This window comes from Vicugna pacos, unplaced genomic scaffold (genome assembly GCF_048564905.1).
Source record: "Vicugna pacos unplaced genomic scaffold, VicPac4 scaffold_21, whole genome shotgun sequence".
NCBI classification, from domain to species: Eukaryota; Metazoa; Chordata; class Mammalia; order Artiodactyla; family Camelidae; genus Vicugna; species Vicugna pacos.
In genome coordinates, this window is record NW_027328742.1 from 13260739 (window position 1) to 13332334 (window position 71596).

At 50.9% G+C, this 71596-nt stretch overlaps 2 long non-coding RNA genes and 1 pseudogene across 3 annotated transcripts; 1 reads left to right on the forward strand and 2 right to left on the reverse strand.

Annotated features, from left to right (window-relative positions):
* Positions 1-12925: 12925 nt before the first annotated feature.
* LOC140694435 (uncharacterized) lies at positions 12926-25651 on the reverse strand. The gene is made up of 2 exons (XR_012070075.1): positions 23847-25651; positions 12926-13187 (listed from the first exon to the last, which is right to left on the reverse strand). It is a non-coding gene; the product is annotated as an uncharacterized lncRNA (long non-coding RNA).
* Positions 13208-16016, forward strand: LOC140694326 (olfactory receptor 9G19-like; annotated as a pseudogene).
* A 35408-nt stretch (positions 25652-61059) lies between the features above and the next one.
* LOC140694269 (uncharacterized) lies at positions 61060-67878 on the reverse strand. 2 transcript variants are annotated; one of them, XR_012070010.1, is made up of 3 exons: positions 67801-67878; positions 63866-64027; positions 61060-61164 (listed from the first exon to the last, which is right to left on the reverse strand). It is a non-coding gene; the product is annotated as an uncharacterized lncRNA (long non-coding RNA). The 2 variants fall into 2 exon arrangements; XR_012070009.1 differs by lacking the exon at positions 67801-67878 and adding an exon at positions 65867-65940.
* Positions 67879-71596: the final 3718 nt, after the last annotated feature.

The following is a 71596-nucleotide window of genomic DNA, read 5'->3' on the forward strand; positions in this document are numbered from 1 at the left end:
TATTCACTGTAGTCGAAAATGTGGAAACAACCCAAAAACCCATTGACAAAAAAATGGATAATCAAATGTATATCCATACAATGGAATATGATTCAACCTTAAAAGGAATGCAATTCTGACACGTGCTACACCATGGATGGAGTTTAAGACATTAAGCTAAGTGAAATAAGCCAGGACAAATACTGTGTGACTCCACTTAGAAGAGGTACTAAGAGTAGTCAAGTTCACACAGACAGCAAGGAGAGCTGTGGTCACCGGGTGGGGGAAGGGATAGTATGGAGTTACTGATGACAGGTACAGCGTTTCAGTTTGGGATGGTGAAAAAATAATGCTGGAGATGGATGGTGGTGGTGGTTGTGGGGCAGTGTGAATTTACTTAATGTCACCGTATTATACACCTGAATGGTTAAAATGATAAATTTTATGTTGTACATATTTTATAATGATTAAAAAATACTGACAGGATTTATGTAGACTAAGGGAACATACGCTGCCTTAATGAAGTATCAAAGTCTCTATTTTTTGTAAAAAAAAAAAAGGGAAATTCATAATGATTTGAAAAATGTCTTTTTATGACTTTCATCCTTGAAAGTAAAAGTTGCAGGCCCAGATGCTCCGAGTGACAGATGGGACAATGAACTACTAAAATAGTTTATTTCCCTCTGTTGAACATTTAAGCCCAGTGAACTAGAGCATTATGTCCTTTATACAGAAATATGATTTAGCTATTACCAGTCTCAACCAAGTGTCTACAAAACCATGAAGGTATTATTTGTTTCCTGGTTAAATAAGAAGTAAAAATAAAATGTTACATACCTGTTTTCAAAACACTAAACAAGGAAGAAAGATTAAAAAACATTTAAAAAATGATCTATCTAAATTAGTAGCAGTTTTATTTGCTATCTAAATTAGTAGCAGTTTTATTTGTATAATGAGATCATATATGACTTTAAAACTTTTTCTCTCTGTTTCATTATTGTTTAAGCTTTCTAGAATGAGAGTGTTTTAATACTATCTACTTAAAAAGGACCCTGAAATTCTCTTCAGAATGTCTACTTAATTCACCACTGTCCTTTTCAAGGGTAGTAACTCTCCTTTTATTCAGTTTTGGTTTAGGCTGGAATTTGAGAAGAAGCCTGGTTAACCTATTTATTACTCATTATCAGTCAATAACACTGTTTTAAATGTTGCCTTGACAGAGTGCAGGCTTCAGATATTTAATTTATTATCATTTCCTCATGTAAAAGATACATTCACTACTCTGCTCCACATTTTGATTTACCTGGTTTTAAACTTGAGGCCCCAGTGTCATGATGATGTTCTTCTAAAGGCTCTTAGGAGGTTCTGGGCCTGTGGACCTGCTGGTGGGAAAGACTGTGTTTGGGGAGAGGGAAGGAGCAGAAAGTGGGGAGAGAGGAGAGGATTGGGAAAGTTAAATGCCTGTAATTTTTGCATAATTTTGTAAAATTGAGATCCAACTAATCCCCTGGCAGATATGTGTTTATGTGGGAAGCCTGAGGGCATAAGACCATTGACAACACTGATACAGGACCCTTGACCTTGTACACATAAGATTAAGAAAATACTGGCTTGGGAAGATGACTGCATAGGAAGTCACAGAGTAGAGTTTAAGACTTAACTTTGTCACTCATTTTATCTGTGATCTCCAGAAGCTACCTCGCTCCTAGGAAGGCCTCATTTTCTCATTTATAGAACAGAATTACAGCCATTTCTGAGGAACAAACTAAGGATCATTTATGAAGGCTAAAATACTTTACCATTTGTTAGCATTTGCTTTCACTATTAATAAAAAAACCCCAACAAGATAGTCTCTATCCTTAGTAATTTCCCAACCCAATAAAGCCAGCTAATGTACAAACAACTAAAATGCATGATGGAATGTAAGTGTCATAAGAAGGAAACACAGTGATGACGACTCAAAGGAAGTAAGGAGGGAAGGAAGGAAACAAGGAAACTTCATATCAGACTAGGCGGTGACTAACCATGGTGGAGGAGGTAACCCTTGAGATTGGCAGTGACGGTAGGACGTGGACATCCAGCAAAGGTAAGGAGAGTACCAGGTGGGAGGAATAGCACATGAAAGGGCATAATGATGACAAGTAAGGGGTCACTGGGATTATAGGGACTGTGACGTAAAGTGTGGCGTGTGAAAGGCAAAAAGAATGGAGTCAGATTATGGTCTAATTAGTTTGGGGAGTTGGGACATTATTCCCTTTCCAGGAAGAGGTCAACATTTCTAACATGCAGGGCTAACCAGTCAGAGAGGTGGCTTTGTGTAGGATGGTCAGGGATGAAGAATGGGTAGAGGTGAGCGGACCTGGGAGGAACTAGCCTGAGTGAGAATAAGAGTGATGATTAAACAATAAAATGATGATGAATGTTTATTGAGTTCTTACTGTGATACAGACACACTATACGCACTGCCTCCTTTAATTCTTCATTGCAGGCACCATTATTTAACCTCTTGCTACAGTTGAAGAAACTGAAGCTCAAGAGGTTTAAATAACTTGCTTGAGATCAAGAGCTGGTATTCCAATTTAGACACACGTTACTTTGTTTTGTTCTGTTTTAATTAAGCTTTTTATTTTGAGATAATTGTAGATTCACATGCAAAAGTAACAAATAATACAGAGAGATCACATGTATCCTTTACCTAATTTTCCATGGTAACATCTCTTGTGCTTCACCTGCTCAGCACATCCACTGTCCTCTGAACCCCTGGAAATCACTGATCTTTTTCTCTGTCTCTTTTTTTGCCTTTTCTGAAATATCATGTAATGGAAAAAATAAAATATATAGCCCTTTCAGATCAAGACAAATGTTCTTCAACATAGGAATATTTTGAATTACGACCTTGTCTTCATCTTCTGATTTTTCCAATTAATTTAATCTTCTGGGTTTGCCACTTTTTTCTAAATTGGAATGAAGTTTTCTGTTGTTCGTTTTGTAGGGAAAAAGATCTAATCCAAGAAGCCAGGATAGTGATCAATGAGCTGATACTGTTAGAAAGCCGCCTTCCTGCCTTCCATCAATTTACAAAGGCATTGCCTATCCCCAGGGCCAGTGGTTTGTTGTCTGACTTGTATCAGGCCCCAGGAGCTAACTTTGATGCTGAACAGCAATTATCACCCAAGAAGTTTTCTTACTTTGAAGTGTCTTCATTAATTAGTTCCTCTGAAACTTGTTTAGGAGTGAGGCAAATAATTTCTTTCAAGTTTAGTAACTACCCATCTCTGAGCACCCAATCAGTCTTAATAATGCCCAAGGCATCTTGTTAGCAAGATCAATAAAAATGTTGGGTCTTGCAGCTTTAGTCTCGCACTGGCATATTTTACTTTAGCTTTTTGCTCTAATTATTTCTCTGAAGAGTTAACTACTGAATGCTCAGGTTCCAAACTCATGTATAGGGTGTTTTTCATTTTTTTTGGAGTCACAGAAATGTTAGATGTGAAAGCTACCTTAGAGCTGCTCTGCTAAGAAGTAAAGAATTGATCTGCTCAGAGTCATGGGGTTAGCTGAAAGCTCAGTCTGGTTAAGAACCTGGTCCTCCTGAAATTTAGAGCACTCATTCCTTGTAGGGTACATGGTACCTGCTCATAAAACAAGAGAGGAAAGAAAGAAGGAAGGAAAACTCAAATAGCTAATCACACTGAAAAGGATTATGAATGATTTTATGATTAACTCATGACTATTCCCATAGGAAGTTCTATTAAAAAAAAAGATATTCATGTCTTTGTGGAATTTTAGAAATTTATGATAGAGCATTTAAGAAGAATTTTTGAAAAGAAAGTCAGTGCTTCCTGGTCCTTTCTAATGAAGCCAATAAAGGGGAGAAAATAGTTTCGAGCACTCAGGGGGATAATGACATAATGACCCTTGTTCTCTATTACCTCTACATTGTTCTCTTTTCTACCCAAATTTTTAAAATGAATCTTTCCTCTGTAATATATTTGATTGATATAATATTCTTAATGGATATAGCTATGTAAATTTATTTTATTTTTTTAATATATATAATATATATGTCTTTCAAATTAAAAAAAAAAATTCACAAATAGAACGTCCCAGAAACAGAACAGGTATTGACTTATTAACAATGAAGTGCTATATAAAAAAGCCCCCTCCCCACTTAGTAAACAGGAATATAGTGTAAATAAATGTGAAAGGAGGTGAACACTTTAAAATTAAATGCAAACCCTAAAGCTGAATACAACATTCATATATGGCTTATTACCTCACAGCAATACTATTTTCATAATGATATATATGACATTTATACTTATTGGTCAGATGCTTCTGACTTGAAAGTTAAAAAAATGCAGAAAATGTAGTTTAGCCAATGCAAGGCATGTGTAGACTTATATATACACACATACATACTATGCACACACATACACACACTAAGTAGAGCAAACATGTGACAGAGCAAACCTTAAACTAGCTTGGAGGGGGGTCCTGAAGTGATGACATAAGTCCAAATAGACATTACGGTGCTAAGGTTTAAGATAAAAATGAGAAGGTTGCAATAAAAACGCATGTGTCATTATGCAAAGGAGAGATGGGGGACCCCGGTCTTACAGCATATGCACTAATCAACTCAAAATGGATTAAAGATGTAAATGTAAGACTTGAAACTGTAAAAACTAGAAGAAAATGTAGGGGAAAGATCCCTGACACTGGTGTTTGCAATGGTTTTTTGAATATGGCACCGAAGCCCAGAAAACAAAAGCTAAAATAAACAAAAGCTAAAATGAACTATAGCCAATTAAGATGCTTCTGCACAGCAAAGAAGACAATCAACATGATATAAAGACAGCATATGTGTTGGGAGAAAATATTTGCAAATCATAGATCTGGTAGGGAGTTAATATTCAAAATAGTTAAGGGACTCAAACATCTTAATAGTAAATAAATAAATAAATAAATAAATAGATAAATAAACAACAATAACAACAAAAAACAAACAACTCGACTGAAAAATGGACAGAAGACTTGAATAGACATTTTTTTTCCCAAAGAAGACATACAAATGACCAATAGGTGTATAAAACTATGCTCAGCATCACTAGTCATCAGGAAAACGCAAATTAAACCCACAGTGAGATATCACCTCAAACCTGTTGGGATGACTATTACCAAAATGACAAAAGATAAGTGTAGTCTAAGTGTGGGTAAAAGCAAACCCTGTGCACTTTTGATGGGAATGTAAATTGTTGCAGGCATTATGGAAGAGTATGGGGCTTCCTCTAAAAACAGAGCTACCATGTGATCCAGCAATCCCACTCCTCAGTACACAAAGAAAATAAAAGCAATGCCTTGAATAATCTAAATGTCCTTGATGGATAAATGGGTAAAGAAATCATAATTATATCTATGTATCTATGCCTATATAATTTGCTTTAAAAATGAGGGAGATCTTGTGTTTTGCAATAGCATGGATGAATCTGGAGAATATTATCTTAAGTGAAATAAGCCAGACTTAGACAAATAATGTATGATCTCACTTACATGTGAAATCTAAAAAGGTCAAATCCATAGGGGTAGAGGTTAGAACAGAGGTTACCGGGGGCAGAGATATGGGGGAAATAGAGGGATCTTAGTCACAGGGTGCAAGGTTTCAGTTGTGTAAGGATGAATAAGTTCTAGAAATTGAATGTACGGCATGGTGGCTCTAGTTAATAGTTTCTGCATATTATACTGGAAATTTGTGAAGAGGTTGGATCTCAGGTGTTCTCACCACACCCCAAAAATGATAATAATGTGAGGAAATAGATATGTTCATCAGCTGGACTGTAATAATTATCTCACTGTGTATATGTATGCCACTCATCATGTTATACACCTTAACTATATACAGGTAAAAAAAATTAAAGAAGAATGGGGAGGTTTAGTTTCTCCCTTTCACATCATAAAATTGTACGAGTAATTTGTTGTCTACATTCAGCAGTCACTATAATTTTTATTGTTAATGCATTTATATTAAAAATAATATACACACAGTAAATATTCCAATAAGTTATGCAAATGAGTACATGATAAGAAGTGATGGTTGCAGCCCAGACCTCCCACTTCCCTGTATGACATGGGTCAGTATAAACAGTTCTGTGTTTCCTCTCAGAGGATTTGTATCCATTTACAGGAATATGTATGGATATATCTTTGCATACCCTGGCAGATGGGAAGATACTGTACACACTGTGGCATTTTTTTTAACTTAAACAATAACTCAGAGATGAATATGTTTCAGCATATTAACTAACTCACTCGCTCAGCATGAATTTATCATGTGCTCCCATGCTGGGTACCATGCAGGGGGCCGGGCCAGGGCAGGGGTATAACGCACTGGTGAGCAAAGGTAAATTTGGACCCAGCTTTCCTGGGGGTTGTGGTTTAGGGAAGAGGCAGGGAAACAGACAGCTGCAAATACATGTAAATTGTTCAGCATGATAAGGGCTACGAGGTTGGGGTTCTTGGTCGTGGACGCTTGGGAGGACTTGGATTCTGTGAGTATTTGGAGCGGCAGAGCCTGGCTGGTGGAAGGTGCCTCTTGTACAGATACTCTGCACATGGCGTTATTCTTACACACCACAAGGTGGCAAAAGTTCTCCAAGGAAAGTGTCTTTCCTTGCTAGGATGAAGTCGGAATGTATTTTTTGACTGTGCACATGTGGACATAAATAATTATACAGAAAAGTAAAATCTGTAAACATGTCATTCGTGCACAATGTCACTAATTGTATTTGGTGCTCTCCTATCCCACCTGTCGTGATGAAAGACTTGAAGTCATGATGCAGGAGAGATTTGTAGATTTTACAGAGGCTCTAAGATACAGCACTTTGACCGACATACTATCGTTTCTTCCTTTTCTTTCCAAGGTTCAGATACGAATCCTTGCATACGCCATCAAAAGGCAATGCTTTTGAAATTTACAAACAAAACACATTTTATATATTTAAGATGTACAACATGATGCTTTAATATGCATTGTGAAATGATTGTGACCATTAAGCTGATTAGCACATCCATCACTTCATGTAGTTACCATATTTTTGTGTAAGAGCACTTAGGTGATTTCAAGTGTACAATACAGTATTATTTACTACAGTCACCACATTGTAGGTTATACCCCCAGAACTTAATCTTAAAACTGATAGTTTGTACCCTTAGACCAACATTTCCCCATTTCTCCCACTGCCCAGCCCCAGCAACTACCATCCTACCCTCTTCTAGGAGTTTGACTTTTTTGACTTAACACATAGGTGAGTTCCTGCAGTATTTTTCTTTCTGCCTCAGAATCTTTCTATTCAGCAATGTGTCCTCCACGTTTGTTTTCACAATAGCAAGGTTTCCTTCCCTTTGATGGCTGAATAACGACTTAGTCCACGATGTTCCACAATCACCTCTGCCCCCATGCTCTTGGATGAAGTCTGCACAACTGGACTCCTTTTTCCCCGAGGCTGAGCGCTGCCCAAGGAAGCTCCTTGGTTCTGTGTGTAAATTTACATTTATGCCCCCACACTTGTGTCTCTCCTTATGGTCCCTGAAATAACTTGAATTAAAACAGGCACACAGCTTAAGTTCACCCATATACAGAACGGTTTCAATTTTGTAGAAAATGGGGAACCAATAGGATAGACCTTAAGATACTAGAGTGAAAATATGGTATAAGTTCTTGGAGAATCATCAGAGTAGCTGTGTGGAGGCAGGATGGAAAGCAGGAGGAACCAGTGGCCAGAAGTCCACTGATGGCACAAGAGTCTAAACATGAAAGGGTGACAGCCAGATGGAGCTGACGCTTTCAAGATAATGCATTGCAGCAGGTTCAGCAAGGGTTACAGAAACTGAAAACTGTTAAATCCGAGATAAACCTCTGGGAGAAAATCAGACAAGACCTGCTGTCTTCATGTGAATAGTCTATCTGGTGTGTGTGAAGTGGGGTACTGGATCAGCCTGCCAGCAGCATCCCTCTTAGTTGGGGGCGTGAAAGCAAATGTAGTTCCATTTTTAAATTTTTCATATTTTATTACAACTTGTTATTGCAACGATGAAAGCAATCTCCAAGGAAGATTTTGTTTTCCTTTATCTGGAGTGTCTGCAGACAGAGGGCCTAATTTCAATCCCCAGTTCCGGCTCCTGCCATCTGGGTGCCTCAGGTAAGTGATCTAAGCTTCCTAAACCAGTCTCCTACCTGTACATGGAGATAGTGGTAGATATGGGATTCCAGGGAGGATAAATGAGATTAAGAATGATTATTACCACGCCTGCCTCAAGTTAGGGCTTTCTGGATTTAATTTGTGCGGGAGCCAATCAGGGGAATAAAAGACAGAATGTGCTAAGAACTTTAACAAAAGAGAGCAGGTTTTGAAACAAGTCTTCTCTCCAATAAACTTTAAGGGTTTTGAGGAAAAGGACTCATGTATTAAATGGACTCAATGTATTATAATTCATTCATTCATGAGTTAATTTTTGCATACTTCCAAGTCTGCATTTATGGTTTTCTTGTTAAGAAAAAATTTTTTTTTGTATCAGTGAGGGTCTTACCAGGAGACAGAAACCCCAGCAATTATATTGACAGAGAAAATTTAAGTGAAAAGAATTGCTATTTGAATGGCTGAAGCACTGAAAAGACCAAGAGGAAAACTTGAGTATGAAAGAAGTAGCAACTTTAGGAAGCAGCTACAGCATGTAGGGCTGGGGCAAAAAAAGGGGAAAAAGTTGAGATTATTAAAACTTAAAATATTTGAAGAGCCTGAAAAGCTAACACACCTACCTCAGAGAAACTGTAGCTCTTCAGGGAAGTTCAGGGGCCCTCCCCTCCTCACCTACCACATGATCTTGAGTCCCATATATTTGAGGTGTGTGTCTTTGAGGTGCTGTAACAAGGTGTTGGAAAGACTGCAAGCTGGCATCAAATGCTACTGCAGGAACAACATTGCTATATTGGGGTGAAGAAGCATCTCTAGGGTGACACTCATGGAACAGAAAGTGAAAGCAGAAAGGAGCAAGTCTGTTCCTCCTCTCCAGGCCTCCAGCCTCCCTCTGCCTAGCGGTTTGCAATGTCCCAGTCAAAGTATCCTGAAGCGCAGTATGCGAGTGGGCTTGAAGCTGAGAAGCAACAGCTTACTAGTCAATCAGTGTTTACGATGTCTCAGCACAAATTAATCTCTCTTCCTTTGTACAAACCTTGCCAGACCATTACACTATTTTATTTCCCTTATAAATCTGATGCTGACTCTCTCACTTTCCTCTCACTGTACGTTTTACATAAATCTATAATTACATCTCTCACACATTTCCTGTGCTTATTTCATGACGGGTTCTCAGAGCGCAGATTAGGGAACTTGCTGCGGGGGGTGGGGTGGTCTTGACACTTTCATGGAGTCCATACGCTCAGTATTTTCATCAGAACCCGTGATTTTACAGATACTGGCTGTATATTTTACATTGAAGTTAACTTGAAGAATACTATTTGGGTTTTGTTATAGTGTCAGAAAAGAGTATCACAATTGTCTGGAGACGATTTAAATATTCTCCTCTTTTCTAATTGCCTGTGTGTTTAAGGCTGAATTTTCTTCATATGCTTCAACCCAAACAACCCAAACAATGTATCTTGAGACAGTTGACCCTTGAACAGCAGGTGTTCAAACTGCGTGGGTCCATCTCTATGTGAATTGTTTTCAATAGTAAATACTACAGTCCAGTCCCCTGTTTGAATCCACAACGCGAAACTGCAGATACAAAGGCGCCGTGTATATGGAGGGCTGACTATAAATTACATGTGGATTTTTGACTCCATGGAGGGTGGGTGTCCATAACATCTGCGTTGTCCTAAGATAAACTGTACACTGAATTGAGAACATATATATGAATTCAGCTGTCTTGTTAAAGCCAGACATTTATAAATATAATATAATTATAATATAATATAATTATAATATAAAATAATTAAAAATATAGAACTCTGCTCACCATATTTTTCTTGGTATGGGAATATAGTTATCTGTATTTATTAATCTATTTTATGTTAACATGCAATGGGTATATTCTTTATTTTAAATGAATTAATAAAAACATTTCTTATTTTTATATCTGAATGAAATGGTAAATATTGATTGATAAAACCTACATAAACAACATCTCTTTGGGGTCTTCAGTAATTTTTTTAAGAGTGTAGGGTGGCTTAGGTCAAAAGTTTTCAGAATCACAGTTTTAGCTGATGGTTGAATAGGTTGCACATGCTTAAACTACACCACCATTCCTGCCTCCCCAAGCTTTAGACTCCTTCCTTTACAGTGTGTAAAGGACAGTCTTGCATCTCAGCTGTATTGACTGTGGACTTCTGTTGCTATTATTTCATGGTTTATCTATCTTTGTTCAGCTTCCTTAGTCTGCCTTCCTGGCAAACTTCCCAGACCTTGCAGCGAAAATTTGCACAGTCCCACGGCACCTCAGGTGTGTGCACATGCCCTCCCAGGGAAGCCCTTGTGCTCTCCACCTGGACCTAGAAGCAGAGAGAGATGTGGTGTGGTTTATCATTATCACTATCATTATCCCTTGTGGGCTGCGAATAATTCCTGAGTGTCTCTTGTGTGGGTTATTCCCATCTGCTGAATTCTCTTTTATCACAAATGCATGAATGAAACTCAAAGCCAAGGACTTTACAGGTTAATTGGACCAATTATATTCATGATGAATGATCTGTCTCTACTTCATTCCAGAAAGGTAACTAAGCATTATAACTGGTCACTTGGCACCAGAGTAGCTCACGGAGATCTTTGCTTTTAGCAGCATATCCCAGCGGCCTGCTCAGGTTTTATGTTTTCTCCCAGTATTGTTGCCTTTGGAAATAGGATTTTTGTGGTTTGAAAGAAGGCACTTTTTATTCTAAGGTACTGTGCAAAAATCTGAACTTGAGTTGAAATTCAAATGAAGTAACTGTTCATCTTCATGAGGTAAGTACTACGTTAATAATTAACCTGGTGTAAAAGGTCAATAAATCACCATATGGACAAAAACAAAACATGTTTTAGTATAACCCAACCATAACATATTTCTACTTCATGAAATACAATAAGGTTTTCTCTCCTGTGATTATTTTTGATGGAGAAAGCTGAAATGTCTCCGAATGTCTTTTGTTCCATTCTTATCCTCCTTTTCAGTGAAACAGACAATTCGATGTGTACTTGATAGATGTTTTCAGTCTCACAAACCCTCTGTAGTTACGTGTAGCTCTCTGCGTGGCCCCGTTTCCCCTCCTGTTATCTTGCCGCAAACTCATTTGTTCCCAGAGTGCGGAAATATTTGTATGGGTGAATATTTTCATGACTTTGAAATATTTCTTTTTCTATGTGAAGAAATGAGTGGGACAGGGCTCTTTAAGAGAAGGAGTACAATTTTATCTCCACTCATCTGTATCTATTTATCTCTATGTCTCTATTGGCATTTATTTAAGTATCTGTATCTATTTCAGTATATAATATATCCCTGTAGTTGTATTTCTGTCTATATAGGTCACTTTTTTAACACCTCAGATCTGCATATAAAATATAGATATGGATAGATTTTATATATAGCTATGTCCTTGGGGTCATACTGTACTATTATACTTCATATATAACTCAAGAAGTATCTGATTAAAGTATTGAACAGAATGACACAGACGGCAAGTGCTTCAAGCCTGGAGAGAATTGAGAGATCACTAAGACATCAGCTCCTTTTGGATGAGCACTCCTAGAAGCATCTCCATCTTACAAAGTTCTCCTGATGAAGGGAGATGTTTCAGAGATGAAGAGGAGAGATATTCTGTGGGGAGATCTCTGAGTGTCTCTTGAATCTAACAAGGCATGCAGCCAGCTTTAAATCTGTGAATGAATGACAAGTCAAGGTATCTCAAGAAAACTCTGGTTTTTGGTGTCTACATATATAAGACTACTATTCAATATATTAGCTTATTCATTACACTGTAATCATTCTCTGTACAAGGATCTTTGGGAGAAATGATTTTGAAGTTGGTAGCAAGAACAGCAACCTTTTGGTTGATTTGCTTGTCTTTTGGATGCTACTAACTGTGTATATGGGCTGCTCGAAAGTTTTGGGTCAGATTCGTGGCTTGCCCAGAGCAGTGGGCAGGACCTGATGGTGTGTAAGTAAGTTTTATCCTTGCCTCCACGCTATGTCTGGAGCTTGTTTCTCTTTTTCCATTTTTAAAATTTGTGCCATTTATCGTGCCCTGTGTCTAGCATTAAGATATCTTCAACCCATTTTTATTTGTAAAAGCATTGATAGAGATGCCATATATGTAGACATTCACATGTATGTCTATTTCATGTTTTAATACCTGTAGAGGAAAATGAGAGAGATTAGGGAAGAAATATATTTTGCAGTTTACATTCCCAATTGCAGTTCTGCAAGTGAGCTCAGCGTTTTCCCAGCTTGCACAAAAGCCATGCATTAAAGAATACAGTTGTAAAGTATATAGAACTGAATGATAGGTTACAGAGATGAAGAAATCATGAAGTTATACAGAATGCAACATGTAGTTTTAACTTCCAGTTTTCAAAGTGCAAAATCACATTGGTGATCTCATGTAAGTCTCACTGAACTAAGCAAGGTAGGTGAGGAAATAAAGTTTTAGAGGTTATAATTTTATTTAAAATTGACAGCAGCTGACTCAGATGAGAACCCGGGTCTATTGACTCCTGATCTTAAGCTGCCTCTAAGAATGTGCTGCATGAAAAAAGATCTTAGCCCCTGACAGCCTTGAAAGTCTAAGGTTTTGAAACGTTACTTATTCCAGTCTTCTTTTGCTTATTACGAATCATTTCTACTTTGATAATAAATGTAGCATTGGCATTTATTTTAAAGCTAAAAGTTGTAGATTCCATCCATCCATCAAACAGATAAGTTCCAAGAGAGCAATCCTTTATTTTTCTAGCTTACTTTTAAGTCTATCACTTAAAAAGAATATTTTCTTTCTCCCCAAGCATAAGAGATTTTGAAAGCCTTGGATCTAATAGCAGAAATGTTATATTCAAAACCCTGACAATTGTAATTTACTCCTTTTTGGATTGTGCTGGGTGGCTGGACGGTCCCTGTGGGTTGTGACATAGACAAGCAGAGATGGTGCTTCCTTCCTCCATTGCAGGCAGCAGTCCAGTCTCCTGCTTCTAATTTTGAAGGAAAGAAGATGGTTAGAGGTTGAATTCCATACATCCTGTATTAACAAACTGCCATAAACTTGGTGGCTTAAAGCAACAAAAATGTATTCCCTCACAGTTCTGGAAGTCAGAACTCAGTATCAGGGGCTAAAACCAAGGTGTTGGCAGGATCACACTCTACCCAGAGGCTCTACAGGAGAACCCTTCTCTTCCCTCTCAAGCTTTCTGTGGGGGCTGGCATTCCTCATGGTTGAGTCACCAAATCTCTGCGTCTGTGGTCATACTGCTTCCTTCTCTGGCGTCTGAAGTCAGAACTCCCTCTCCCTCCTGCTTACAGGGACATTTACAGTTGTATTCAGGGCTCACCCTGATAATATTCTTTTCTGAAAACTCTTATTTTTTAACTTAATAACTCTCTCCATTAAGTAACAGCCCTAGGTTCCAGGAATTAGGAAAATATGGACTTGAAAAAATACATGCACCCCAGTGTTCACAGCAGCATTGTTTAGCCATGGTGTGGAAACACCCTAAGTGCCCATCAACAGATGAATCGATAAAGATGTATACACATGCTCACGTGTGCGCATGCTCACACACACACACACACACACACACACACACACACACAATGGACTACTACTCAACCATAAAAAAGAATGAAATTCTGCCATTTGTGGCAATGTAGATGGACCTAGAGAATATTATGCTTAGTGAACTAACTCAGACAGAGACATTCAAATACTGTATGAGATCACTTATATGTGGAATTTAAAAAATAATACAAGTGAATATATATGCAAAACAGAAATAGACTCACAGGTACAGGAAACAAGCTGGTGGTTACCAACAGGGAAAAGGAAGGAGGAGGGGCAAATTAGGGTTATGAGACTGAGATACAAATTACTACGTATAAAATAGATTATCAACAAGGATATATTATACAGCACAGAGAATTATAGCAAATGTCTTGTCATAACTTTAGATAGAGTACAAACTGTAAAAATACTGAATCACTATGTTGTACATCTTAAATTAATATAACTTTGTAAATCAACTGTACTTCAATTTAAAAAAAGAACTTGAATATCTTTATGGATCATATACAGCCTACCATATTCCCCTAAATCATTCAGTTTGGCCAGTTTATTTTATTTTATTTTATTTTATTTTAAACCTCTGATTCTATCAGCAATTCAACCACATTTTGAACACAATTATCCATGGATTAATATTTTTGCTTCCTTTCAGCATACATTTGAGTGTCATACTGGTGACTATGGTCTCAAATTCCTATAATATAAGAAACTCTATTCTCAAGTTACACATTTTTTTTGACTTTATGTATAGCTGTCTTCTTGACTTTGTGGAGAAAATATTGAATAAAATATAAGTGTTGTCTTCAAGAAAATTATAGTAAATGCACTTCGAAGGATATTCCAGAATATGGTTAGAATAATAAAAGTATGTTTCTCCATGTAATTCTCTAGTAAAGACAAAAGATTCAAGGATGTGAAGAGAAAACAAAGTCCCTTTTTCCTATCTTCCACATGGTCCCTAATCACCCTAAGTGCAAACAGAAGAGAAGATGAACAAGTCACCATCTCTCAAAAGGAGGACAATTAGATTAAAAATACATGTTTGACACATACTATGTTCTGTGCATAATGACTATATCTTTCAAGACAGCATAGAATAATCCTCAGTTATCTGACAAAAATGACACCCAGCTCAGTATAAACATGTCCTATAATGAACAATGTGTCTGCACATCAGTTGAGTTCTTCAGTGATCTACAATGACAGATGATGGGGAGCTGACATCGCTGTATCTTAAATCATGATTTGTTGACTAATCTTTTCACAGGAAGGAACCAAAGAGACCCAAAATCAGCGGACGAGAGAAACTTCACCACAGTGAAGGAGTTCATGCTTTTAGGGTTCACGACAGATCTCTGGTTACAGAGAGCTCTCTTTGGCATTTTCCTCATCATTTACATCTTCAGTCTCTTAGGGAATATCATCCTGATTTCTCTGATCTGTGCGGATTCTGAGCTCCATATGCCCATGTATTTATTCATTGGAAACTTTCATTCCTGGATCTCTGGTATGCTTTCGTCTATGCCCCCAAAATCCTGATAACCTGCATTTCTGATGACAAAAGCATCTCCTTTGCTGGCTGTGCAGCTCAGTTCTTCTTCTCAGCTGGTCTCACCTACAGTGAGTGTCATCTGTTGGTCGCCATGGCTTATGACCACTTTGTGGCCATCTCCAACCCCTCGCTTTATTCCCAGGTGATGTCCCCATGGTTATGTGCCAGTCTCATTGTAGCTTCATACTTTTGTGGCTTTCTGAACTCAGCCATCATCACCAGTGAAACATTTGCCCTGAGCTTCAGTGGGGACAACCTCATTGATGATTTTTTCTGTGATTTGCCTCCACTTGTCAAGTTGGCTAGTGATGTGGAGGAGAGTGACCAGGTGGTGCTCTATTTTATGCTTGCCTCCAATGTCATCACTCCCTCTGTGCTTATCCTGGCCTGCTATCTCTTCATCATTGCTGCCATCCTGAAGATCCGCCCCACCAAAGGCCACCTCAAGGCCTTCTCCACCTGTGGCTCTCACTTGACAGCTGTCACCTTGTACTATGGTTCCATTCTCTTCATTCACTCCCGGCCAAGTACTAGCTATGCCCTGGAAAGGGATAAAGTGGTGTTGGTGTTCTACATGGTGGTGATTCCCATGTTGAATCCCTTGATCTGCAGCTTAAGAATAAAGATGTTAAAGATGCCCTGAGGAAAACGATAGATAGAGCCGAGTTTCTCAAACAAAGGCTTTGGTAAACAAAGGATGTATTATTATTATTATTATTGTTGTTGTTGTTGTTGTTGTTGTTGTTGTTGTTATTGTTGTTGTTGTTGTTGTTGTTGTTGTTGTTGCTGCTGCTGCTGCTGTTGTTATTATTATTATTATTTTTTTAGGATAGTCTTTATGTCATTGATAAGAGCCTGTGGTCTCAGAAATAAATAAAATAAGCAACTGCTGGAAAACTGCTATGCATGCTAGATGGGAACAGTCTGTAGTACTACTGGGATTCTGGGAAAGTTGTAAGTGTAAGTTGTAAGTGTAAGTTGAAAGTGTTTTTTTTTCCAGTTTTTAATATTACTTGACAGTTTGTAAGCTGCTTGTAAGTATATAATATTTCAATCTCTTATATGGAATACTGATTCGAGTTATGGACTCACTGTCATGTTTAGGTGGATGAAATGGCTTGCTTCTAGTCAAGCAACTCATGGGTGAGGAGACAAGAAGCAAGCCCAGGGATTCTGGCTCCAGAGGCACATAGTTATTTGTTAGGAGGGAGAGGTACTTATGAGGTCATAAGTGAACTACCTACTGTAAAACGCCCTGCAAAATACATTTATATTTCTTTTCTTATCTTCACACTTTTGCTTGCTATGATACAAAGATTTCCTTGACAATGTATGTAGGAAAGAACAAACATCTTTATTTAGAGTCACTGAAGGATTCCAATAAAAGAATATTTTCACCAAGAATTAAAAGAACCAAGGACAAAAGAACTGCTGCATGAAGCAGACAGAAATGGACATATAGATAGAGATAGATGAGCAGAGAGACAGACTTCAAAAAGCTTTACATCGAAGAGAGAATTCAGAGTGAAACTCTGAGCTAAACCAATCATTGACACAAGGTCATATGAATGTTCGGATTTCTTTGTTCGGTTTATGTATGACTTAATGAAAAATGAAAGGATGCTTTATTTTGATGGATCACATTTCCTAATTCAAGTAGTCTTTATACTTACAGAACATGGAGTTTACCAAAATAAACAAGCCCTGGTGCTGATAAGCGGTACATCATTTTGCTAAGGCTGCTGTAACAAAACGCCGCAGGCTGGTGTCGTAAACAGAGGAACTGTACTCCTCACGGTTCTGGTGGCTAAAAGGCCAGGATGAGGGGCCGTCAGGGCCGATCTGTTTTGACGCCTCTCCCCGCTGCACACACACGGTCAGCTTCTGGCTTCATCCTCACGGGGTCTGTTTTCTGTACACAAGCATCCCTGGTATTTCTCCGTGTGTCCAAGTTTCCGATCTTTGTTTTTGTAAAGACACCACTGAGATGGGACTAGGGCTCCTCCTAACCACCTCATTTTAAGCCAGTTACCTTTGTGACGGCTCTGTCCCCAGATGCAGCCACCTCCCAGGCCACTGGAGGGTAGGGCTTTGACATGAGGATTTTGGAGGGTTACAACGGAGGCTGTAGCACCAAGGATTGATAGGGGGTTTCCTGAAAAGCAAGACAGGGCAGCATGGCCTGGACAGACAGAGGCGCATATGAAGGGAAAACCTTATAGCTCCCCAGATAATTCCTGGAAAAGCCTAATTGGCACAATTTGGGGTTCCTATTATCAGATACATGTGACCACATATACGATTACACTGTGACTTACGTCCATGTTGCGAGTCCACTTCTAAAGAAATGCTCCTCATTTCATCATATCCTAATGACTAGATTACTCCCATAATCCAAATGAACTTTAATTGTGTCTCTGGAGACTGAGGTGTCTGGTTCTGGGCTATTCTGTGGGAGGGGTCCCCAAGGGCTGCTGAGGAAATACATCTATTGGGTCCAACAGAACAGGCCAAGGCATCAGAGGAGGGGGTAGAGGGTATCGCTTCCCGGAGTGTCCTTCCTGACCAAGGTAAGCAGCTGGCCTCAGGGGCAACTAAGTGGTTTGGCTTCTCTGTGATCTGAGTTGTGACCTCAGACATGACCCGGGGCGTCCACTTGAAGGAAGGTTTGTCCTGAGCAGTTGGAGCTCGGATAGAAGTAGATGATACTTCGGGGAAAACCTGCCTCAAATGATAAAAGTAATTACCCATTAATTAACTTAAGAAATATTAATTAAGTGCCAATTGGATGTTAGGAACAGTTTTCTACTTTGGGATTCAGCAGTCAACAAAAAGCAAAGAAATCTTTTTGGTCCGTGGTTAATGCATTCTAGTGGGGAAAAATATACAACTTAATAAACTAGAGTTAGAAGATGACTGTAAGTCTTGGGGAAAACAGAGCCGGGTCTGAGCAGAATAATAAAGATGGGGATGGTTGGTCAGAAGAGGATATGGACTTTAAAAGAGAGTGGTAAGAATGGGCAGAAATGTCAGAAAATGACATTTGATTGGGACTTACGAGAGACGAGAGTGTGAGCCTGGCAAATATCTGGGGAAGAGTGTCTCAAGGGAAGACAGTTCAAGTATTTTGATGCTGGGGCAGGGCTGCTGCTTTTGAGAAATAGAAAGCAAGGCTGGAAGAGAGTGAAGGATGGGGGAGTCTTCGGAGATAAGAACTTGTAGGTAATAGAGGGTTTACTCATAGAGGAACTTGAGGCCACTGTATGGAATTTAACTTAGAATAAGTTGATAGATTTGTAGGGTTGTTTTAAGAGCAGGAGTGAAATGACTTACTTTCAGTTTGTGTGTTCGTAAAGGACCTCATGGACTACTGTACTATATATAAAGTCCATAGAGACGTACACGCATGCATTACACACACCACACATCCCTACAGACAGACAGACTTAAGCCAAGCATGCCAAATAAAAATCCCTACATGACGTGAAGCAAACCAGACCCTTCAATAACCCAAGGACGCCCGGTCGACTAGAGATCCTTGGGGCCACAGGAGGACAGGTAAGCCGCATAGGCACACGGAGCACAATCCCAAGGCCCGAGGGGAGCGAGTGGGCCGCGAACCCCAGGGGACACTAGGGAATCCCCATGAGCCGCGGGGAACCGAGAGGCCCGCGACGGCTGGTCGACCTCGGGGAGCGGGGGGGGGGGATACGCTCGGCGATGCACAGGTGGAGACGACAGGGCTGCGACGGCTGGTCGTCCTCGGTAGGGGGATCCACTCGGAGATCCACCAGGGCCGAGGGGGCCGCGTAGCCCGCAGGACACAATGGGATCCAACGTGGCCGCGGGAGCGACTGGGACACGAACCACATGGGACACTCAGGGATCCCCCTCAGGGCCCGCTGGAGCCGTGTGGAGCCTCTGCTTCTGGTCGACCGCACGGCGACCCGGAAAAAGAAGGGGAAGCCGGCCTGCCTAGGGGCCGCGACCACCCACAGAGGCCCGTGCGCCGGTGGGTCGCCTCGGGCCGGCGAGGTTTCACAACGGGGCGCAGCCGGCACCGACACGGCGCGTGCCGGCTCGGACACCCCACAGGCGCCCGGGGGTTCCCGCTTCCCGCAGGGACGCGTTGGGGGCGCGCCGGACACGCGGCCACCGAACCGTCCGACGGGCCGCCGGGCGAGGCCCCACCCGACGCCCGCGGCGGCGGCGAGCCACGTGGCGCGGTGCCCCGGCCCCGGGGAGGCGGAGTCTGGGGGACGACGAGGGACGGACCCCCCCGAGTCCCCACGGGCCCGACCGCCCCGACCCCAAGGCGGACGGGCGACGCCCCCCTAAGGGTCTTTAAACCTCCGCGCCGGGACGCGCTAGGTACCTGGAGAGGGCGAGGCGGGCGAGTCGTGGACGGCAGGACCCCCCAGCACCAACCGTCGGCCACCGCCCCGACGCCGACCGCCACACTCCGGCCAACGACACGGGGCCACACCGGGCACCGGCCGGCCCCCGCCCCACCACCGGGTCCCACACCGCCAACGCGTGCCGGCGGCAACCTTACCCCGTTCCCCCCGCGTCCAGACAGACCGCCCGCCCTCCTTCCCACCTCCACCTCCAAACCCAAAGGCCCTGCAGGGCCACCAACCCGCACCCGCGTTCCGGGGTTCCCCTTCTCGCCACGGGGGACGAGGGGGGCCCACGATGCGACGCGGAGCACAACGGGCGGGGCGCCTTGGGCGTGGGGGGCGGGAAGCGAGAGGCGAGAGGCGTGAGCCGGCCGGCAGGCCCGGCCGGGGAAAAGAGGCCCGAAGCTCGCTCGGGTGGGGGGGAAGCCGAGAGGCACGTGGCAAGGCGGGGCGGCGGGATCGGAGGAGCAGAGGGCCGACGACGACCCGTGGGGACCGGCCCAGGGCGGCGAGCAGCCGGAGGCGGCCGCGGCCGCGAGGAGCGGCCGGCGCCGGAAAGACGAGGGCGCGGCGTGCGGAGGGGGACTGGCACAGCCCACAGAGCCCTCGGACCCTCCTCTCGGCAAGTGGCGGGGAGGCCGGGCGGGGAGAGAGAGAGAGAGACACGGTCGCCGGAGGCGCCGCGGGCAGACGCGGCGTCGCCTCGGGACAGGAGGCCGTCCGGCCGAGACCACGGGTGGGGGGGCACGCGGTGCGCAGGAGGAGGAGGGGGCGGGCGGGGGGAGACGGGCGGGGAAGGGAGGCGAACGAGAGCCGCCCCACAAGCCGTCCCTTGCACGCCAACCCGCCACTGTTTCCCTCTCCCCTCCCCTCCGGGACGACCGCCGGCCCGGCCCGGTCCGGACCGGCCAGGCCACCCGCCCGCCCGGGCAGGCGGGGCAGGCCCGCCCGCGGCACACCTCCGGCCGCCCTCTCCTCCCTCTCCCGTCCGTCCGTCCGACCGTCCCGCGCCGCACGGGTGGGAAAAGCGAGCGAGCGAGCGAGCGGGCGGGGCGGGCGAAGGCGCTGGCCAGGCGCCCTCGCTTCGCTTCGCGACGCTCTGCTGCGCACGCGCGTTAATGATCCTTCCGCAGGCTCACCTAACGGAAACCTTGTTACGACTTTGACTTCCTCCCGGTAGTCAAGTTCGACCGTCTTCTCGGCGCTCCGCCAGGGCCGTGGGCCCACCCCGGCGGGGCCGATCCGAGGGCCTCCCAAGGGCAGGGACTTCATCAACGCAAGCTTATGACCCGCACTTCCTGGGAATTCCTCGTTCCTGGGGAAGAGTTGCAATCCCCGATCCCCATCACGAATGGGGTTCAACGGGCTACCCGCGCCTGCCGGCGTAGGGTAGGCGCACGCTGAGCCAGTCAGTGTAGCGCGCGTGCAGCCCCGGACACCTAAGGGCATCACAGACCTGTTGTTGCTCAAGCTCGCCTGGCTGAACGCCACTTGTCCCCCTGAGAAGTTGGGGGACGCCGACCGCTCGGGGGTCGCGTAACGAGTTAGCATGCCAGAGTCTCGCTCGTTGTCGGAATTAACCGGACAAATCGCTCCACCGACTAAGAAGGGCCATGCACCGCCACCCACGGACTCGAGAAAGAGCCAGCAGTCTGTCAATCCTGTCCGTGTCCGGGCCGGGCGAGGGTTCCCGTGTTGAGTCCCATTAAGCCGCAGGCTCCACTCCTGCCGGTGCCCTTCCGTCAATTCCTTCAAGTGTCAGCTTTGCAACCATACTCCCCCCGCAACCCAAAGGCTTTGGTTTCCCGGAAGCTGCCCGGCGGGTCATGGGACTAACGCCGCCGCCTCGCCAGCCGGCATCGTTTATGGTCGGAACCACGACGGTATCCGACCGTCTTCGAACCTCCGGACTTTCGTTCTTGATTAACGGAAACATTCTTGGCAAATGCTTTCGCTCTGGTCCGTCTTGCGCCGGTCCAAGAATTTCACCTCTAGCGGCGCAATACGAATGCCCCCGGCCGTCCCTCTTAATCACGGCCTCAGTTCCGGAAACCAACAGAATAGAACCGCGGTCCTAGTCCATTCTTCCTAGCTGCGGTATCCAGGCGGCTCGGGCCTGCTTTGAACACGCTCATTGTTTCCAAGTAAACGCTACGGGCCCCGCGGGACACTCGCCTAAGAGCATCGAGGGGGCGCCGGGAGGCGAGGGGCGGGGACGGCCGGCGGCTCGCCTCGCGGCGGAACGCCCGCCCGCCCGCCCGCTCGCTCCCAAGAGCCAACTCCGAGCTTTCCAGCCGCAGCAACTTTCGTATACGCTCTTGGAGCTGGAATTACCGCGGCTGCTGGCACCAGACTTGCCCTCCAACGGATGCTCGCCAAAGGATTTCCAGTGGACTCATTCCAATTACAGGGCCTCGAAAGAGTCCTGTAGGGTTTGCCGTCACTACCTCCCCGGGTCGGGAGTGGGTAATTGGCGCGCCTGCTGCCTTCCTTGGATGTGGTAGCCGTTTCTCAGGCTCCCTCTCCGGAATCGAACCCTGATTCCCCGTCACCCGTGGTCACCATGGTAGGCACGGCGACTACCATCCAAAGTTGATAGGGCAGACGTTCCAATGGTTCGTCGCCGCCGCCACGGGGGGCGTGCGATCGATCGATCGATCGGCCCGAGGTTCTCTAGAGTCACCAAAGCCGCCGGCGCCCGCCCCCCACCCCCGTCCGGGGCCGGGGGGAGGCTGACCGGGTTGGTTTTGATCTGATAAATGCACGCATCCCCCCCGCGAAGGGGGTCAGCGCCCGTCGGCATGTATTAGCTCTAGAATTACCACAGTTAGCCAAGTAGGAGAGGAGCGAGCGACCGAAGGAACCATAACTGATTGAATGAGCCATTCGCAGTTTCACTGTACCGGCCCGTGCGTACTTAGGCATGCACGGCTTCGTCTTCGAGACAAGCATATGCTCCTTACTGGCAGGATCAACCAGGTAGGCGAGGTAGGCGAGACCGCGCGCGCGCACACGCGCGCGCACGCCCCGGGGTGGGGGAGCGCGCGGCGCGGCGGGGCGGAAACGGGACCGTCCGTGCCGGACGCGGGGTGCGCGAGACGCCAGCGGGGGCGCGGGGCGCGGCGCGAGGGGAGGTGGCGGAGGACGGAGCCGGCCCCGAAGGCCCCCCGAGCCGCCACCGCGGCGAGGGGGCCGACCGCCACGGGCCCGGGGACGCAGACAGCGCAAGGCCGCCGGCGCGGAGGGAAGCGTAACGCGCCGTGGCGCGGCCCCAAGGGACGGGCGGACGGGGGAGAGGACGGACGGACGGAGAGAGAACAGGACGAGCGAGGAAGCAGCGGCCTGGAAGCCGGCAAGCAGGAGAGGAGGGCCGTGGAGCCACCGCCAGGGGCCCGCGCCAGCAACGCAGACGCGAGTCGGCCGCCGGGGTGCGACACGGGGTCTCAGCGCCACAGGCCCTCCGGCACGGGGGCGGCCCCGCGGCACCCAAGGCGCCGACTGGCTCTCTCCTCGGCACCCCACGGCACCCTCACGGGGGCTCAGGGCCACCCTCGCCCGACACCGCAGAGCCTCAGAACGGCCCACCGCAAGGCTCTCCCGCCGCACGGGCCGGCGCTGCCCTGCCCCGACGCACACCCAAACGTTCGTGCCGTGCCGTGCTGAAGCACCCCGCCTACCCCGGCGGGTCCGACGACGCTTCACCCGGGGCCACCTCCAGCGGAGGGACAGCACCCACACACGGTGAGGCCACGTTCTGGTCCAGGGCGCGGGGTCGGCGGGGGAAGGCTCGGCGCGGGTGGCCATCGGTCCGGGCAGGGGAGGGCCGCCGACGACGGGGAGGGGCCGCTCGCGCGCAAGAGCGACGGACGCAGCAGGGGTGGGAGGTGTGGGCGGGCACCAGCCCAGGGAAGAGGAAATCCCGAGACACGACCGGGCCGCCGGGGAAACAACCGCAGGATCCCACCGCCCCCACACGTGGGGGCGGCCCCACGACGCCCAGGACGCCGGCCGGCCTCCGCCAACCCTCGGCGGTTCGTCCCACACCCCGGCCCCGCCGCCGGGACTCGCGCGCAGCAGGCTAACCCCCAACTCGAGAGGATAGCCCCTTCCGCTCGCTCACTCGTCCGTCTGTCTCGTCTGTCCGTCCACCACGCCACATCATCCAGCTTCGTCTGGCTCGCCCCCAGGCCTCGCGGCCCGGGGAAACGCTCCCGAGCGAGGCGGCCCGACCCGTAGCCCACGCATCGCCACCGGTGGCTGCGCCTCGGGACCAGAACAGGTGGGGTGGCTCCTCGCGGCGGGGAGACGGGGGGGGCACAGAGTCGGGGTGGACCGCCTTCCCCCTCCCCCACGGCACGCGCCGGTGAGGCAAAGGCCGCGCGCACACACGGCCCCGCGCCAGACGCCGGGCCCGTCCCGGCAGAACCCTCCCCCGACTCGGAGGGGGGAGGCGCGCGCCACAGCAGGCAGAGAGCAGCACACGGCCCCACCGCGGGGCCCGCGCAACCCACACGCCAAAGCGACGGGGCCCTGCCCACACGCTGTGGCAGTCACCCCCGTGGTGACTGCACGCTCTGGATGGAGGAGCGGCGGCTGGGGGTTGTCCGGTACCCCAAGGCTCCCCTCTCAGATCGCTAGAGAAGGCTTCCTCTCACCGAGGGCACATCGCCCCCTACCCAGCGTGCCCCCTTCAGGCCTACGGCAGTCCGCCAAGGTGGACGCCAGCGCTCGGCTGGGCGGGAGGGGTCTGCGGGAGGGGTAAGCGGTGGGCCGAAAAGCGAGCGTTCGCGGTCGGGACCGGGGAAAGCCCGTGCCGCCTCGCGAGGAGGCGCACCCAAGACCGCGTGGGGACGAGACACACGCGCGCCCACAACGGCCCATCACCCGGCCCCACCACGTTCGCTCCCACGCCCGGGCGCGAACCCCGCAGAGGGGGACCCACCCGGCGTGCGCCCGGCCACATCAGTCCCCCACGGTACAGGGTGAGGGCGACGATCAGGAGGCGGCCCGGGCCCCACCGCGGGTGGGGAGCGGCCACGCCTCGCTTACCATCTCGACCCCTCCGCGCTCCTCAAGAGTCGCTCGGGACACACGACCACCACAGGGGTTACCCGAGAGGACTCGCTGGGGACCGGGAGCGATGCCACCGCTCGGCCTCGGGCACCTGAGGGACAACCTGGAGCGCTCCAGGGGCACCACAGAGGGCCAAGGCGAGACACACGCTCACACCCCGACCAGGGGATAACGTGGCGTGGCGGCGGGGCAGCCCTCCCCCACTGCGGGGGAGGGCCCCTCGCGAGACAAGACGCCGAGCAGGCCAGGAGGCGAGAGTGTCTGCCGCGTCACAAGACCCCGGCCCCGCCAACACCACAAGGCACGGGAGACCGAGGTCGGGCCGGAGTCCGCACCCCTTCCTTGCCCCGCCACCCACGGGCGGCGGAGGAGAGGCGAGGGGCCCGCAGGCAGAGCGAGAAGAAAGGCCACGTTTACCATGAACGTCCCGTCCCTCGTCTGGCGCGGCTTAGGCCCGGCCCGGGAGAGCATGACACCACCGCATCAGTCAGGTGAGCGAGCGAGCGAGCCATGGGGCAGGGAAGCCCCAGAGGGGAGGGCGCGGCGAGGACAACCACCAGAGGGGGCCTGCTTCAGCCTCACCAGGCGCCACCCACTCCTCGGTCCTCTCCAAGGAGAGCGGCCAACGACCCCAGGCGGAGAATGCCTGACACGCGGCACGGAGCGTATGAGGGTGGGCTCGTGCCAGCCACCACCGGGTGCCTGCGACGGGGAGCACACGGGGTATAAAAGACCCACGTCGCCACCTCACCCCACCGCCCTCGGGCCACCGGAGTCCGGAGGCCGCACCACGGGCCACGTCAGCCGGACGCACACACGAGAGCCGGCGCGCAGGCCCGGGCGGGCGGCTCGAGTGTCAGAAGCAGAATCGGATGCTGCCAGGCCAGGCCTCATGCAGAGAAAAAGCCCAGAACCCCACACGCGTCCGGAGACCCAACAATCGGTGACAGACACCGAGAAAGACCGTGTCACCACCTATCTGCTGGCACAAAATGCCCGACACGACAGAAAAAATGACAGCGCCCGGAAACGGGTCGGGTCCACGATTTGCAGGGGGGGGCCCCGGATCTCGGTCCGGCCACCTGCCCCCAACCCTACCCCCATTAATGGCAGACCCGAAGCTCTCGGGGGCCATCTGATCGACCGTCGCGCGGGGGGGGGGGGTGGTAGGGGGAGGGGCGAGGGGAGGGGTTTAGGGGGAGGGGCGAGGGAGGGTTTAGGGGGAGGGGCGAGGGGAGGGGTTGAGGAGGAGGAAGAGGAGGAGGAGGAGGAGGAGGAGCAGTGGGAATGGGAAGGGACGAGAGGGAGACGGGATCGGGATCGGGCCGGGGACGCCCTGCCCGTTTCTCGCCCGCGTGGCCGGGGACTTGGGGAGATGCCACAGAGGCGCCTCCGACGAGAGGGCCCCCCCACGAGGGGCCGCTCCCGAGCACCGGGCCCCGGGCCCCGGGCCGGGGAAAGCCTGCCTCCCCCACATCCCTCGCAGGACGCCCCCGTGCCGGTCCCCGAGTCCGGATGAAGTCTCGGTCCCTCAAATGCCACCGGAACCCACGCGGGCAGGCTTACGGGCCGGGGGGCGCCCTCCCTGGCCTCCCGCGCCAACAGGGGCCGGCCCAGCCACGTCTCCGGATCCATCGGGACTCAGAAAACATTTCATCCAAGGAGGCGCCTCCGACGACCGGGAACCCCAGCGCGCCAATCCCCGGCCTCACCGCACTGGGCCCGGGCCGCTCCTCGCCTCAGGAGCAGTCGTCCAAGGGACGCAGACGAGGGCCGGACCACCTAGCCGCCGGCGGCCCGGGCGCGGGACACCCTGTCCCTTTCCCCCGCGGCGGCATGGCGCAGGCCGCGTCCGATCGGCTCGGGTCGGTCCCCGCGGCTGGAGGGGCACAGGCGGATGCTGTTCGACCAGGCCAGGCCACACGGCTTCCCCCAACACACGAGATCCTGGGAGCGCGGAGACAGTCACCCCCTCATCGGCCTGCGAGTCCAATCTGTGCCGAGAGCAGGACGCGCCCGCGGCTCAGCGCCACGGGGACTGTCACCGCCGGTGTTTTGGAGGCCAGAAAAGACTGGGATAACATAAGCCAAAATATTGCAAGGTAAAGAAACACTGCCCACTAAGAATACTACACCTGTCCACAAAAGAAAAAAGAAAGAAAAAAGAAAAAGAGAGAAAAACTGCAAGACAAACAGAAAGTTCAAAAATGACAGCAGTAAGTCATTCTTGATTAAACATTATTTTAGCTGTAAATGGGCTAAACTCCCTAATAAAAAGATACATAGTGGCTGAACGGATTAAAAAGCCAAGATCCACCTATATGCTGTCTGCAAGAATTCATCTTAGATTTAAGGACACACATAGGCTGAAAGTAAAGTGAAGGTAAAAGATATTCCATGAAAATGGTGACCGAAACAAAGCAGGAGTGGCTATTATACTTGTCCCAGACAAATGTGACGTTTAGCCAAAAATGCGACAAAAAAAAATGTGTTATGTAATTATAAACATGTCAGTTCACTAGGAAGTTATAACAATTGCAACTACTTATACACATCTAATAGCAGATCGTCTAAATATGTGACGCAAACATTGACAGACCTGAAAGGAGAAATTTAATGCAGTACAATAGTTAGCATCTCTCTATCTGATTATCAACAGCGGATAGCACATTGAGACAGAAATCAATAAACAACCACTGGACCTAAACAACACTTTAGACAAATGGACCTAACAGACATACACAGAACTTTTCATCCAGTTGCAGAATAATTCACACTCTTTTCAAGTGAAAACAAAACATTCTCCAGGATACATCACATGTTATGTCACAAATTGAAGAAGATTGACATCATACCAAGAATCTTTTGTTGCACCATGAAATGAAACTAGAAATCAATTACAGCACAAAATTAAAAAACTCCACAAATACGAGGAAACTAACTAACACAATCTCAAAAACCACTGGGTCAAAGGCAAAATCAAGAGAACTGCCGATTATAAAATTTGAATTTGAGAAGTCATAACTCACCTCTTCTCTCTAAGACTTTTAGATAAAACTAGACTCATCACAAGGCGGATGTCTGTTACTTAGGACTTATGAACTGTGACTAATGGCAAATGATACCTCTACATGGAACAGAACACCTCTCATGTGAAACATTTTACTAAGTGCTTAGGAGTATTGATTTTTAAACTGAGGTCATGTTTAAAGTGTTCTGTATAGAAATCAGTGAATTAATTGTCAATGTCTATTACTCACTTCAATCACAGAGAATTCAGATGCCCAGCCCTGCACATGACTGAAGAGGATTCACGCAGATCTTGGGGCTAGCAGGTGCAGATTCTCTAATAACTACACACCTCAGATGTCCATTACCAGACGTGTGGACAAAGTCAGCATCACAAGAGACAAGCACCACTCGGAGGGTTGGAATACTCAGATTTATTACACTGGCGGGCTCAGAGGGGCTTCTGCTCTGAAGCTCTGAGCACCTCCAAACCTTGTGCATTAGGTTTTGTAGAGTTAATTGCAAGCATGGGGCTATAGCCAGTAAGGCGTGAACAGCAAAAGCAGGGAATCAGTACAGTGGAATTTATCTATTAGGAACAGATCATGCTACTTTTGGGAGCCCATGATTGGGTTAACAAATTGTAACAGACCCCAGCCATTCGTCTCCTTAAAGAAGAGCAAATGTGCTTAGTTGACTGCCTTGCAACCAGGCACCTGTGCATCCGCACGCCGGTCTCCTGGCCATAAAAAGCAGAGACAATGCCTTGCTTGCATAGTTGAGGTTTTAGATAGAACTCTGCTCATTGCAAAGCAACCACCCAGGCCCTCAGCTATAAACACTGGGTGTCTCTGCTGTTAGATAGTCTTCTTTGCCCAAAACAAGGAGCTGGCTGGGCTGGTGGTCTTTTCTAACATATCTATAGGGATATATCTTGTTCCCCTCTTCCCATGACTTCCCCGAAGATAAACAAAGCCTTTGTACTCACTGTGATTTCTACAATCTCAATCCCACCCTGTCTTTCCTTAAATTCCTGCATTCCATCACACAACTGTTAGTGATTTTTCCTTTGATTGTACACAATAAATGTGGGGGCATTTGAGAGGCTCGTGGAGTTGGCTCCCGACTCCCTCTCCCTCTCTTGACTTTTTCCACAGAGTCTTGAGTAATTCATTCCGTCTCAGTGGGACTTCTGCTGGCCAGAACCCAGTTACTGGCACTTGTTGGGCTAGGACTTATGCGTTAACTTGTTAGCCCAGTAAACCAACACTTACTAAACTTCAGACTTATGAGTTAGCCCAGCAGTACTTAGATCAGTAAACTGACACTTATTACACTTAGATTTAAGGGTTATCTTGTTAGTCCAGCCTGGCTTTTCCTTCTCATTATGAGAAAATGTCGATCGTGGCAGTATTTTGCCTTGAAAATGAGATAAGCTAAGAAGCACATTTTAAATATAAAATATTTTAAGTACAAAATAAGTAGTTGTATTCCTTTAAAGGCAGGAAATTAAAAGCATAATAAACTCTGACTTTGACACACTTAAAATAGAAAAGTCAACATAATGTGTTTTCATACACCTCTTTCCCCGTGTCAGTAATTTCTCAGCCCCCTTCACGTTACTCCCGAGTCCCCGCCAGTGACCTGTGGTGTTTACCTCCGACCACACGGGGAAGGGGGGCCCAGGCAGTGAGAACGAGGGGCGCGAACCCTCACCCCGTCCCAGCAGCTGAGGACAACGGCCGAAGCGGGTCCGCCGGCGCGCCCGTCCCCTCCCTCCTGGACTGGGAACCCAGCTCGGCCAGGTCCACACACACCCCGGTGTGAAGCTGGCTTAGCATGCGGGGAAACCGGCATCACCTCAGACAGCGAGCGAGGAGCGTCCTCCTCCTGCAGGAACGAGGGCCCCGCGGTCCCGAAGCCGCCGTGGCGCCGCCCGCTCCGCCCCGAGGAAAAGGAGCGTCGCCCTCAGGGAGGACGCCGACCACGGCTGTCGCGGAATGCGCATGCGCCCCACCACCTAAGCCCTGTTGGCTTCGCGCGCCCCCTGCAGATCCTTGGGAGCAGTGCTGGATGTTCAGAACTCACCGGAGAACACATGACCCGTCCCAGCCATGACGCTAAATCACTGGGAATCTCAGTGCCCTGGTCTCTTTGTTAATGTCACTGGTGATGCTCTGATCCAGCCGTGTCTGCTCTCTTGCCTGGATCATGCCTCACTCCTTGGAACCACGCCTGGATCAGATGCAGAAGAGTCTCAAATCCCATATTTAGAGATGATCAGGGTTGGTCTGGAATCCAAACCCAAATCTCTCAACTCCCTGGGGTCCTCTGAGGAGCGTGGCTTTCTCAGAACCGTCTGTTCCATGTCAGGAGCAGACCAAGCCTCAGGTAGCTTAGAAGGAATGTCATGCAGCCCATGCTTTGGACAGTTCTCAGTCCTGACCTGCATCATCTTGAGACCCTTTTGTAATTCCTAACACCCTGTTTTCTCATACCTGTATTGATGGTTATTGATGGCTAACTGAAATGTTGTTCTTATAATGCAGAGGTGCTATTGTTCTTCAGATAACAGAATATTTTGAAGGGAGCAATTATTTATCACTCCCCCTAATTAAACATACTTTTAAAGCTAGAAATTTTTCAGGCGGGCAATCAGGTCCTCTTCTTGTACCAGTTGCTGTGGTGCTGGGATTATCTGGTCTGAGCTCCAGATCCTGATCCTTCTGGTGGCTTATGGTGATACCCGTGTGAACATGTTTCTCCTTGTGCATCTGTGTGGAAAGGGGACAGCCCTGTTCCCAGATGGGACAGTTTCATGCTGACGCTCAAAGCAAGCACAAAAAAGAATCACAGAGTCCCCAGTACCAGCTCTCCCAGGTAGAAACGCCACCTCCATCACAGTGTTCCTGTGCTCCCATCAGGCCTTCCCTGCTCCCAGCAGGTCCTGCATGAGCAGTGTGACAGGTGAGTGCCTGTCCCAGCACAGCATGGTGGTGACAATCCCACCTTAATCTGTTTACCTTTGGAAGTTCCCACACCTCTCTGAGCTTCACTTTGCTCTTCTCAAAGACAGGGTTGTATAGGCATGGACCTCACAGGGTTATGGGAGGAAGTCATGGTACATGCTCACCTGGCGGCTGGCTCTGCAGAAAGGGCTACTGGGCGTGCTGTGTGTCTTCACATTCATCCTTCTCTCTCCCCAGTGAAAATACTCTCAGCCTCATCCTTCCCCGGCCTGTGGCCTTTCTGCATTTGCAAAAGAACATGCCACAGCACTTTAACCATGATGCCCTCACAGCCTCTTCTAGACGTGGTGCACCTCCCATATTCACCCGCACAGATGAATCACAGGACAAACTAAAGCTGTAGGTGGTCTTTGGATCCACAACAGGGGCTGCTGTCTCCTCAGAACAAAGTAGGTTCGGGGGCTGTACTGGGGAAAGACGGACAGAACCTGGAGCTCACACATCTATTAATTCCCCTGAAGAAGAAAATGAGTCACAAAGCGCTGTGGGTGGGGTCCCAGCCTCCCTGGGATTCAGAGGACTGTTGGACTGAGCTGATCCCTGAGAGACCCATCCCCCCAACAGCCCCATCTCCCTCACCTGCTCTCTCTACATGCACCTCCATGACCTCCATAGCTGGGGGCCAGAGCAGGAGGAGTGGGGAGCAACCCACTCACAAAAGTGCCTTCAGCCCAGTCCTGAAGCTCCTGTGCGTGGAGGATGGGGTAGGCTGTGCCCATGGCCTTGGAGAGAAGGGTGTCGGTAGGACCACACTCACAGCGGGTCCCTGTCAGGCCTACTGCATGACCAGCCCTCCCGCTACAAGGACGGCTGTCACAGGGGTGGAAGTGGGCTGAGGCCACCACCTGGGTCCAAGAGCCAAAGAAGGGAGTGTGAGAGCTCAGCATGGATGAAAGGCCAGGCCTCTGACTCTAGTTCATGCAGAAACCTCCCATGCCCTTTCCAGTACCTTGGGACCCTAGCGGCATCAGTACCTGCAGCTCACCTGGCAGCCCTGCACAGTTGGCCTACACTCCACAAGCCACACGCTACAAGATACAGTTCCCTCCAACATGATGCACCTGCCCCACCTTTTCCGGGTCATCGTGAACCTTCTAGCACCCACTGAGGCAGGGCCAGAGGGTAGGAGGCCTGCAGGCAGGGGGAGCTGTCTGAGTTGGGGTTCAGAGGCTGTGTGTCCCTTTTGAAGGCAGCAGAGCTTTCTTTGGGGGGAAGACACAGGGAAAGTCAGTTCTGTGGGTGAACCTTTCTCTTTACCCTCCTCTTGTGCCAACCCCACACCTGAAAATTTGCTGGAGAGCCAGAGGAAGGGTCAACTTAGGGCCTGGAGACAACCCCTCTCTGTTTTTACCAGCACCCCTGGCGCCGCAGCCAGCGTCACCGCCACCAGCTGCTCCAGTAGTGGCACAAGCAGCATCTGCCCCAGTGGGGGCGCACTCTGAGGCGGAGCAACGGGGCCCGTCCACTCAGCATTCCATCTCCAGCCTCAAAACTGGAGACAGAGCCAGCTCCAGCCCCAGGGCCCCTCTGCCCCTGATACATGACCAGGAGGAAGGGGACAAGTAAGGAGCAGTCTGAACTCACAGCCTCCCCACAAGGCTGGCGGCAGAACTGCTGACTCTCCTGGATGTGCTGGTGGGTGGGCTCTCATGGGGGTGCTGGAGCAGGGCTTCCCTTTGAAATAAGCTGTCCCACCCCATCCTTTCCAGGATCCAGACTTCTGGGACCAGAATCCAAGACCGCAGCTCCACCGCTAATCAACCATGTGACCGGGGCAACTCTCTCAAACCCAAGCCTTCTCTGTCCACCTTCAGAGGTGGAGGATAACAGGATGTTCCGCACAGAGTGTATGTGTAGATTAAATAGGTAGAACAGAAAGAAGAGCGGGTGGGGCCTGGTCCATTGGTTGCGGGGGGGGGGGGGGGGAGGAGGTCACCCTGTGCAACCAGGTCCAAGGGTCACCCAGAAATATGCCCAGAGGTTCAGCTGCCCTAGCACTTATCACATATCTGATGTGCACTTAAACACAGGGAGAGAAACAAACAGCCTGAGTGTAGCTGCCACTGGGGAGCATGCATCTGGGGAGTCAGACCAGAATGTGATCAGGATGGTGGAAGATGCCCCCTGGGGTTGAGCAGAGTGGAGCTGCCCTCCGGAGCCTGGAGTTAGTGAGGTTGGGCTTGTGGAAATTCCCCTCTCCTTTACCCATCAATGCTGGGTCCTGTGGGTACTGAGCCCCACAATCGGTGTGGTGCTGGTGCCCTCAGCACAGAGAAAAACCCAGGCTTCAGCCATGTCCTCTACTTCCTGGACTCCCACTCTGGTGACCCCCACCTGGGATGCAGAGATGAGGTATCGCTGATCATGTGATGTTCCCTCTGCTCCGGGAGGTGTTGAAGAAAGTGGTTCCCTCTCAATGTCTGGGATTCACCCAGTCCCAGAAAAACAGCCCTGGCAATGAGCACATGGCACCACCATCCATGCCACTATCACTCAGCTGAACAGTGTGGCCAACTGCATCATCACCCCTACCACAAGGACTGAGTGTGGTGGCCCAGGAGCAAGCCTGGGTGGTGGAGCACTGGGTCAAGGCGGCCAGGGTATGGGATGGACCATCCAGTGGAGCCTGTCTCTGGAATCTCGGGAATGGCCTCTTCTCCTCTGCCTGCTTTCTGGATGGAAGTCTGCGATCCAGGCCCCTGCACAGTCCCAGGTCCATCCTGCCGGGGCCGTGCTGACCTTGACTCCCAGCTCTCAGTGGGTGGATGCTTCCTACCTGTCTCCTTCCTCGGGCTGAGCTAACTTCATTCCTGTGGATTTTCAACATCCTGCTGTCTGTCTTACGTATTGTGTGCCTTCTAGGTCCTCCCTGGGCTCTCTGGGGGTGTGTCTCATCCAGGGCAAATTGAGACAGTGAGGGGACTAAAGCAAGAGCAAGCAGGGCAGCAGCTTCCCACCTCCAAGCCTGCTATGTTCCCCTCCCCAAGGGTTCCAGTCCTCAGGAAATTTTGCTCCCTGAATGCAGTCCTCTCTGCTCTGCCTCAAATCACTCTCCGAAGGAGACATGGGGCAGTTTCTACGTGGGTGGGTGTCTCTCCACAGGAAGTTCAAAGTCAACGTGGGGTCACTTATTTGTCTGCCATCCCCAACCCCAGGCAGCTGGCACCTCCTGGGGGAAACAAATTTGACAGGCATGATCTGGGTTGGGGGCCAAGTCTCTAAGCCCCCTTGGGAAATAGGCCATCATTCCTACTGCTTTAGGAATTTATTTTCTTAAACGCCCCAGGGGCTGCAGTCAAATTGGAGAATTTCTAGTGTTCTCTTTATACCAACAGAGCCCTGCCCAGCTGAAACTCAAACTGGTGAAAACAGATCTTCTCAGTAGAAATGGAAATGGAGGCCCCAGGTGACCAACCCCAGGGCTCCATCCCCAGCCCCACAGCACCTTCCTGCCCAGAGAATCCCAGTGAGACCCTCATCCAGGCAGTCTGAACACTCCATGTTCTCAAGTAAAAGGGATTTGCCCTTTAACTCCTCATGCACACATTTTCTCTGAACTTCTCCTTCCTTCTTCCCCTTCCCCTTAGGAAGAGCTTCTGGAAATGTGAAGATCCGTGTAGCAAAGCCGATTCCTGGAGCAGGGGTCTGCTCATCGAGGTAGCGTGGAGGCCTGAGGTCTGGAGGGGGGAGGGTCAAGGAGGGAAGGGGACGGGGTGGGATGTGGTTTTCAGTTTCTCACTAAAGCGTCTGAAAAATCCCCATCTTCTCTGGATCAGCAGGACGAGGGATGTGTTCTGCCCACAGAAAGGTGGAGGGGCAGGAGGCCCGGGGAATGTGGTGTGTCCGTGCTACTCCAGGAGGGGGCACTCGGATGGCAGCGCTAGCGGGTCTCTGGCTCCCATTCTAGTCCCTCCCGCTGGCACGTGGCTTCTTCCAGGCTCCTGGGTGGACGGGGTGGGTAGGGGGAACTTTCTTCTCTGACCAGCCCCATCTGTCCTCAGGAGCCCAGGTCCTTGCTGCCCATTCTGTCTTCACTGCACCTCCGAGGGGAGGGCGCCCTTCTCATCCCAAGGATGAGCACTGCAGGGGCCCTATGGTCTAGGTGTGCATATTGCCGCCCAGTCCTGGGTCCTAGAGGCTGGACCGGAGACAGGTATGTGTGCATTCTGTGACTCCACACTGCGCCCAACTCACCATCAGTGCTGGTCAGTCACGGTCAGGATTCTCACCCTGGTCCCCAGTCAGCAACGACCCAGGCCCCGGGTGGCCCATGAGAAATGTCTGGGAACTGATGGGAGCTTAGTTGATCCTTCCTGAATGACTTCAGAAGCTTCATGTGAAAGAGGAAGCAAAGTGTCCTGTCCCCTCCGACCTTGTGAGTCAGAGGTGGTGCCTCAGGGGTCACGTTCCTGAGTGCATGAAGAAAGCCTGCTGTGCAGGGGGTGTTCTGAGCTGTTCCCGGGGAGGGCAAGGCTTCAGCATGGCCTTGTTTCCAGCCTGGGTGGCTGAGACTGCAGGGATCCTGGGGCAGGCAGGGGCCGCAACCTGGCCTCCAAGGCCCATGTCCCCTCCATCCACAGCTCCACCCAGATGGGGGCCCGTCACCGCTTGGGAGCCCGAAGGGCACAACTCCCACCGATGGCGGAGCTGGGCTGGGGGAGGGACGCTGCCCCAGGGCCTCTGGCTGAGAAGGGGTTATGGCCTCTCCTCTGTGGGCCCCTGAAGCACCCCACTGCCCCTCGGCGGGCCTCTGCCTCCTCAGCCGGGAAATGGAGGGAGGATGACCCCGTGGGGCCAGCCTCACAGAGCGGCGATGAGGAGAAAGGTAGGAGGGTGCGGGGCTTTCTGTTCTGCTTCAGCAGGAGGTGAGGATAAAAGTGACATGGCCCTGAGACCTCAGGAGAACCTGGCGGGTAAGTGGGCGTCCAATACTTGCCAGGTGAGGAAACAGGCTCCGGGGGGCTAGGCCGCAGCCCCAAGTCACACACCCAGTGCGTGCCAGCGCTGGGATTGTTCTGGAATCAGAGCATGCTGGAGGGCACGTAGCACTGCTACCAGTGCCCGGGTCAGGTGTCAGGGTCTGCGGTCGGGGGGCTTGGGGAACCGGGTGAGGGGGGCAGGCTCAATGGCTCTGTCCTCCACTCCGGCAAGAGCAGCCTCCAAGCCCAGCGCCCTGGGGCGGGGCCTCCAGAGCCCGGGAGAGGCTGCGGGAGGGGGTGAGCGCCCTGCAGGGGAGGGGCTGCAGGGTCACAGGAGGGCGCTACCCCCAGCTGGAGGCCCCCAAATCAAGGGAGGAGGGGCCTTCCTCCTCCAGCCCCGCCTCCCACTGCCACGTTAGCTAAGATCCTCCTTCCAAGTGACTGCCAGGAGGGCCTGGAAAAGCTGATGCAGGTAGACTTGGTGATGGGAGTAGCCAAGGTTCAAACACCCTGTGATTTGCTGACACAAGTCTTGGGGGTTGACTAGGAGCCAGGGTTCTTGTAGGGCGAGGGGTGTGGAGATCGAGGAGGCTAGTAAGGGTCCCAGACTGCTCCACCTGCAAACAGTGGGGTGGACCCAGAGCTGAGGGTGAGGGGTTTTCACGGAAGGGTCTGTGGGGCCCTGAGATCAGAACCCAGGTTCATCCCCTCCCTCAGCAAAAACATCACCGACCTGGTGATGCTGGACCCAGTGTGGAGGGTGATCTGGATGTGAGTCTGGGGGCTGAGCAGGGGGACCAGGGTCAAGGCCTGGGAAGAGAGAGGCCACACACCAAGGCCTGGGCTGTCAGCATTCAGCAGACCTTTTGTGAGACCCTCATGGCCGGTCCTGTGAGCTGGGGTGTCAGGCCCATTTTAGGGGTGAGGAAAAGGAGGCTCCACATACAACAGTGGTCCAAGTTCCCTGGGCTGGTGGAGCCACAGAACTGGCAAACCACAGAGCTGCAGGGTGTTTTGTTGGAGCTGGACTCAGCCTCTCCCACAGGGGCTTCCATAGGGTGAGAGTGAAATGGGGCCTCGCAGAGTCCAACATCACATAAGTGGCGGAACAGTCCCCTCCTGCCCCAGGCTTCAGCTTCCCTGTGTGTCAGCAGAGAGGGTTCTGCTACAAGCTCCCCAAGACTCAGCCCCAATGTCTTCCCTCCTTTGGTGCCAAGATTTGGTTTGGATCTAAGTCCTGATTTCTGTGCATGCCCGGCCCCCTCCTGGGGCCTGGTCACAGGGCAGCATGAGAAGGAATGGGCATGGGGGCTGGCAATGACAGCAGGGCTCTTCCTGCTGGGCTTCGGCTGCCTGCCTTCCAGGGGCGTGAGTCTCTCCCACGTGTACATGTTATTAAACTTTTGTTTGATTTTCCCCTGTTAATCTCTTTCATGTCAATGTAATTCTTAGACTGGCCAGAAGAACCAAGAAGAATAGAGCAAAACTTCTTCCTCCCCAACAGTCCACAGTGAGGATGAGCTGCAACTTCCCTGGCTAAGCACACCTCACTCACAGCTGCTGCAGGTGGAGAGCCTGGGGCGACTGACAAAAGCCAGCAGAAGGTGAGATTCTTACCAGGTCAATCCCCTGAGTCTCTGCCTGCAGAGTCTTTTGGAAATGAGAAAGGTAAGAATTTTCCTCTTCTAGAATTCTATTAGCAGGAGAAAATATTTGTAGGGTTAGCTCCTTGGACTCAACAGTTCTTGGTTTGAAATTCAGTGAATTAATTACTCTTGGTTTGTGGATCTTTTCCCAACCAGACATTGTCACTAGTTTTCTTTATCTCTGTCTTTTGTGTCATTTGTCATAAGGAGAACAACCGCTGGTCAAATTAGACTTTCTTTTTGTCTGTCCAGTGTCTTGAGAGCTTGGCCTGTTGGCCAGTGAGGAAACTCCCTGATCTCTCCCACTCAGGAGGGGCATGCGCAGTGTGAATTTGGAGACCAGCTGAACAGACTGGAACTCCAAGCCTCCTCCTGGTCAGTCTGCACCAGTTCTCAAGGGAGCTTGCCATAAGGTGTCCCAGTCCACGAGGGGCCTCTGTTGTCTCAACCTTCGCTGCTTTATTACTGATATAACAAAGTTCTTTACTTTCTCAGACTTTCTAGGGAATGAACTTTTGGATCATGGGGGCTACATCATGTTTGCCGTCAACAAGGATACCTCCTGCACCCATGGTAGACTGGAAAGTCCCCGCTGGATCTTTCTACAAATAGGCTATTAAGATATTATTCTTCAATGGCCAATGATGGATCCTTTGAGTTGGAAAAACTTCTAAATTGCTAATTTTTTAGAAAGCTCTCATCACTGACAGCTAGTTTATTAGCACTAATGGAAAGACCAAATTAAAAAGTGGATACAACGAAATGGAACAGCTAACCTGTAGAACAGCCTTAGTTAAAAAAAAAAAAAAGGAAAAGAAAAAAGAATAGAAAAATAAAGTTTTGAAAGGCCTTACTGAATTTGCAGTCTCAGCTTCCCCAAGTGGGTTTTTCAGATGCTATTTAAAAACTTAGACTAATGTCAGGCACAATTTATTATTTTTTGTCATTGATATGTCTTGATTTATGCAATAAAGCACTAATTATTTCACTGCTCAGGTTAAGTTTTTCTGAACCTTGACTTTCCTTTGATAAAAATGACTTTCCCTCTTCCCTGAAAAATGAGAACATATCCTGTACCCCTCAGAACCAAGGGTCCTTCCGAGTTGATACGACCCACACGGAGAGAAAGTGAAAAGCACGCTCAGAGCCTGAGGACCACGGCTCTTCAGTTGCGCCATCGCCCACGGGCGCTTTCAGGAGCTACAGTGACTGAAGGCCTCGGGACAACATCTAGCCTGGGAGGAGTTTCTCGAGACGCAGGAACAAGGAAAAGCCTCTTCTTCCTCAACGTGATGCTTAAATACTGTCACTGCCTGTCAATACAGGCAAGGGCTTCCAGTGCCAAAGTGCTTCTAAAAAGTGATGCCTGAACTTGGCCTCCTCACCCCAATGACTGAACTGAGGCTTGAGGGCAGAGTTTTGGATGAAGCAGAAAAGACTGCTTTATTTATTCTTTGCCAGGCAAAGGAGCTCACAGTGGGCTAATGCCTCCAAGACTGTGGGCCTGCCAGGGAGAGAAGGAAGGGTGCTTGAATTCAAGGAGTGGCACTGGTTTCCTTAGAGATCACATTCTGGGTGACAAATTGTTGCAAAATCGTCCTTGCTTTTGCTGAAGCAGCTCTTCCTTCCACTGGGCATGTCATTATGGGCACATGGTTGACCTCTGGCTTTGGGAATCTTCTAATATTCTTGTGCTTAGAACAAAGGGTGTGCAGGAAGGGAGGCTGTGGAAAAGCGCTAGGAAAAAAAAAGTGTGCAGTTTAAAGTCAGGCTGGTATATGTCTCTAATATCTATGCAGACTGAGACCCAGGGCCTCCTTCTGCAGCACCGGCACAGGCCAGGACCTGCATCTCAAGCAGCAAAACACAAAGAAACCACAAGAGACTACAAACGAGTGCCTGTGTGTGCAGTTGCAGTGAGTTATGAACAGTAAGAGACAGAAAACAGAAATCCAATTGCCACTTCTGAGGTGTCGGGGGCAAAAGCACACAGCCCCACCAGGGGGCTGGGCAGACCACCCAGCCACCCCTCCTCTCCAGCCTCACCCTGGTGGGCCAGAGCAGGAAAAACGCCATCTGAACCCTTGAACACCTAAGCAGTTACAAATACCAGATGGTCGCCAATGACAATACTCCCCACTGCGAATTCCTTCCATATCTATGGAAAGTGGGAAGTGGACGCCATTCTCCCCAAACTGCTTCCTAATGAACTGGGGTTTCATCTGGGTTTTTTTCTGATGGAAAAATGCACGTGTTCATGCCATTTAGAAAGGGGTCATGTTAGAGATTGTACCGTAGTTTGACAAAGGTAGGATACATAGCACATCAAAAGCTAAAAAACATATAAAACCCTGGAATAACATTGATGAGCACAAGCAATAGCTGAAATATTCCTGAAATCATAGAGCACAGCTTTTAGGAATTGAAAACAAACTTGGAAACCAATGAGGGACGTCAGAGCGAACTTCAGGGGCATTTGTGTCAGCGCCGTCAACATTCTGAATCCAGGTTTTCACGTCATCAAGAAGGGAAGGGGCATTTCCAGATTCATCAGGGATGTGAACACAGTGCGTGGCAGGAGTAATCACACTGCTTTCTCCCTGAGAAGCCGGCAGTATGTCTAATGCCCCCTGGCTCTGAAAAGCTGTCTTCCACACTAGGGGGAACTCCGTGCTCAACAGTGTAAAACTCTGCTGGCTATCATTCGGGGCTTTTGTGTGAAGTTAGCCAAGGCCTCTACGTGCAGGGTCACCTTCTCCAATCCTATATTAGGGACAAAGGAGTTGAGTAGACAATCAAACCAGAGCAGCGTGAGGACAAGCCCCAGCAGCAGCCCTTCTGAGAAGAGGCTGCTGGGTCATCCTTCTCCTTGGAGTAACCAGGCGCAGCCCAGATCAGAGCTCAGGCCAGGTGAGCTTAAGCCACTGAGCAAGGAAGACTCGGGGCTGCACACCTACGGGCGTGAGGACTGCGGCAAGTGTAAATGTGAGGAGTGCACCCACCCAAGGCCTGCCATCAGCTTGGATCTGCAACAAGCAGTCCCTGCACTTGGCCCAGAATGTGACTGACTGGGACCTGTGTCTGCATGTGAAAGGTCTCATCTCTCACTTTTCCAATGATGATGAGGACGACTTGTGTCCCTGCTGCCAGTCTCACCACTGTACACACTGGTCGGCCACAGGCGTCATCTCCCTCTTCTTGTCCTGACCATGGTGTTACCTTTCCGCCTAGGGTTGCCCCAGATTGTGCCAGGGGTGTTACGATCTGGTGAACAATTCTTAATGACACTGTAAACATTCACATAGGTTGCTGCAAAACTCCCACTGTTTTTTCCAGACACAATGTGCTGTATCTCTGTTTACACAACACCACCTGTGTCTGAGAAAACCAACCTATGCCCCACTACATGACACAGTCACAAAACACCACACCACTATGTTGCACATTGGGAAGCGTGTGAACCGATCAGCACATTTTCAGACTGTGTCTTGCCCCACAGAAGCCTTCGCTGCAAGACCCTCACTTCCCTTGGACCCCATGCACACCACACAGTCACAGTAAAACTTAACTTTTACTTTCCAGGCTTCCTGACAAACCGTTCAGTGCAAAGAATATCTATGTGAAGATCCACCACTCTGTAAAAAAGAATATTTTAAGAGGCTATTTTAAATTTGATCTTGCTGGAACTTTTTATAAGGGACCTCAAGTTAAACCTTTAAAGGCCTCCCAAGGTCAGGAAAGCCATGCCACCAGCCCTCACCTGCAGTACCTGCAGGCCCAGGTGGATTTTTCTCTTCCTGAGCTCCAAAATACCTTGAGGTTCCTGCAGCTGCCATGAAGTGGCCTTCCTCATTCACTTGGAAAGGTTGCTAGGAACCTAAGAGTTTCCTGGAGGTCTCAGGTAGAAGGAAAAGATAAATGCTTCAATTCTGTTCACAAAGGTGTAATTTACCAAGTTCCTGTAAGCCATAACTAGCTTCAGGGGAAGATTACCTCATATCTGGAAAATAAAGATTAAAAGCCAGGAATAGTTCAGATAAAACCAAAAATTGGAACTATATTCATCAGTTTACTCCATTTCATGTAACTAATATTTCGTTAACAGTTTTATGAAATAAAAAATTCCATTAGATTTCTTTAATTTCTTACCCAGCCCAGTGGTGTGATCTGAAAATCAGAAACCTGTACTTATCAAAAAGTGCTTTCCATAAACCTTTCGGAAAGGAGGCATTTTGCAAGGGCATCAGAGTAAAAGCCTAACTGTCTATGAGTGACAGAAGGCTCAGGAAGGCATGGTTACAGACCTGATTACAATGCAGCTGATAAAGAAACTTGGTTAATGCTGTGACATACATTTTAAGACAATAACTGGAATTATGATTGATAATATTTTATCAGGACATACCAAATTTTAGGTATTCCATATAACTTCTAGAATCTTTATGCTAATAACATTCACAGGTACCATATAATGTAAGATATTTTGTCATCACTCATTCAATAATGCTTCCTATGTAATTTAACCTATCAAATGAATGCAATCAGTTTGGGATCTCTTTTGGGGTTGCTCCAGGGGCTCTTTGAAGCATTCCAAAGTTAGGTGGAGGTCAAAGAAAGTTAGTTAATATTTGATAATTGGAAAGTTTGTCAGAGTTTTAAAATACTTGGTCAGATAAGATCATAGATCATTGCAAAACAATTCTTATTTGATTAACCAGAATGACAATAAAATATTTCAAGAGCAGCTAGGGAACAGATTGCCTAAAGACAAAGAAATCCACATACTCTGTTATCAGATGCCACTCAACAGTTTAAGAAATCTTTCTTTCACTAACAGAGAGTAAAAACAAATGCAACCTTGCCTCTGTCTACTCTTAACAAAATCCGTTTACCTAATTACATTTAGTCAAGCCTTAGATTTTCTTAGAAAATCCCGACCATGTACAAAATTCTTTTCTCAGTGTGTCTTTTCCACAAACCTCCTTCAACTTTCTGTATCCATATTGTTTTGTCCCTTATTTTTTTCTGTTCAGAAACAAGGAGCTCAAGGAGAAAATCATCTTTTTTCTTTTTCCTTTTAACAAAAATCATTTCCATTCCTCACACCTTTATTTACTGAAAACATACTTCCAATTTTTTCTTACACACTGAAGGGCATACATACGGCATGCGGTATTGCAGTAAAATACCACCTTTCCCCTAGTCATGGGTCTGTACCTCGTGTTGAACCAAGCAATCAAAATTCTTCCCAAGGGACTGTGATGAAACAGAAATGATGTCACCCATTTTGATCTCTAAGCAAAAGACACGAAGCAGACCTCAGTCAGCAGATGGAAGCCTCAGAAACCAGAAAGAGCAGAAGCTGAAACTGAACTACAGAAATCCAGAATGGGTTCCAAGTCCCACTAAGCCCGTGATCACTACCCAGGTGGCACCTTCCAGATCAGGAATTCCAGGTAAGGGGTGCCACCAGATTGAGAATCCCTTTTCCAGAGTCTTACCCAGACATGGGCCCGGAGCCCTGCTGTGCACCCCTAGGGACTTTCGCTAATTCTGGCTGAGGGGTCGTGACTTCTCTGATGTTGCTTTTCTTCTTCTCCACATAACTTCAGTGCAGCAGGAAGTCTAAGCTGGTGCAGGTGAGGGAAAAGGGTGTTTCCCCAAATCAACAGTGGCTTCAGCAGATGCCTGGGTGGTCCCTCCTCCATTCTCCACTCCGTTCCCATAGTCCCTACCACCAGAGACAGAAAAGTATGACCCTGATGAAAGAAATTGGAGAATATGCAAATAAATTGAAAGACATCTCAGGTTCATTGGTTGGAAGAACTGTTATTGTTAAGAAATATTTCTACTACTCAGAGCGATATGTATATTCAATGTAATGCCTGTCAAAACTCCAAGGGCATAGTTCCCTTAAACAGAAACACAATTATGCAATTGAAACTTGGGTTTGAACAAATTAATAGAGCGTCAAAGTGTTCAAAAATGCAATAATTAAACTTTCAACTTTGTAAGTTAAAAGAAAATAAAGATAAACACAAGTGAATTAGGTTTGAATCATTTAAAATAAAGTAAATTTTAATAAACATTTAAACATAATTAGGAATTAAGAATGAAATGAAGAATGATTATTTTATTAATAACAATTTTAAAAAGCAAAACTTTCAGGGAAGTAAAATAAAAAAGGACAATTCAGACTTCATTCTCATTCAGGATGTAAAAATTTAGAAGTTTTAACTCTAGCTAACAACAAATGAAAAACTAAGTAAACAAGCAAAATCAATGACTCCTGTTGGAAGCCTCAGAGAACTGAGGTTACAGGTCCCATTGCCACCCCCAAACTGGAGAGACAGACAGATGGACACAAAGACATCCACTGACCAGAGTAGAAATGCACAAGCAGAAACCTCCATGGACCCCAGGCAGGAAACCCGAACCGTAGCTGACAAACTGCTGGAGGCTCAGTGCTCCAGTCTGAGAGTTAAAAACGGCAGGGGCCGCAGTTCCAGGAGGCCCCCCAACTTTTGTTCAGGATTCCTACCAGGTTTTCACATTGACAGTTGGAGACAATGTGCCTCACTTCCAGCAGGGGAAACAGAAAGCAACTATTTTGAAATAGGCCCACAACATTTCATTCTTCTCAATGAGGGCTGCCCTCAAGAGACAATGAACAGACCATGAACAACTGGGGACTGAGCAGAGCATAACTGCCCTGAAATACGCAAGTCCAGCCCTCCCTGGAGAAACCATATAAATGTAACAGATGTAAGAAAAGCAGTAGCCAGAGAGCCAATCTTTATGCATACCAAAGAACTCACATGATAGAGAAACTTAATGTTCACAACCAATGTAAAAAAGCTCTCATTGATCATAAGAACATATTCTCATTGCTGAGCAGACAGGTCTATAACGACTCTGGGTGAGCCTTCATCCAAGCTCCAGCCCTGGGTGCACACAAGAAAATGATAAATAGGAATAATCTCTAAAACACAAAAGAAGGAAAAGCATTATTTTATTTGGAGAAGAAAGCTCTTAGCTTGCACAAAATAATTCTTAGTGGAGAATCAATTCAGTCAATTACACGTTGGGTTTCTATTCCTCACACAGTGACACTTGCAGGACATTGGAGGATTCTCACTGCAGGAAACACTGTCAGTGTCATAAGTGGAAGAGGGTCTTCAGTGATCACTCATTCCTCAGTCAACTTTTGTGATCTCACACTGCAGAGATGGCAATGTTTCAGTCAATGTGACAAGGCCATCAGCTGGAATCCGTGTCAGAAAACATACTGAAAAGACAGGCTACGAAGACTCCTTTAGCATACCGCTGGGCGTTGGACTTTTGCTAATGATCTATTATTTTAACTTATAAGGTAAAGACGGGATTCCAAAATGTTCCTGGAAATGCTGAAGGAAATTTTGGAAACAAGTAATAATCAAGAAGATAAATCAACTGCAATCGATTCATACTTGCCTACATGCCTACAGTAAGAGTTGTTGCTGAATTTGTCTTGTCAAAACCATGGAACATTATGATGAATGAAAATGGAATATTTTTTTCCTTCAATAATTTATTACTAGTAATCCTTTAGTCAATTCCTATAGTTAATGAAATAATAAACACTATTACAAAGATATACATCAATCAGAAGATAACTTTGAATGGTTCTGGAAATTGTGATGCCAAAAATAATGTCTTTAATATTAATTATATATATGGATGTGTGTATGTATATACATATGTATTTAATATTTATGTGTATATACAAAAATCACAAGAATGAGAGATAATTCTGATAAAAGAAAATTGAAGTGTATTTTAAATTTTTGAGGGGGCTCCCACACCAGCCCTCACAGGCTCCCTCTTCCGCCAGCTCCCCCCTGCCCCCTCCACACCCACCCATATACGGGAGCTCAGCCACCGGCCTGGTCATCTGCCTCGGGTTGCCTTGCTGCTGAACAGCACACATGTGAAATTAAAAAAAAAAATCACCCCAAGAAAATGCCCTCTGTGCAAGCTAAAAATGAATGAATGAATTAATATGTCTGTCTGTCTGTCTGTCTGTCTGTCTATAAATATCTCTCTCTCCCATGTGCTCCTCACACCCCGGGACCCGCGAGGGGGCGCGGGCTCCGGCCGAGGGGCCTCTCCGGCCGGCGCGGCTCCCCCGGCCTCCCCGGGCGCGCTGAGCTCAGCGCCGCAGCCGCTCGCAGCAGCTCCTTCCCCGAAAGCCACGGCGCGGGGGCCGCTGACCGACCGTGTGAGTGGGGACGCGGGCCACCACCGAGGTGTGTGCGGGCTCAAGATCCAAGCCGCAGCGCCACCGCCGCCACCGCGCCCGGGGAGGCGGTTGTGGAGACCGAGCCCGAGACGACGCAGCGCAGCGACAGCAGACGGCGCGGCCCCGGCCCCGGCCCCGCGCGCCGCCCCGTCCCCGCCGCCGCCTCCGCGCGGCGCCGCCCGCCCGCCCGCCCGGCGCGCGCCTTCAGAGCCCCGTCCGCACCGCCCTCCCCCGGGTCCCCGGGCCCCCGCCCGGACCCTACGCCTTCTCCTCCGGGGTTGCTCAGCCTAACCCCTTCCCTCCCACCGAGCAGGGCTGCACAAAAGTAAAAGAAAAACAGAATGGGAGAAAGGCTTTGCTTTTCTTGTTCCCTTTGGCCGGGTGGCCGTGCTGAAACGGTCAGGTCTTTTTGTCCCCAGCCCAAGCTCACAGTCACCTGGGGAGCTCCCGAGGGGCTGGAGTCTGTGAGAGCGGGTTGAAAACTAGCAGAGCTCCACAGAGCCCGACCAGGGCGTCTGCACCGCCGCCCGATCCCGCGGAGGGATCGTCCTCCTCCAGCCGCCTCCCTCGCTCTGCGTTTCTCTTCCAACCCCCGACCTCCTCCGCTCTCCGGCCGAGCCCGCTGCCCAGCGCCAGCTCCATCCTCCACCTGCCCCCTGGCTCCTCGGTCCCCGGCCAGACCAGCGATGAGACGTGAGGCAGGAGGGGGATTTGCGAGGGGACCTGCCTGCTTCCCACTCCCGTGGCTCCCTGCCCGCTGCCTCCTCCTGCCTCCTGCTTCCCTCCTGCGCCTTTCTGACGCTCCCTAGTCGCCTCTGGTGTGCGTCTGAGTGTGCTTTTGAAAAATTGCTCCTTGCTTTTGCAACCCTGAAGCCAAAGTGGGGTGATGGGGGCACCTAAAAGAGAAGCGGGATGTTAAAAAGGCAAGAGACTGTAGATTTGCAACACTGGACGACCAGCGGAGCACCCTGGCTCATCTGATCTCTGCGCCAGGTGAGGACCTTCCCGGTTTTAGAGCAAGACTCTCATTGTTCTCAGTGCCCCCTATTTCCTCCGGGTTTAGGATCCAAGGAGTCCCAGGAAAATGTTCTCCCCCTGGGCAGTAGCAAGGGGGTATCAGGGTGGTAGCTGGGGGGAACCTCTCAAGAAGAAGCAACCATTGCTCCCATCTCAGTTTTGGTAGCTGGGTGGAGGTCCGGGTTGAAAGTAAAAGTTCCCCAAATCCTGGTGGGTTTAGGTGAAGGGGATTCCAGGGTAAAGTCAGAGCTGGGAGATCCTGCCAAGTGTGCATCCCCTTCAGTATCTGCCTCCCATCCCTTGCCAGCTCCACAAGTTTAATTTTTAAACAGTAACAAGGAGTCAGTCCTAGAGGGTGGAGACTGGCAGTAAAATTTCACAGAACTCTGAGACCGGCAATGAGTCATTCCCTGACTTAACTTGTCATCGTTGTTGCTGAGAGATGAGTGGGAAAGTGGGACATAGAAGAATGTTGCAGAAGTGGGAAGGGTTCCTTTTTCACGACCCCATAGTACAGCAAGGTGTACGTACATACACTTGATCTTGTAACCGCAAAGAATTTCCCCAAGGAGATGCATTTCATAGCTCTTCCCTGAACATGCTCACTCCTTGCTTTTGATGAAATAGTCCTAAGAACAAGCTGGGAGATAGGTGTGTTTGGCAGGGGATCAGAGGTCCCAGCACTACGGTTTCAGAGACGGAAAAGATGAGATTGTGACCCTCAGCAAGGCCTGCCTCCCCTACCTGGGGATCCCCAGAATTCCACATGCTGCTCACATCTGTACCCCTGTGGTGTCTACCACCCCAGGAGGGCAGGACCCTGTGCTGTCGGCATCACTGCTCTACCCTGGGAACCTGGCACACAGTAGGTATTCAGCAAATCATCATTGAATGAACAGTAATACTGGGTCCAGTTTCTGTGGGTGTCTGTCCCCCCAGTTCAGGGACCCCTCAGGGCCCACCTCACAACTGACATGAAAATAATGGCATCACCAGGAACAACGGCAGTTCCTCAGAATAAGTGGGCTTTTCCAAGCACTCTCCACCTGTTGCAAAGGCCTCCCAGCAGGGAGGTGGGCTGTGAGGGGCAGCACTGCACTCGCCACTGTGACAAGAAGAAAGCCAAGGGCCGCAGAGAGGAGTGCCTTTCCAGTGTCACTGCTCACATTCCCAACTTTTGGGAGACTGGAGGCTTTTCTGCTCTATTCTGGACCTGAAGCCCCAATCCTGAGTGGACATGCCTCCCTCTCTGGAGCAAGGAACCACTAAGTGACCTGTCACTTGTCACCAAGCAGAGGGATTCATCCCAGCTCATCATGCTAACTGCAGATTGGGCTAATAGCAGGATCCTGTGGGAGACATCACACTCTCCCAAACTGGAAACAGGCGAACAGCCCACAGGTTTCCTGGAGAGGATGGTCACATGGCCTCGATCTGGCCAATCAGCATTTTCCATCCTCCCTGGCCACTGGGATTGGCTTAGGGCTGGGCACCAGCCCAATCAGGCTCCACAGAGGTCAGGCCTTGGTGCTGGAATCCTGGGGGAAGAGAAGTTCTATTTCACTTGGGAGTTGAGGGGTGGTGGTGTCAGCCTGTGGCAGTTGGTGGCTGTCTTGCTCTCATAAAGGCAGAGCCGTGTGAAGTTGGCACCAGTGGCAGAGCCCAGAGGTGGGGAAGGATGACTTCTGCCGATGTCTCTGAGCACCAGGTACAGCCCTGCCTGAAGCTGTCTCCCTGTGGATGTCTCCGTTAAGCAAGTCACTCTCTCCTGCCCGGTTTGCTTCTTTAAGCCACTTTGGTTTTCTGTCACTGGTTTAAAAAAACAAAAACAAAAACAAAAACAAAAACAAAAACAAAACTATTCTTTCAAGTTGGCTAAATGGAGACCCTAGAACTGCAACAGTGTGGTGACAGGGAATGATGTGGCTAATAGACTCCAGAGGCTTCTGTTCAAATAAAGGATTGTAACTGACAAGGGAGAGTAAACATGGCCTCAGGGAACAGATTTGCTAGTGGCAGCTCCCAGTTCCTGGATATTAGTGCGCACACACTCAGCCGGGTCTCAGCTCTGCTGTCACACCTGCTAACCCACACCTCTCTTCTCCCACCTGCCCGGCCTCGGGGCTGGACACCCCAGGGCACTTGGAACAGCCCAGGGCTTTGTGTTGTCATTTACACAGGGTGCCCCCACGTCTGAGGGTGAGGGTGATTGGTCCCAGTTTACAGAGGAGAAAACAGACTAGAGGGGCTCGCTGGTGAGCTGTGGGGGTGGGTCTCCAACCTACCATCTGACCTATGACTTCAGAGTGGACAGCCTCCCCACCCTTAGCCAGGATGCTTGCTAAGCCTAGGGGCTCAGGAGTCCTGCTCCGTCCAGCACTCCACCTGGAGGAGAGGGTGGGGAGCGGAGGGGTGGGCTCTTCTCTCTACAACACTCACCCCTGCAGGGACTCATGTGTGACACCACAGACTGTAGTTCCTTTCTTATGACCTGGGCCTCCTTGGCCAGGTGTGAGAGGCGCCTTGACATGTGGGCACTGCAGTCCATGGGCGCACATGTGAGCAGGTGCACCTGTGACTGAGGGAACAGCCCCCCAGGTTAAAGCCCCCCATGCTCAGATGATTACATTCTGGAAGTGAGGGGTGCCCAGGGGTCAGGGGGCCAATTCTCACCTTGGGGGCAAATTGTTGTCATCCAGGGGGATGATATTTTAAATTAAATTACACATTTTCAATCCAATAGTCAAGCCCCTTTCTCAGCAGCTTTGTAGCCTCTCAGCTTTTACTCCTCTCTGGGACCACGTTCTTAGCTTCAAATTGAGTCCCATTATGGACATAAACATATCCCTTTCATGTGTCACCTTCAGAGTAAGAGACCACCGCCAACTCCCTTCCCTTCCCCTTGTCAACACCTCCACACAGGAAGTGAGGCTCTTTTGAAGCAGTTGTGCTGATGTGTGAGCTAAAGATTTAGAATGACCAGGCTAGGAGGGGCCTGCCCCACATGTCGGGGGGGGTGGGGGTGGGCGGGTAGCTGGTGATGATTTACCTATAAAACCTCAGCTGGTATCAGGCAGTGACAACAGAGTGGCAACCAAGGGCTGAGCAGGTGCAGAATAAGCGGATTCAATGTGTTTACGCAGCCACCTCTGGGATGGCGGCCCCGGAGCATGACTACAAGTGTGGAAGGTGGAGGGCCCCCAGAGCCTGTACCCCTACCTTCTGAAACTCAGGGTTGAGGTGTATCTTTGAAATCAGAAAACTGGGGTTCAAAGCTTCCACCATCACTTGCTCAATTATTCAAAGCAAATGAGCTTCAGTTTTCTCATGTGTGAAATCGGAACATTGAAGCCTCTCCCTCTGTATATATATCACATTTTCTTCATCCATTCGTCTGTCGATGGACACAGGTTGTTTCCATATCTTGGTTATTGTAAAGAATGCTGCAGTGAACATGAGGGCACTATTCTCTCCTTAAAATAGTGATTACATCCCCTTTGGCTATATTCCCAGAAGTGGAACTGCTGGATCATACGGGAGTTCTATTTTTGAATTTTTGAGGGAACTCCATACTGGTTTCCACAGTGATGGCACCAGTTTACATTCCCACCAACAGCGCGTGAGTTTCCCTTTTCCCCACACCCCCGCCAGCACTCGTCATCTCTTGTGTTTTGATGACAGCCATCCTGACAGGTGGGAGGGGATATCGCACTGTGGTATTGATTTGCATCTCCTTGATGATGAATGATGTTGAGCGCCTTTTCATGTACCTGTTGGACATGTGTGTGTTTTCTTTAGAAAGATGTATTCAGTTCCTCTGCCCCCTTTTTGACTCAGATTGCTTGTTTCTGCTGTTGAACTGTGAGAGTTCCTTATATGTTTTGGGTGTCAACCCCTTATCAGATATATGGTCTGAAAGTACTTTCTCCTCGTCTGTCTGTTACCCTGACCTCTGCTTTCTGGATGACGGGGGTCCAGGCACTCGGGAATCATCACTTCTCACACGTGTTTCCAGTAGTGGGTGGGTGGGGGCTGTGTTCTGATAAAACTGCAGAGCTGTGGGTCACCATCCCCTCTTCCAGGAGTTGGGCTCTCAGGAGTACAGTGTGGGCAGGGATGTTTCCCTGAAGTCATGTGTCTGATAGTCACGTGGCCTGGAGCTTACATCTTCTGGCCCGGTTGTGATGGGGCAATTTGCAAAGGGAGGACCTTGCAGCTAAAACACTGAGCAGGTGCTTGTGTGCCTTGTTGGAAGGACCTGGAAACCATGTTGTGTGGAACAGGGACTTCCCCAGGTCACAAGGCTCAGTTCAGACTTCTGGGATGCCGAGGCCTGCTCCGAGCCACTGTCGCTGAGGAGGGAAGGGCCTCAGGCCGGAGGGAGGAGCTTCTGGACTGCACTTGCCCTGCTTGTCAAGGGTCAGCTCTGGTGACATGCAGCACCTAGCTTAGCTTTGGGCCTGTAAGAGGAGAGATTCTTGGGGGAGGGCTGGCTTTTTCCTCTGACTGGGGGCCTACTGTGTGCCAAGCACAGCAGTCCTCTGAGTCAGTGCTGGAAAGCCAGGCACAGAGAGGTAGGGGAAAGCCTCCAGGCCACGCGGCGGTAGGGGCAGCACTGGGGTCTAATGCAGACCTGACGCCCAGCCCACACTCTCTCCTTTCCCAGGACCGTGGTGATCCCACATGTTGGGATCCCCTGAGAGGGTGTGGGCCCTGGGACCTTCCCTGCTAACATGCCAGGAGCCTTAAGAGGGGGGTCGGGGTAATTCCTGAGTCCATGATGCCCAGAGGATGCTCTCAGCGAGGGGCCCAGCACACACTGGGCCGAATCCTAGCTCTGTCCTGAGTCACTATCCTCCCTGCCTCAATTCTGCCCACACAGGGCTGGAACAAGCAGCCACTTTACAAGCTTCTAAGGAACCTCCAGGATACTGGAAGCAGCACCCGCACACAGGGAGCGCCGTGGGGTCAGCTGCACTTGTCTCCTTGTCTTTTTCTCGCCTCTTTGCTGGATGAGGAGGAGTCCCAGCAGGGCCCTGGCTTGTCCCGATTCTCATGCCCTCTCATGGCCCAGCAGGGGGTGGTGTCCAGGCTGGACTCTGTCCTCTGCTCCTTCTGGGCACCCTCACGCCCTGCACCTTGGCTGCCTGGACACTGTCTTCCAGGGGCCTCTGTGTGCTTCACCACGCACCTGGCATTCCCCAATTCTGGGCTATTCCAGTGCCCTCTGGCCCTGGGCCTCACACCGACTCCGTGCTGAGTGGAAGTGCACTGATGGACATGCTGGGCCTCCTGGACTGTCTGGGGGAGCCCGATATCCCCGTCTTGCTCATGGCCCAGAGAGACCAAAGTGGTGAGAGGGTGTGTCTCCATTCACGTGGATTTGCTCAGAGATTCTTAGCAATGTGAGGGACAAAAGGATGACATGAACACAGGAGAGCGGGGTGGAGGGGATGTCAGCAGAGCATGAGGAGGGGGCGATCCCGGGCTGGTCTCATAACCCCCTCAGCCTTGGCTTTCTCCTCTTTAAAGTGGGACAGACTATTGTGAGGTGAGCGGGATCCTGACCCATGGCCAGACACTGTCCTACACGCCTAAGAGAAGCTCACTGACTCCTCGTGGAAATCTGTGGTGCAGGGACAGGCGTTATCACCCATTCCTGCAGAAGAAGTAACTGAGGCACAGAGAGGACAGGTGAGGTGACCACCCCAAGTTACACAGCCCAGGCCGTCTGGTTCCAGTGTCCAGGCTCATGGTCGGTGCCCACTCTGGGTGTCCCCCCTCCCTTCACCCTCCAGTGGGACCCACGGCCGCAGCCTCATCTCAGTGTGATTGTTCATGGGGAGCAGGGTGGGGGCACTGAGGGCCCCTTTCTCTGAGCGCTGCTTTCCCAGGAGGCTCAAGGGGTTGGTTGTATTCACTGCTGGACCCCCAGGCCTGGCCCCAGGCCAGCCACCCTGCAAGGCCTGAATCAATGATTATTGAGTAAATACCTGAACATCTGCATGTACCTGCGTGGTGCCCCATTTCCTCATCTCCACAGCACACCTGGCTGCACGGCTGATACTTCTTGTCATCAGGCCTCTTCCAGGGAGAGTCAAGGGGACCAGAGCTGTTCAGCTGGGGACAGCTAGCCTCAGGGGCCCTGTGGCTGCCCCAAGCCTCTCCTGGCCTGTCCCAGGACAATCCACAGGGAGGCCCAGCCAGCTTCCAGGAACAGCAATGAGGTCCTCACCCCAGGGGTGTGGAGTAGGTGCTGAGTGACTCTGCATCTGATGGGGCCCTGGGGGTCAGGCTGCTTTCAACATCCATTCCAGGACTACACCCCTGCTGGCAGCACGGAGCTGGTCATAAAGGACACAGGCCCTGGGGCCAAGGTTATAGCAGGTCCCTGCTCCCTCTCTGTGCCTCAGTGTCCTCATCTGTAACAGAGAACTAGTAACAGGGCCATGGAGGGGCTCACTGAGACCCTCCTCTGTGGCCTTGGGTGGACACTGCCCTCCCTGTGCCTCAGTGTCCTTGTCTGTAACACAGAATTAGTAGCATTTTTCTTAGCCCCTTTGGCACATTTTTCTAAGTCACTTTCCATATTGGGCCCAGGGCTCTCACAGAGCTCACAGATTGGAGAGGTAATCAGAGTGAGGTCCCAACCCTGGGGGTGCCAGGGGAGGACAGAGGGGCTGCAGGAGGGACTTGGAATCCAGAAGAGCTTCATGGAGGAGGTGAGGTCTGAGCTGTGTCCCCAAGGATGAGCTGTCATCTGGCTGAGGCCTGGCACAGAGCAGGACCCATGTACATGGTGAATGAGGGTGTGAATGAATGAATGAACATCCCTCTAACAAAGAGTGAGGGGGCAGCCCCCCAGGCCAAAGCAGGAAACACAGGGCACCCTGGGGGAGCAGAGGGCGGGGCTGTACTGTGATGCCTGCCTCACCCTTTATGGGTGTCTTGCCACCACTTTACCCTGTGCTCTGGTGGATTGGGAGCCCTTGCCTCTCCTCTGCTCCAGGATGCTGCTCTTCATTCCCAGCAACACCCGCCTGTGCCACCAAGTGGACCTGGACCTGTCTTGTGGGAGATTGTGAAGAGGGTTTTGGTGTGCAGTCCAAGACTGAAGTGGGAGGGAGAGGTTGATAGGGACCTCCAGAGGGGATCATGGGCTGGGAGACATCGTAGGGGTGGGGAAGGCAGAGCCTCAGGGCGAAGGATCCTGCTAGTGGTGGCTCCTTCACGAGGGGCTTCACAGGGAGGAAGCAATCATGGGGTAAAGGCAGAGCTCAGTTTGGGGCTCACTGACCTGGAAGAGCTCATCACAGAGACGTCCAGAGGAGCTGGATGTAGGGGACAAAGGAGCCACTGATGTCAGGGTCAGAGCCTGAGACCCAGATGAGTGGGGCAGTGGTGCAGAAGAAGGGGCTTGAGGATGTCAAGATACTCACTCATTGGGACCTCAGGGCGGAGATCTTCGTGTTCACTTCACAGCTGCCTGGTGCCTAACAGAGCAGGGCTTAGGGAGGTCATTCAGTAGACACGTGCTGACAAGCCAGGTTCTCCTGTTTCCACATTAAGTCCCTGGTGTGGAGCCAGCTGGCACTCTCTAGAGGAATAGGGTCCCATCCCTGGACTCTCTGTATGCCTGGAGCCTAGTGGCACTTTACCTCCCACTCCCCACTGCATGACCCTTTGCACACCTGCATTTCTACAAGATATAAAACATCTTCTCTTAGTGTGTGTTTACTCTATGAAAACTCATTGCCTCAGGAACACAGGCAATGCCCTTATCAAAGTGGTAAAGCCTGTTGTTCAGGGAAGCCCCTGACAGATCCCACAACCAACCAGGTACCTGTGCCTGAACTGATCATGCAGCCCCCTCCTCCTTGTGTGCACAGAACCCCCAATAACAGATCCCACACACCTACCCTTGGCGCTCATGCAGGCACCTCTTGTCTGTGGGGCCCGATGTGGCCTATAGCAGTGTCCCTATTAAACTTTCCTAAACCCTTCTCAGACCCTGGTAATTCTTTACCAACCCAAGTAACTAGCTCGCCATTGTGCCCACAACACCTGAGACAGAATTGGCTAAATTTTACAGACTAGTGATGCAGGTTATTTAGCTAGAAAGGTGAGATTAATGCTTACAAATAAAAAACAACACACATACTCAAGGTGGGACAAAGAACCCACAAGGACATCTAAGATCCTCCACGTGCATCCCACTGTGGCCTCAGGGCTTTTGCACTGGCTGCCCTTTCAGCCAGGAACTCTCTCCCTCTGCTTCTAAAACACCTCCAGGTATCTGCTCAAATGTCCTCCCTGACCTTATTTTTCTCCATGGAACTTATCACCGCCGGACATTGTGTATATTTTACTTATTTTTCTCTGTGTCCCCCACCAGGCTGTCTGCTGTATGAGAATGGAGACCTGCCTGCTTCACTCCCTGCTGTGCCCGGTATCTGGAACCCGCCCAGCATACAGTAGGTCCTCAGCGAATGTATGCCAGGTGTGTGATCACTGTAGGCCACAGACAAATTCTTCCCAGCAGTGATGATAAGAGTCATTCTTTCTCTACTTACTGAGCCCTACTGTGTGCTGGATACTGACCTGGGTGGGAGGCCCACAGTGGGTGAGACATAGTGAGCACACAACATGTTAGGAGGGACACGTGCTCTGGAGAGCACACAGGGCTGGGGGAAGTCAGGAGTGCAGGAGTGGTGGAGAAGAGGGCCGGTGGAGACAGTGGTGGCAGGGGAGACAGAGAGTTGGGGCCCAGGTCGTGCAGGGCTCGATGGCTCCCGTGAGGGCATTTCCTCTGGGCAGCGGAACCACGGCTGGGTGCGGAGCAGTGGCCGCATCCTGAATGCGATGCAGGAAATGAAGTGGGTGTCTGCTGGGGAGATGTGCGTGGAGGAGGCTGTCCCTGTAGACTGTGCAGGCAGGGAAGGCTCCTCTGAGGAGGTGACATCTGAGGGGAGCCCTTGTATGGACCGTGTTTCTACCTTCTGCAGACTGGATGCCTTCATCTGTCCTGCAGGCCTAGGCGGGACATGCCCTGTTCTCAGTCACCTGGACTTGGCCTCCTGCCTCCCTTGTGGGCCCTCTCACCCCAGGAGGAGTCCTTCTTCAAGGTCTAACCCCCACCTTTTCCACTGGAATTGGACTCACACTAAGCTAGTGTCCACCTGCCCAGCTCACCCAGAGACAAGTCCAGACACTTGGGGTCGCCATTCCACCCTAGAACCCATGAAGTTACTCAACTGGCCAGTCCTCAGCCTGCTCACCTGCCTCACCTTTCCCTCCTGCAGTAACCCCGTGACAGCCCCTGTCCACAGCGCCCTGAGCCTCCGCTCCTGGCCCCGGGCTTCCCCCCGGGGTGTGACCCCGCGTGGGGTGCCGGCCCGCCGCCAGTCCGGTGAGTAGACACTGCCTTTTCAATGGCAGTTGTCTCCTGATCTCTTGGCCTTCCTGAACCTTAGATTTTCTACTAAAATAATCTATTTCAAACCAGCCTGCGAGCCTTTTTGCAGACACTTAGAGTAAACAAATGAAGAACAAAAGACTTGTATAACTTTTTATATCGTCAACAAGTTTAATATTTTAATATAAATTAGAATTTCTTTCCCTCATAAAATCATACGCTCCTTGAGGGTGGAGGAGACATAAACATTATGTGGACAGGACCTGCGAAGTCCTAAATATCTGTCTTCCCAAACTGAGGACTCAGGCCCAGGCTTGACCAAGTCCTGCCTTCACACTGTGAGTGGAGTTTCATTGGTTTTGAAATTAAGCTTTTACACTTAGCTTAGTAGAGAAGTTGTCGGTTTCAAACTAATCTTTCCAGTAATAACCAAGTTACACCACTGGTGAGCCTCCCTGTTCCCTGAGTAAATCAGTTAGATCCACAGATGTCAGCAGGGAAGGGGTCAGTAGAGAGTATTTACACACACACTGCGTCTTTGGGAGACAGTGGGGCTGCACTCTGAAAGATGTCAGCTCCTGACTCATTTAGTTGGGAGCATCCATCTTCACATGTTGGATTTCCAGAGAAGTGTCCAGAGGGGAGAGTGGACTGGAGCCGGGCTTGGCTGTCACCCACGGAAGGGAGGACTGGAAACCTCAGGCAGCTGTGGTCCTGGGAGCAGCCTGATCCGGGGGCACCACTAGCAGTGTCCCCTCCTAGACTGCTGTCCTGCTTAGAGGCAGGCCCAGCTGCTGTAACAGAGAAACAGGGAGAGGTGGCCCTGGGTCAAAAGTGACAGTTCTGTAGGGTAGGTGCATCTGCGAACACAGGTGCAGCAGGACGACCATGGTTAATGACACTGCATCGTGTCGGGGACACTCACCAGGAGAGTAGCCTTGAGATGCCCCCACCACAAAAAGTGAGAAATGGGTGAGGAGGTGGGTGTGTTAATTAGCTTGCAGATAGTAATCTTTTCACCATGTATGTACACACCGAAACTTCATCTTGTACTCCTTAAATTCACGGAATTCTTGTAAAAAAAAAAAAAAAAAAAGACGCGGTGTGGGATGTGAGTGGCCAGCATCTGGACCGTCTCTGACTTCGACAAGACAGAAATGACACACCTGCCAGGCTCAGACCCGACCTGCAAAGGGTGGCAGCTTTTGCTTCGTTGTTCTTGGAAACCAGCCGGCAGGCTGGGGGGAAACCCGGCAGCCACACGGAGGCGGAGGCCCGGCCACCGGCCGCGCTGCGCCCGGGATGGCGGCCCCTGTGGGCAAGGCCTCCGCTGAGGTCCCGGCGGCGGAGAGGAGCCGCCCCCGGGCCTGCCCGCCCCGTGCAGCCCGGCGGGGTAAATGAGGGTTGCTTTAAACCGCTGAGCTTAGGGGCGGCTGGTTTCAGGACAGCAGGTTCATGAACGCCGCCCCGCCCTCGCCCCCGCCTGCTCCGGGTCCTCAGACTCCCCTCACCTTTTCAGATTGGGGTTTGTGCCCCGCAGAGCCACAGGCTGAGATCACCCCATGTGACAGGGTTTGGAGGTGCAGAGGTTGAGTGAGGTCCTGAGGGTGGCCCCACCCGGTTGGTCTGGTGTCCTTACAGGAGAGACAGCCCCCAGAGCTGGCTCCCCGCCCCATGTGGACACAGCGAGGAGGCAGCCAGCTGGCGGCCAGGACGATTGTCATCACCAGAAAGCGACCTCGCTGGACTTTGCTGGGCCTCCCCCCACCAGAACTGTAGGAAGATGAACTTCTGCTGTCCAGGCCTCCTGGGTGGTGACCCTGGGTCGTGGTGGCTTTTCCAGCCTTGGCAGCTCTGCACACACTCCCTCCTGCCTGGTGCTTTGTGCACTCCTGCTCAGCGACTGTGCTCCTAACTTGGGGAGGGATAGGAGGGGCATCGGCCAGGCCCCCCTCCTTATTCCCCCCTCTGGAAGCACCTGCTCTTCCTCACAGCACGGCTCAGGCAGTAGTGTGGCTTAGATGTCCCCGTACAATGCTGCTCCCATCCTCCCAGGTAGGCACGGGGCCTGGCACACCCACCTGCTCAATTTTTAAGAAAGATGTTTTTCTTGGCCAGGAAAGTGAAGGCCCCCTCTGACCCAGAAATCCTGCTTCCAGTGTAAATGCCAGTGGAACGTGGGAGCCGGCCTAGCAGTGAGTCCCGGGCCCTGAGCAAGAACACTCCCAGCATGCCTCATCAGGGGCACAGACGAGCATGGCCCATCCACACAGGGGACACTCAGCAGCCACGGCCTCAGAGTGCGTCGCCCAGATGGCCAGTCCCCAAAGAGGGAAGTAGAACAAAAAAGCCCAGTGCTGCTGCTGAGAGGTGCCTGTCGGGGAGTCAGAAGAGGAGGCAGAACAGACACAGGACTGTCACTGAAGTCAGGGCACTGGACCCCTGGGAGAGGTTTGTTTTCTTTTACTGACTTGAGCAGTGAGGACAGTGGATCTTCAAACTATTAACAACACACACACACACACACACACATACCCCTATGTAGGTGAGTTTTTTATGTCTCCTGTGGGTTCATCAATAATTTTTAATGAAAAAAACCCACAGTTTTTCAACAAAGTACGAAGTTATTATTTTTAGAAGGGGGGACAGAGCCCCTGGTTTGCTCCTCAAAAACCCTGGCCTATTGCCACATTTGGATGAGCCTGGATGTCTGGCAGCACCCAGCCACCCCCTCGGGCCCACCAGCAGCAAATGAGTGAACAGCCAGTGGTTCCCAGTTCTCTTAGTGCAAACCCCTTGACCAGAAGGACCCGGACTCCCTCCCAGCACTTCTAGGTGGGCACCAGTGCTCACCGACACAGCCACACCACCCGGACACTGGCAGATGTCAGGGACCTGAGTGGCCAAAGAACCCTGTACTCCTTCTGCCCCAGGGCAGTGACCAGGTCAGCCCAGTACCATCAGCCAGACTCTCCAAAACAAAAGCCAGCACAGGCCGGTGAGGAAGGGTGGCCTGGAGCAGTCAGAGAGCTCTTGCTCTTTGTTTTCCTTCTCCATTTTATCACAGATATGACAGAAAAAGTAGGCAGCGCGTGTGTGTGTATTTCTTAACTCCATCTTGACCTTGCACCCCGGAGGAAGCCAGTGGCCCTGTCCTGTGAGCGGCCCTGTCCTGTGAGCTGCCCTGTCCTGTCCTGTGAGCTGCCCTGCCCTTTCCTGTGAGCTGCCCTGCCCTACCCTGTCCTGTCCTGCCCTGTCCTGTCCTGTGAGCTGTCCTGTCCTGTCCTGCCCTGTCCTGTGAGCTGTCCTGTCCTGCTGAGTGAGCTGCCCTGAGAGGGGCCCATGTGTAAGAAACGCTCACCTCCTCCACTGTCTGTGACTCCTCAGCCCCTTGGATGGTGCGGCCCCAGCTGATGTCTTGACTGCAACCTCATGAGGGACCCTAAGTCAGAACCACCCAGCCCTGTCTGCTTCTGTCCTCCAGGGACCAAGACAATAAATATTTGCTGCCAGGAGCTGTGATGCAGCGAGGGACCAGAAACACACGACGCCTCCTCCCCGCCTCTCCACCCCTCGGGGCTGTGGAGGTGAACTTATCTTCATCTGTTTACCACCTCTGCTTCCTCTGTGAGGACACGGGGTCTGTCACGGGCACTGCAGGTCCCTGGAGCTAAGGCTGACAGGGCCTCCGGGCTCAGAGACTGAAGCACAGTAAAGCAGCAATGCCAGAGGCCCCATCACTGTGGAAAGCCCCGTGTGTGAGAGGCCAGGACACACCAGCGAACAAGAATGGACCCTGAGCAGACCTTCCTGGTCCCTGCCCAACCCCACCCCTGACTGCTTGCCAAGCCACCTCAGAATGCCACTCCACCTCTAGGAGCCTCGATTTCCTCCTCAGTGGACTGGGGGTGACAGGAAGATTGAGCCCCAAGAATGTGGAAGGAGAGAAGGTGGACCCCTGGGCTGGAGAGGCTGATCAATAAAGCCGCTTCTCCCAGCACCTGCCTGAAGGTGCACTGTGAGGCTGTGAGCCCCCTCCCTGGGTGGCGCTTACAGGCAGACCTGGGTGCCCGGAGGAAAGGGCGCCTTCCCTAGTGGGTGAGGCAGCCCCAAGTGCAGGGTCTCAGCGCAGGGCCTGGCCCCGAGCAGGCTCCAGGAGTCGTGTGTTGTGTGAGTCCACCTCACATGCTGACAGCACGGTCACATATAAGCCAAGGACGGCATGTTAGGAGGACACCCGGGAAACCCATGGTGCATCCTTGCTGGTCCTAGGACAGAAGAAGCAATGCAGGACACAGAGATGGGGTAGACAGGACTCAGGCAGAAGATGCCTGTGTGTGCATGTGTCCGTGGCATCACCATGGACTGGGCAGCAGGCGGCGGGAGCAGTTCAGAGCCCTCTGGTTTCCTGCTCGGGAGGACAAGAACTAGGAACAGGATGACTTTCCAAACTGGCGTGAATGTGTGTGAGGTCATGGAAGCAGTCTCATACCTGTTAGCTCATGTCCAGGGGTCTGACCACATCAGGAGCCAGGATGAGGCTTCACATGTGCTCACGCTGAGGCCAGAGGTGTCTTAGTCTGAGCTGCCCGAGACCCACCCTGCTCCGCACCCAGCCGTGGTTCCGCTGCCCAGAGGAAATGCCCTCACGGGAGCCATCGAGCCCTGCACGACCTGGGCCCCAACTCTCTGTCTCCCCTGCCACCACTGTCTCCACCGGCCCTCTTCTCCACCACTCCTGCACTCCTGACTTCCCCCAGCCCTGTGTGCTCTCCAGAGCACGTGTCCCTCCTAACATGTTGTGTGCTCACTATGTCTCACCCACTGTGGGCCTCCCACCCAGGTCAGTATCCAGCACACAGTAGGGCTCAGTAAGTAGAGAAAGAATGACTCTTATCATCACTGCTGGGAAGAATTTGTCTGTGGCCTACAGTGATCACACACCTGGCATACATTCGCTGAGGACCTACTGTATGCTGGGCGGGTTCCAGATACCGGGCACAGCAGGGAGTGAAGCAGGCAGGTCTCCATTCTCATACAGCAGACAGCCTGGTGGGGGACACAGAGAAAAATAAGTAAAATATACACAATGTCCGGCGGTGATAAGTTCCATGGAGAAAAATAAGGTCAGGGAGGACATTTGAGCAGATACCTGGAGGTGTTTTAGAAGCAGAGGGAGAGAGTTCCTGGCTGAAAGGGCAGCCAGTGCAAAAGCCCTGAGGCCACAGTGGGATGCACGTGGAGGATCTTAGATGTCCTTGTGGGTTCTTTGTCCCACCTTGAGTATGTGTGTTGTTTTTTATTTGTAAGCATTAATCTCACCTTTCTAGCTAAATAACCTGCATCACTAGTCTGTAAAATTTAGCCAATTCTGTCTCAGGTGTTGTGGGCACAATGGCGAGCTAGTTACTTGGGTTGGTAAAGAATTACCAGGGTCTGAGAAGGGTTTAGGAAAGTTTAATAGGGACACTGCTATAGGCCACATCGGGCCCCACAGACAAGAGGTGCCTGCATGAGCGCCAAGGGTAGGTGTGTGGGATCTGTTATTGGGGGTTCTGTGCACACAAGGAGGAGGGGGCTGCATGATCAGTTCAGGCACAGGTACCTGGTTGGTTGTGGGATCTGTCAGGGGCTTCCCTGAACAACAGGCTTTACCACTTTGATAAGGGCATTGCCTGTGTTCCTGAGGCAATGAGTTTTCATAGAGTAAACACACACTAAGAGAAGATGTTTTATATCTTGTAGAAATGCAGGTGTGCAAAGGGTCATGCAGTGGGGAGTGGGAGGTAAAGTGCCACTAGGCTCCAGGCATACAGAGAGTCCAGGGATGGGACCCTATTCCTCTAGAGAGTGCCAGCTGGCTCCACACCAGGGACTTAATGTGGAAACAGGAGAACCTGGCTTGTCAGCACGTGTCTACTGAATGACCTCCCTAAGCCCTGCTCTGTTAGGCACCAGGCAGCTGTGAAGTGAACACGAAGATCTCCGCCCTGAGGTCCCAATGAGTGAGTATCTTGACATCCTCAAGCCCCTTCTTCTGCACCACTGCCCCACTCATCTGGGTCTCAGGCTCTGACCCTGACATCAGTGGCTCCTTTGTCCCCTACATCCAGCTCCTCTGGACGTCTCTGTGATGAGCTCTTCCAGGTCAGTGAGCCCCAAACTGAGCTCTGCCTTTACCCCATGATTGCTTCCTCCCTGTGAAGCCCCTCGTGAAGGAGCCACCACTAGCAGGATCCTTCGCCCTGAGGCTCTGCCTTCCCCACCCCTACGATGTCTCCCAGCCCATGATCCCCTCTGGAGGTCCCTATCAACCTCTCCCTCCCACTTCAGTCTTGGACTGCACACCAAAACCCTCTTCACAATCTCCCACAAGACAGGTCCAGGTCCACTTGGTGGCACAGGCGGGTGTTGCTGGGAATGAAGAGCAGCATCCTGGAGCAGAGGAGAGGCAAGGGCTCCCAATCCACCAGAGCACAGGGTAAAGTGGTGGCAAGACACCCATAAAGGGTGAGGCAGGCATCACAGTACAGCCCCGCCCTCTGCTCCCCCAGGGTGCCCTGTGTTTCCTGCTTTGGCCTGGGGGGCTGCCCCCTCACTCTTTGTTAGAGGGATGTTCATTCATTCATTCACACCCTCATTCACCATGTACATGGGTCCTGCTCTGTGCCAGGCCTCAGCCAGATGACAGCTCATCCTTGGGGACACAGCTCAGACCTCACCTCCTCCATGAAGCTCTTCTGGATTCCAAGTCCCTCCTGCAGCCCCTCTGTCCTCCCCTGGCACCCCCAGGGTTGGGACCTCACTCTGATTACCTCTCCAATCTGTGAGCTCTGTGAGAGCCCTGGGCCCAATATGGAAAGTGACTTAGAAAAATGTGCCAAAGGGGCTAAGAAAAATGCTACTAATTCTGTGTTACAGACAAGGACACTGAGGCACAGGGAGGGCAGTGTCCACCCAAGGCCACAGAGGAGGGTCTCAGTGAGCCCCTCCATGGCCCTGTTACTAGTTCTCTGTTACAGATGAGGACACTGAGGCACAGAGAGGGAGCAGGGACCTGCTATAACCTTGGCCCCAGGGCCTGTGTCCTTTATGACCAGCTCCGTGCTGCCAGCAGGGGTGTAGTCCTGGAATGGATGTTGAAAGCAGCCTGACCCCCAGGGCCCCATCAGATGCAGAGTCACTCAGCACCTACTCCACACCCCTGGGGTGAGGACCTCATTGCTGTTCCTGGAAGCTGGCTGGGCCTCCCTGTGGATTGTCCTGGGACAGGCCAGGAGAGGCTTGGGGCAGCCACAGGGCCCCTGAGGCTAGCTGTCCCCAGCTGAACAGCTCTGGTCCCCTTGACTCTCCCTGGAAGAGGCCTGATGACAAGAAGTATCAGCCGTGCAGCCAGGTGTGCTGTGGAGATGAGGAAATGGGGCACCACGCAGGTACATGCAGATGTTCAGGTATTTACTCAATAATCATTGATTCAGGCCTTGCAGGGTGGCTGGCCTGGGGCCAGGCCTGGGGGTCCAGCAGTGAATACAACCAACCCCTTGAGCCTCCTGGGAAAGCAGCGCTCAGAGAAAGGGGCCCTCAGTGCCCCCACCCTGCTCCCCATGAACAATCACACTGAGATGAGGCTGCGGCCGTGGGTCCCACTGGAGGGTGAAGGGAGGGGGGACACCCAGAGTGGGCACCGACCATGAGCCTGGACACTGGAACCAGACGGCCTGGGCTGTGTAACTTGGGGTGGTCACCTCACCTGTCCTCTCTGTGCCTCAGTTACTTCTTCTGCAGGAATGGGTGATAACGCCTGTCCCTGCACCACAGATTTCCACGAGGAGTCAGTGAGCTTCTCTTAGGCGTGTAGGACAGTGTCTGGCCATGGGTCAGGATCCCGCTCACCTCACAATAGTCTGTCCCACTTTAAAGAGGAGAAAGCCAAGGCTGAGGGGGTTATGAGACCAGCCCGGGATCGCCCCCTCCTCATGCTCTGCTGACATCCCCTCCACCCCGCTCTCCTGTGTTCATGTCATCCTTTTGTCCCTCACATTGCTAAGAATCTCTGAGCAAATCCACGTGAATGGAGACACACCCTCTCACCACTTTGGTCTCTCTGGGCCATGAGCAAGACGGGGATATCGGGCTCCCCCAGACAGTCCAGGAGGCCCAGCATGTCCATCAGTGCACTTCCACTCAGCACGGAGTCGGTGTGAGGCCCAGGGCCAGAGGGCACTGGAATAGCCCAGAATTGGGGAATGCCAGGTGCGTGGTGAAGCACACAGAGGCCCCTGGAAGACAGTGTCCAGGCAGCCAAGGTGCAGGGCGTGAGGGTGCCCAGAAGGAGCAGAGGACAGAGTCCAGCCTGGACACCACCCCCTGCTGGGCCATGAGAGGGCATGAGAATCGGGACAAGCCAGGGCCCTGCTGGGACTCCTCCTCATCCAGCAAAGAGGCGAGAAAAAGACAAGGAGACAAGTGCAGCTGACCCCACGGCGCTCCCTGTGTGCGGGTGCTGCTTCCAGTATCCTGGAGGTTCCTTAGAAGCTTGTAAAGTGGCTGCTTGTTCCAGCCCTGTGTGGGCAGAATTGAGGCAGGGAGGATAGTGACTCAGGACAGAGCTAGGATTCGGCCCAGTGTGTGCTGGGCCCCTCGCTGAGAGCATCCTCTGGGCATCATGGACTCAGGAATTACCCCGACCCCCCTCTTAAGGCTCCTGGCATGTTAGCAGGGAAGGTCCCAGGGCCCACACCCTCTCAGGGGATCCCAACATGTGGGATCACCACGGTCCTGGGAAAGGAGAGAGTGTGGGCTGGGCGTCAGGTCTGCATTAGACCCCAGTGCTGCCCCTACCGCCGCGTGGCCTGGAGGCTTTCCCCTACCTCTCTGTGCCTGGCTTTCCAGCACTGACTCAGAGGACTGCTGTGCTTGGCACACAGTAGGCCCCCAGTCAGAGGAAAAAGCCAGCCCTCCCCCAAGAATCTCTCCTCTTACAGGCCCAAAGCTAAGCTAGGTGCTGCATGTCACCAGAGCTGACCCTTGACAAGCAGGGCAAGTGCAGTCCAGAAGCTCCTCCCTCCGGCCTGAGGCCCTTCCCTCCTCAGCGACAGTGGCTCGGAGCAGGCCTCGGCATCCCAGAAGTCTGAACTGAGCCTTGTGACCTGGGGAAGTCCCTGTTCCACACAACATGGTTTCCAGGTCCTTCCAACAAGGCACACAAGCACCTGCTCAGTGTTTTAGCTGCAAGGTCCTCCCTTTGCAAATTGCCCCATCACAACCGGGCCAGAAGATGTAAGCTCCAGGCCACGTGACTATCAGACACATGACTTCAGGGAAACATCCCTGCCCACACTGTACTCCTGAGAGCCCAACTCCTGGAAGAGGGGATGGTGACCCACAGCTCTGCAGTTTTATCAGAACACAGCCCCCACCCACCCACTACTGGAAACACGTGTGAGAAGTGATGATTCCCGAGTGCCTGGAGCCCCGTCATCCAGAAAGCAGAGGTCAGGGTAACAGACAGACGAGGAGAAAGTACTTTCAGACCATATATCTGATAAGGGGTTGACACCCAAAACATATAAGGAACTCTCACAGTTCAACAGCAGAAACAAGCAATCTGAGTCAAAAAGGGGGCAGAGGAACTGAATACATCTTTCTAAAGAAAACACACACATGTCCAACAGGTACGTGAAAAGGCGCTCAACATCACTCATCATCAAGGAGATGCAAGTCAAAACCACAGTGCGATATCCCCTCCCACCTGTCAGGATGGCTGTCATCAAAACACAAGAGATGACGAGTGCTGGCGGGGGTGTGGGGAAAAGGGAAACTCACGCGCTGTTGGTGGGAATGTAAACTGGTGCCATCACTGTGGAAACCAGTATGGAGTTCCCTCAAAAATTCAAAAATAGAACTCCCGTATGATCCAGCAATTCCACTTCTGGGAATATAGCCAAAGGGGATGTAATCACTATTTTAAGGAGAGAATAGTGCCCTCATGTTCACTGCAGCATTCTTTACAATAACCAAGATATGGAAACAACCTGTGTCCATCGACAGACGAATGGATGAAGAAAATGTGATATATATACAGAGGGAGAGGCTTCAATGTTCCGATTTCACACATGAGAAAACTGAAGCTCATTTGCTTTGAATAATTGAGCAAGTGATGGTGGAAGCTTTGAACCCCAGTTTTCTGATTTCAAAGATACACCTCAACCCTGAGTTTCAGAAGGTAGGGGTACAGGCTCTGGGGGCCCTCCACCTTCCACACTTGTAGTCATGCTCCGGGGCCGCCATCCCAGAGGTGGCTGCGTAAACACATTGAATCCGCTTATTCTGCACCTGCTCAGCCCTTGGTTGCCACTCTGTTGTCACTGCCTGATACCAGCTGAGGTTTTATAGGTAAATCATCACCAGCTACCCGCCCACCCCCACCCCCCCCGACATGTGGGGCAGGCCCCTCCTAGCCTGGTCATTCTAAATCTTTAGCTCACACATCAGCACAACTGCTTCAAAAGAGCCTCACTTCCTGTGTGGAGGTGTTGACAAGGGGAAGGGAAGGGAGTTGGCGGTGGTCTCTTACTCTGAAGGTGACACATGAAAGGGATATGTTTATGTCCATAATGGGACTCAATTTGAAGCTAAGAACGTGGTCCCAGAGAGGAGTAAAAGCTGAGAGGCTACAAAGCTGCTGAGAAAGGGGCTTGACTATTGGATTGAAAATGTGTAATTTAATTTAAAATATCATCCCCCTGGATGACAACAATTTGCCCCCAAGGTGAGAATTGGCCCCCTGACCCCTGGGCACCCCTCACTTCCAGAATGTAATCATCTGAGCATGGGGGGCTTTAACCTGGGGGGCTGTTCCCTCAGTCACAGGTGCACCTGCTCACATGTGCGCCCATGGACTGCAGTGCCCACATGTCAAGGCGCCTCTCACACCTGGCCAAGGAGGCCCAGGTCATAAGAAAGGAACTACAGTCTGTGGTGTCACACATGAGTCCCTGCAGGGGTGAGTGTTGTAGAGAGAAGAGCCCACCCCTCCGCTCCCCACCCTCTCCTCCAGGTGGAGTGCTGGACGGAGCAGGACTCCTGAGCCCCTAGGCTTAGCAAGCATCCTGGCTAAGGGTGGGGAGGCTGTCCACTCTGAAGTCATAGGTCAGATGGTAGGTTGGAGACCCACCCCCACAGCTCACCAGCGAGCCCCTCTAGTCTGTTTTCTCCTCTGTAAACTGGGACCAATCACCCTCACCCTCAGACGTGGGGGCACCCTGTGTAAATGACAACACAAAGCCCTGGGCTGTTCCAAGTGCCCTGGGGTGTCCAGCCCCGAGGCCGGGCAGGTGGGAGAAGAGAGGTGTGGGTTAGCAGGTGTGACAGCAGAGCTGAGACCCGGCTGAGTGTGTGCGCACTAATATCCAGGAACTGGGAGCTGCCACTAGCAAATCCGTTCCCTGAGGCCATGTTTACTCTCCCTTGTCAGTTACAATCCTTTATTTGAACAGAGGTCTCTGGAGTCTATTAGCCACATCATTGCCTGTCACCACACTGTTGCAGTTCTAGGGTCTCCATTTAGCCAACTTGAAAGAATAGTTTTGTTTTTGTCTTTGTTTTTGTTTTTGTTTTTTTAAACCAGTGACAGAAAACCAAAGTGGCTTAAAGAAGCAAACCGGGCAGGAGAGAATGACTTACTTAACGGAGACATCCACAGGGAGACAGCTTCAGGCAGGGCTTTATCTGGTGCTCAGTGACATCAGCAGAAGTCATCCTTCCCCACCTCTGGGCTCTGGCACTGGTGCCATCTTCACACGGCTCTGCCTTTATGAGAGCAAGACAGCCAGCAACTGCCACAGGCTGACACCACCACCCCTCAACTCCCAAGTGAAATAGAACTTCTCTTCCCCCAGGATTCCAGCACCAAGGCCTGACCTCTGTGGAGCCTGATTGGGCTGGTGCCCAGCCCTAAGCCAATCCCAGTGGCCAGGGAGGATGGAAAATGCTGATTGGCCAGATCGAGGCCATGTGACCATCCTCTCCAGGAAAAAACGGGCTGTTCGCCCGCCCGTTTCCACAGTGGAAGAGTGTGATGTCTCCCAGAGGATCCTGCTATTAGCCCAATCTGCAGTTAGCATGATGAGCTGGGATGAATCCCTCTGCTTGGTGACAAGTGACAGGTCACTTAGTGGTTCCTTGCTCCAGAGAGGGAGGCATGTCCACTCAGGATTGAGGCTTCAGGTCCAGAATAGAGCAGAAAAGCCTCCAGTCTCCCAAAAGTTGGGAATGTGAGCAGTGACACTGGAAAGGCACTCCTCTCTGCGGCCCTTGGCTTTCTTCTTGTCACAGTGGCGAGTGCAGTGCTGCCCCTCACAGCCCACCTCCCTGCTGGGAGGCCTTTGCAACAGGTGGAGAGTGCTTGGAAAAGCCCACTTATTCTGAGGAACTGCCGTTGTTCCTGGTGATGTCATTATTTTCATGTCAGTTGTGAGGTGGGCCCTGAGGGGTCCCTGAACTGGGGGGACAGACACCCACAGAAACTGGACCCAGTACTACTGTTCATTCAATGATGATTTGCTGAGTACCTACTGTGTGCCGGGTTCCCAGGGTAGAGCAGTGATGCCGACAGCACAGGGTCCTGCCCTCCTGGGGTGGTAGACACCACAGGGGTACAGATGTGAGCAGCATGTGGAATTCTGGGGATCCCCAGGTAGGGGAGGCAGGCCTTGCTGAGGGTCACAATCTCATCTTTTCCGTCTCTGAAACCGTAGTGCTGGGACCTCTGATCCCCTGCCAAACACACCTATCTCCCAGCTTGTTCTTAGGACTATTTCATCAAAAGCAAGGAGTGAGCATGTTCAGGGAAGAGCTATGAAATGCATCTCCTTGGGGAAATTCTTTGCGGTTACAAGATCAAGTGTATGTACGTACACCTTGCTGTACTATGGGGTCGTGAAAAAGGAACCCTTCCCACTTCTGCAACAGTCTTCTATGTCCCACTTTCCCACTCATCTCTCAGCAACAACGATGACAAGTTAAGTCAGGGAATGACTCATTGCCGGTCTCAGAGTTCTGTGAAATTTTACTGCCAGTCTCCACCCTCTAGGACTGACTCCTTGTTACTGTTTAAAAATTAAACTTGTGGAGCTGGCAAGGGATGGGAGGCAGATACTGAAGGGGATGCACACTTGGCAGGATCTCCCAGCTCTGACTTTACCCTGGAATCCCCTTCACCTAAACCCACCGGGATTTGGGGAACTTTTACTTTCAACCCGGACCTCCACCCAGCTACCAAAACTGAGATGGGAGCAATGGTTGCTTCTTCTTGAGAGATTCCCCGCAACTACCACCCTGATACCCCCTTGCTACTGCCCAGGGGGAGAACATTTTCCTGGGACTCCTTGGATCCTAAACCCGGAGGAAATAGGGGGCACTGAGAACAATGAGAGTCTTGCTCTAAAACCGGGAAGGTCCTCACCTGGCGCAGAGATCAGATGAGCCAGGGTGCTCCGCTGGTCGTCCAGTGTTGCAAATCTACAGTCTCTTGCCTTTTTAACATCCCGCTTCTCTTTTAGGTGCCCCCATCACCCCACTTTGGCTTCAGGGTTGCAAAAGCAAGGAGCAATTTTTCAAAAGCACACTCAGACGCACACCAGAGGCGACTAGGGAGCGTCAGAAAGGCGCAGGAGGGAAGCAGGGGGCAGGAGGAGGCAGCGGGCAGGGAGCCACGGGAGTGGGAAGCAGGCAGGTCCCCTCGCAAATCCCCCTCCTGCCTCACGTCGCATCGCTGGTCTGGCCGGGGACCGAGGAGCCAGGGGGCAGGTGGAGGATGGAGCTGGCGCTGGGCAGCGGGCTCGGCCGGAGAGCGGAGGAGGTCGGGGGTTGGAAGAGAAACGCAGAGCGAGGGAGGCGGCTGGAGGAGGACGATCCCTCCGCGGGATCGGGCGGCGGTGCAGACGCCCTGGTCGGGCTCTGTGGAGCTCTGCTAGTTTTCAACCCGCTCTCACAGACTCCAGCCCCTCGGGAGCTCCCCAGGTGACTGTGAGCTTGGGCTGGGGACAAAAAGACCTGACCGTTTCAGCACGGCCACCCGGCCAAAGGGAACAAGAAAAGCAAAGCCTTTCTCCCATTCTGTTTTTCTTTTACTTTTGTGCAGCCCTGCTCGGTGGGAGGGAAGGGGTTAGGCTGAGCAACCCCGGAGGAGAAGGCGTAGGGTCCGGGCGGGGGCCCGGGGACCCGGGGGAGGGCGGTGCGGACGGGGCTCTGAAGGCGCGCGCCGGGCGGGCGGGCGGGCGGCGCCGCGCGGAGGCGGCGGCGGGGACGGGGCGGCGCGCGGGGCCGGGGCCGGGGCCGCGCCGTCTGCTGTCGCTGCGCTGCGTCGTCTCGGGCTCGGTCTCCACAACCGCCTCCCCGGGCGCGGTGGCGGCGGTGGCGCTGCGGCTTGGATCTTGAGCCCGCACACACCTCGGTGGTGGCCCGCGTCCCCACTCACACGGTCGGTCAGCGGCCCCCGCGCCGTGGCTTTCGGGGAAGGAGCTGCTGCGAGCGGCTGCGGCGCTGAGCTCAGCGCGCCCGGGGAGGCCGGGGGAGCCGCGCCGGCCGGAGAGGCCCCTCGGCCGGAGCCCGCGCCCCCTCGCGGGTCCCGGGGTGTGAGGAGCACATGGGAGAGAGAGATATTTATAGACAGACAGACAGACAGACAGACAGACATATTAATTCATTCATTCATTTTTAGCTTGCACAGAGGGCATTTTCTTGGGGTGATTTTTTTTTTTAATTTCACATGTGTGCTGTTCAGCAGCAAGGCAACCCGAGGCAGATGACCAGGCCGGTGGCTGAGCTCCCGTATATGGGTGGGTGTGGAGGGGGCAGGGGGGAGCTGGCGGAAGAGGGAGCCTGTGAGGGCTGGTGTGGGAGCCCCCTCAAAAATTTAAAATACACTTCAATTTTCTTTTATCAGAATTATCTCTCATTCTTGTGATTTTTGTATATACACATAAATATTAAATACATATGTATATACATACACACATCCATATATATAATTAATATTAAAGACATTATTTTTGGCATCACAATTTCCAGAACCATTCAAAGTTATCTTCTGATTGATGTATATCTTTGTAATAGTGTTTATTATTTCATTAACTATAGGAATTGACTAAAGGATTACTAGTAATAAATTATTGAAGGAAAAAAATATTCCATTTTCATTCATCATAATGTTCCATGGTTTTGACAAGACAAATTCAGCAACAACTCTTACTGTAGGCATGTAGGCAAGTATGAATCGATTGCAGTTGATTTATCTTCTTGATTATTACTTGTTTCCAAAATTTCCTTCAGCATTTCCAGGAACATTTTGGAATCCCGTCTTTACCTTATAAGTTAAAATAATAGATCATTAGCAAAAGTCCAACGCCCAGCGGTATGCTAAAGGAGTCTTCGTAGCCTGTCTTTTCAGTATGTTTTCTGACACGGATTCCAGCTGATG